Raw genomic sequence first — 71,791 nt, forward strand, 5'->3', positions numbered from 1 at the left:
ACAAAGAGTACAGATCCAAACGCCTTTCAAAATGACTGATTCCTCCCAGCCTCTCCACTGTCCCCACCTGGTTCCCATTGCTGGTACCCTTGTTTCTGCCTGAGGGCGACCAGAAGTTACCTTAGCAGGCTGTTGCACAGTCACTGTCTACAAGTCAACTGCAGAAGTCACCTCATGGGGTCAGACCCACCGGCCCCTTAGGCGTGGGGTACTGTCAGCAGTAGCAGCAAGTGTCTGAGGCTTCGGGAGTGTGAGAACAGCGGGGTCATCTGCCAAAGGGAACAGATGCTCATTTGGAAACACACATGTACAACTTGCTGAAAGCGGTGCTCCCTCTAAAGTGTATAAAGAATGGCTAATTTTTTCATGGTTTGGTTTTTTTTTTTCCAGATGTGGAATAAATGGCACATGAGAATTTATCGTGGGTTTCTTTGCATCAAAAGAAAAAAAAACCAGAAGAGAAATACAGGAAAAGGTATTTACTAATGAGAGTATTTGGACTGAGACTATCACAAACCTCTTCTTATGCCACCTCTTTTTATGAACGTCTCAGGACAGCGGTGAGGAGTAGACAGCAGACTGCCTAGGCACGGCCTTTTGCATGACACGCACATTTTCTGTGCTAACAGAATCACAGCTCACGGCCAAGCCTCTGCAAGAAAAACCTACCATTTCATTGCCAGCCTGACCCGCCTCCTACTTGAAGGTACAGAATTACCCTCGGCCGCCTTCCCAGACACTGGAGGCACAGGTGTGTTCAGAGGACAAATTATATCCTAGGCAATCTGAATTATCTGAAGGAGATGTTTGTATCTGCGTCGACTACAGAGAGCTGAGGGACAAGTAAGTCTGCCGTGTAGGTAGGGAAAATCGGGCACAGCCAGCTCCCTGGCCTTTGTGCCTTGCGTCCCAGTACAAAGGGCGAGAAATAGGAAGGCAACCAGGAGATACAGAAATAAACACTCAGCTGGAATCTCTTTCAAGAACAATATTGTTCTGGTATAATATTTTACAAGAAATCAGCACACGAACAGTAAGAAATTGCAGGTGGAAAAACAGTGTCTCAGGCTTTTCCGCTCAACCACTGCTTTATGCTATTATTATCTTCTCAAATTTGAGGGCTGTGTATTTCATTACTTTAACATTTGCCCTGGATGCTGATTCTAATTTGTCAGTCTGGTGGGTCTGTGCAAATAAACATGTTACTCTATGTCATTTTATTAAACCTGACTGAAAGAAACAAAACTAAACGGAACAAGCTGACTAGGAAAAAAGGAAACAACAAGGACCTTTGAAGAAGCAACATTAGAGGAGAGAAGGGAGAAGAAACTCTGTATTTCTTTGCTTCTACCAAACATGTAAAGGAGGAGTCCCTTTAAAAATATTCCTGTTTGTTTCATCCTTGTTTATTTTTACTGCAGAAAATCATGCAAGTCTTGCAGGTTGGCCAGACAACTCTTTGCAGCACTGAGTGTGTGGCAGTGGATCATAGCTCCTTCTGATGGTTTTCAGTTTTCAATAAGGCATTGGGCTTCTGCTTGAGTTGAAAAGATGGCATAGAGATTTCATTAATAGTTCTTTTCTTCTTAATTGATCGTTTTCTTCTTTTTCACACTGAAAAAACTGAGGCCTTCCATTTTAGCTTGTCTTCAGATCAGATGTAATACGGGAAACTGGAATTACTTACAGGGAGAAAAGTAAAAAAAAGAAACAAAATAAACAGTCTTTTTTTATATTACATGCAAATCCAAATAATCCTCTCCCTCCCACAGTGTGACCCCATTTTGCTTAGGCAGACTTTCTTTTTCTAAGCCAGGCAACTTTGAGACTGTAGACTTAGGAGATACTACTGAATACGGGAGCACAGCACTTGCAAAATAAAGTTTTAAAGCTACTGTGTTCACAGTGCTACGATGGCAGTGTACTGACAACTCGCCTGTTCTAACCAAATCTCCTCCCTTAGCCACGCTCACACAAACAAATAAACCAAAGCCAAGTTGCATTCCTCCAGCAATTTTAGATAACAGAACATCAATCTGTCCCAGCTGCTTCAGGGAATGCCCTGCTCACAGGTAAGAGAATTTAAATATGTTCAACCCCTTATTGTTACACATACCTGGAAAAGGGATAAAAATTGTTGGCAGGACAGCAGCAAATGCGTTGATTTTGTGCTTTATTGCAAACAAGCTACAACAAAATCACTGCTTGCCAAACGTAATGTGACATCATGGATGAGGGACAACCGTTTTCCACCACAGAGCACAAACCAGCAAGGGGAAATCTTTGCAGTGTTCCTTCCTTTCTTCTCCTTTCTTAATCCTTACACCTTCCACATGAAAGGACCGAGCAACTTTTAGAACTGCAACCAGTGACACGACTCCTGTCACTACTTATTGGTGCTTCCTAAGAGTAATGCCTAAGAATCCCACCACAGCCTAATGCTGCACGATTCCCTCCCCTCTTTAGCTACAAAACCAAAACTATAGGAGAGTCTTAAAAACATATTTCTTTTTATTTTGTGTCCATAATATGCCATGTATGATTGTTCTTTAACTCTAGTTCTCCGGTTTGAAGAAGCGTAGCTTGCAAATTTAAGGATCTTCCTTTGTAGCTACAATTTTTCATAATTGTGATCAAGCAATCAGGATCCAGATAGTTGCATTTTCTGGATGCAGAGTTTTATTTCAGTCTAATGAACTAGTTGAAGGATTATAAAAATGTGGTAACAGAACCGGTACTTTAATCACTGTGCGACTTAGGCTATGTCTGTGTTAGCAGGCAGCGGGATGCAACAGGAAAAGCTCTGCAGTGCAAACCAGCTTGCATGGAGGACCCAGCCTTGACCCTCTGCGTGCTCTGGGGGGTTTGTTCCAGGCTGGCTCCATCAGTGGTTGGAATGCAGCTTTTGGTTACGTTGCAGGTAACACTAGATTTCTTCTGTGTCTTCTGCAGCTGCTCCACAAACCGAACCGAAGAGCAGGAAGGGAGGGCAACCAGAGGTCTGCTTCAAAAAATACAGATATACATCATCTGAAACAAAAATGCTAAAGTAAATGAAGGCACACTTAAGTTTGCATTTCTGAGTCAATGGACAGCGACAGGTGTGGGAGATTTGATCTGAACTAGGTCAAACCGATGTCAAGATAGCAGAATAATAATTTATTTCAGTGGAAATTTGAAGAGCGTGTGGAATAGTTGTGTGTCATCCCTGCCCCCCCCCCCTTTTTTTTTTTGCTAAAACATGGAGAAAATATTTTATAGAGAGTCAATAGCTCCCTGAAATGCAATTAGTTTAACACACCACTGAGATGTAAACTCCTGGAGCAGAGAAAGAAGCTCCCTTAGACCAGCAGGTCAGCTGGTGCCAGCAGCGGGCCCCATCATTCACACCAGCACTACAGCTGCACCCCGAGAAAGGGCCACAAAAAAACCTTCATGCAGAAGCATTCCTGGACATCACGTGTCCTGGTTTTAGCTGGGATAGAGTTAATTTTCTTCTTGGTAGCTGGTGCAGTGCTGTGGTTTGGATTTGGCGTGAGAGCACACTGATGGTGCTGGTTGTTGCCTGCAAATGTTTGTGCCAAGCCAAGGACCTGCCAGCGAATGGGCTGGGGGGGATGACACAACCAGAACAGGTGACCTGAACTAGCCAAAGGGATATTCCATACCACATGATGTCGTGCTGAGCATATATAAGCTGGGGGAAGAAGCAGCAAGGTGGGGGATGTTCAAAGTTTTTCCTGAGTAACTGCTACGTATGATGGAGCCCGGCTTTCCTGGGGGGGGCTGAGCACCTGCCTGCTGTGGGAAACAGTGAATGAATTCCTTGTCTTGCTTTGCTTGCATGGGTGGCTTTTGCTTTACCTATTAAACTGTCTTTATCTCAACCCCACAGGTTTTCTCACTTTTACTCTTCTATCTCCCCCATCCCACTGTGGGGGGAGCGAGAGAGCGGCTGCGTGGGGCTTAGTCGCCCGCCAGGGTTAAACCACATCATCATGTCAGGACACAATGCTGCTGGTGTGAAAAAAGCTGGACGGAAATAGTATGAGAATTTCACAGAAAATGCACAGGAATTTCCTTTATGCAAATTCTCAACTGGCAACAGAACTGAACTGGCAACACCAGTTTTGTAAAACTCCTTCTCACCTCTGATTTCTAGCGCTTTCCTCAGGATATTAATCCCCTTTTTCCAGTCCTTCGGTCTTTTTCCCCTCCCTGTTTTTCTTCTGCTTCCTCAGTTTTTTCGGTTGTTTTCCTAGGATGCCATATTTTACATTTTATCATTTAGCAGTGGCAATAATCCTGGATTTTGCTGTTGAGCTGACAGCTATTTCCCCTGCAGCAGGTCTGGTGGTAGATGCTCTGAGCAGTAACCAACAGGTCCCTCTGGATCTCTCACTGAGCAGCGTTATATAGCTCAAGGCAAACTGAGAGTCTGGTTTGCTGGCAAAAGGAAGAAGGAAACAGAGTTAGAGCATACAGTTCCCGTCATCCGTGAATAAATGGAGAGCAGAACATGAAATGGAAAACACCAGTGAAGATGACTGAGACTAGGAAAATTTTGTCTAGGCTAGCAAAAACTGGGTGCATTGACCAAACTAGGCTCCAGAAACAGAAAACCACTCTTTTGAGGAAATTCATCAAGGAGGTCTGGGACAGATCTTCCACTTGTACCGGAAAATGTGGATATTGTGGTGATTGGCCTCTGTTCCTTTTGATGTACGCTTTCGTGTAAAAGTAGGAAGGAAGAAAATTTCTGTAGGAGCATCATTCACATTCTGCTGCTCACCGCAGACAGTCATCTTAGTAAGGTCTGATGTCTTCCAATTTCCATTCTTTCCTGGAATATACCTGCACACCGTGCCCTTACGAAAGGTGGTAATTCAGTATGACACTGAAGTGGGACAGAGCAAAAGAGGTCTGGTAAACGAATTAAGGATTGAAATCCTACAAATAAGCAGTTTGGAAGTTTGAACAGACCTTCTCCAAAAGAAAAACTTGTTCCCTGTTGTAATTGTTCTTTCCTTTTTCATTAAGAACACTTGCCTGTACAGCCTGTTTGTTGAATTTAACTGTATCTAATTATGGTTTTTTGCTGGCAACACTGTGTGGCTTAGAGGTTGCACTGTTTCACATTTGAGCAGAGATAACTAAGATTCACAGATCTCATTGATAACAATTTTTATTATGCTAGATTATAAAAACAAAAATCTGATTTCTGAAAATGAGTTTATACTGGCAGTCCCACAGAGAGCTACTTAATTGCCAGTTAGCTTCACTCTTCCTTTCCACTCCCATCTTCTCCTACGCCGGCCTGCCATTGTGGATCCTTTCTCAGACAGGACGGCTGCTCAGCACGGCACCGGACAGGAACAGCCAAAAAGGTGATGTCCAGCCTTGGTGTTTCCACCACCTTCCCACCAAAATTGCTTCCACAGGACAAATGCCAGCAGCTGTTTTGAGCCCCCATCTGCGCTCACAGGATCTCCCTGCCAGTGATGTTGAACCACCATCACCAAAAGTGGCAAATATTTGGGGAAAAAAAAAGTCTGATGTAGACACCTAATGTAGCAGCCCTGTAATTCTCTGTACTTTGTTACAAGGAATCAACAGTTGTTCATATTATTCTCTACCTGTCCCTGTAGTATTTTGCCTAAGAGCTCGTCAGATGAAAGTTTTGGGGCACACAATACAAATTAATGACAATTATTTTCTTTCAGAATTTTTATCCTAGAGATCCCTTCACATTTTAATATCTTGGGGGAAAAATGAGCCCACAATTTACATAAAAAGACTAAGAAAAGAAAAGCTTCTAGGCTTTTCAGTATTTAGAAATGAAGTAAATATGTGTAATAGCATTGAAATTATTTTTCCTTTTTAAAATAGAAGTTGCTTGGATTATTTGGTGATTCTTTATCAGTATATAAGTTAAGTTCAATCAAGCTCTTCAGAAGCAGCAGCAGCAGCGGAAGCAGAAACTTACTTCTTGTTATAACAGAGAATTTACCATTTCCCTTCCACCCTCGTTAGTGGATATTTCCAAAGGCTCTTTTGTTTATTCCTCTTAAGACAATTTCAGCACACAAGAACAGCCAGAACTGATAACCCCTGAGCTGGTTCAGCTCCTTTTCAGAAGCCAGATTCCAAACCCCAGGAATCTGAGGTTCCAGGGATGTGGCATAACATTTACTGTGCCATTCCCAAGAGGACCCCGGAGCGCGGGCACACAGCATTAATCATGTATTTCAAATCCCTCTTGGAACTTTTAACAACAAAGACGTGATTTAGCTAAAATCGGAAACCAGAACCAAAACCCAACGAAAACCAGTAAGGAAACAAAAAAAATTACAGTATTTTGGGTTCCTGAGAAATACCAAGTAAAGCTGGACATAAACCTTCAGGAGGGGTTTTATTCATTCTTAAACATACATATATATAATAATTAGTTGAATTTATCAATCGTTATTTCTCTCTTTTTCCTTTTTTTTCCCCCTCCTTAACTAGAAGGCTCCTAAAAACAGCTGGCGCCGAGGAGAGCCGCCCGCCGCACCTCCCAGTTTCCCGAATGCAGGTGGCGGACGCGGCGCTCACACAAGACGCAGCCGCCGGCTGAGCCCGGCCCGGCCCGGCCCGCCCCGCCCCCCCTGCCCCCAGCAGCGAGACCCGGGCCGCCCCCCCGCGCTGCCGAGTGCCCCGGGCCGGGGGCGGTGCGGGGGGCGGTGCCGGGGCGGGCGCGGTGTAGGGGCGGTGCAGGGGGCGGTGCCAGGGGCGGGGCTGGAGAGTGCGGCCCCGCCCACTGCTGGTGACGCGCCGGCGCCTGCGGGCCTATGGGTGGCAGCGGGAGCGGCGGGCCGTGCGCGGCGGCGGCGAGCGGTGAGTGGGGCGGCGGCGATGGCGATGCGTCGCGGTGGGCGGCAGTCCCGCCTGCATCCCGGGGGGCGCCGGCCCGGCGGCTGATGCGGGGTTGCTCGGGCGGTGTGCGTGCGGCCGCCGGCGCGGGGGTGCGAGCCGCCGTCCTCCTCCGGTCCGCGGGTGCCGGCGAGGCGCTACCGGAGCGCGTTAGACTAGCGCGGCGGCGGCTCGGGAAGGCCGGGTACGAGCAGCCAGCGCCGCCGCGGAGCTGCCGGCTGCGAAGGGCTCGGTTCCGCCTGGCCTTTGGGAGCGTGTATTCTCCTCATCCTTGCCGTCGGGCCGCGCTGTGCCGCACGGCGGTGCGAGTGGCTGCGCGTAGTAATGATTAACGCCCGCAGTAACGCCTCGGTTGAGTTACCGCTCCTGCTTTGTGCCGCCGCTTTCCGCTTTGCCGAAGTGACTCCATCACCTTCGGCAGCTATGGTCTTTCCGTAGAAGCACGAAGGCTCTGCGTGTGTGTACATCGTGGTGTTAGCCTGCGTTATATAAGCATGTGCCGTACTGTGGACAATAATATATAGGTATATAATGTACATCATATAGCAACATGATTTTGCGTTAAATACACCGTGTTTGTTGTACCTTTTTGTTAGTCAGGAGGCGGTCTCGTTATTAACTTTAAATTCTGTGTGTTACTCAAATAAGTGGCCTGAGTGCTTTGAGGCGCACATGAAGGAAGGCGATGAAAATGCAGCAGGCGATGGAAGCAAACCAACGGATGGAGCAAAGGGCTGCGGGCAGGTTCTGGGCCAGTCCCGGGCTGGGTCAGGCAGCAGCAGGCGGGAACAGCCCCCACGACGCCCGCGATGCCCACGTTGGCTTGCTGCCTCGCACCCACGTGCTGGGGCTGCCCTGGAGAGACGTGCAGTCACCATCGGATCAGGGCACCGGGGTGTTGTCACAGCCCCTCCGAGGATGGGGCTATGCGAGAGGAATGTTGCCCAGTCCTGCTAGCGGTGGCGCGAAGGCGAAGGCAGTGGAGCCAAGCTGCTGAGGGTGGCGGTCCGACCCGCTCTGAAGGTCCCACCAGGCACGTGCCCACATCACCCGTCGTCTAGGGAAAAGGGCGCTTGGGTCTTCATTACCTGCTCAGCTTCTCGCGTTGACAGTAAATAGCTCAAGTGAGGAGAATGCAGCCTTCCCATTGCTGCTAGGGAAAACTGAAACTAAAAGGAACACAAGGCAGAACTTTCCTGGATGATGCAAAACGGGAATTCCTGAATGATGCAAAACTGAAATTCCCTTAGAAAAATGGAAACACCAATGTTTTCTCTGTGTACAAGAGGAAAATAATATTTATGTCTACTTCAGCCTAGGGTATTATTTATAATGCTTGAAATTCAGAAGTCTCTTGTTTATAATTTATATTTTATATTGAAACTAAGAAGTATTTACCTTTTAGTGAATTTCATTGTAAAGATCTTGCATTGGTACACCATGCTTATGTTCATACAAATACTTTTTAGTACAATCTTTATTATACTAAGTTTTATCTGCTAAGTAGTTATATTTAAGTTAGGTTTTTTTTTTTTAGAAAAAGGAGAAAAATGTTCTGAAAATATTACTGCCAAGGTACTAACAACATATTTTCTCCAATGCTATAGTCTAATTAGAAGATACTAGCACCTAAAAACCTCATTCAGTTACTTGGGCCCCATGGTGGGAGCAATGCAAATGCAGACAGAAAGGTCCCAGCAGAGAAGTTAAGAATTAGAAAACATGATGCCATTTCTGACCATAGACAGGAGTAGTTGTTTAGTAAAGTACCTCCAAATGTTCATGCAAGTGGAAAATACATTATAAGTTATATTGGTTTCAAGGTTCCTATTTCATTTATGTCTCTGTAGCTTAAATGCCGTTAACTGTTATCAGCTGAGCTACAGGAATTAAAGTTTTGTACTTCTCTACCACTGTAAAACAGCAGTTGCCAGCTTGCAGATAGTCTTCCCTAAAATTAGCTGTTTTGTGATAGAATCTGCTGCAGGAGTTCTTATATTTGAATAAGATAGTGGTTTATTGAATGGTGCAATTTTTAAAAATGTTTTATTACGATTTGGTTTTAGTGGTACAGACAGTCAGGGATGTTTATGGTACAGTCAGTCAGGGATAGCCCAGTAGAAAGCTGGAACAGCATCACTTCGCGTGTTACTGTGTTTTGTGAAATATTGCCTAGATCCTATCTTAGCAGACTTCCAGTTTTCTGGTTTGCCCTTGTTCCCTGCCTTGCAGGCAGAGCTAGGTAAACGTTGCCTTTAACCTTCAAGGTGTCTCCCTTTCATCTTTCAATACGCTTGGAAGTTGTTTTCAGCTATGCTTTTTTGTGTTAACTCCTGAAGAGCAACTGTTCTCAAGGCAGCACCTTTAACCACCCCTGGTGTACCTGCTTAAGCTAATAGTATGATCATTGCATGCCCGTAGCACTGCGATGCTTTTGGCGTAGATGCGGTGTTGGGGTCGGACATGAGTGGTGCCCTGCTGTGCTGCAGGCTCCCAGTGTCCTGGGACTTCCCTTCCCCAGCACGGTGCTGTACGGAGCAAAAACCACCGGGGATTTGGGTCAGACCGAGTAATTCTCAGGCATAAGAGGAGGTGGAGCATTAAATCAAGCCAGCACTGGGTAAGCATGTGATGTGACCTCTTGGACTGTCACTGTCGAGCCAGGACCCCGCAATGTGAATGATGCCAGGTAGTAGCACTAAACAGATGAGGACTGGAACAGAATAAGGGCGAAAGCTACGTTCCCAGAATTTTTTAGAACTTATGCTGCTGCTGCACGTGGGTCTTTTACAGAATAGGTTTTTTCCATTCAGAAAGGGTCGTGGCAGTCATTGTTCTGAAGATTTCTGCATCCTGTTCCTGCTTAAGCAGCCCTAGAGCACCTTTCCTTGATGCTTCCCTCCTTGCTCCCCCTGTCTAAAGAGCACTGTTGCATTTGGCCCAAGGGGCTGCATTCGCTGGTACCAAATGCACTTGCTTCGGTGTGGTGTTCCCATCTCCCTGCCCTTCTGCTGGTCCTCTGGTCCTGTGGAGTGAAAGATGCTGTGAAGGGTATCCAGGTGAGGTTGGGCTCTTCTGACCATAAAGGGGCCGAATCAGCCTGGTGGCCCCATTTTAGTCAATTTTTCCTCAGTACTTTTCCTAATTGTCATCATTTCAGACAACTGCAGCTTTCTCTGCTTTTATCACACAATTTTGTAATTTCTCCATATGAAAGAAGGAAACATGTCTCTGGTAGGCCGGTTGGGTTTTTGTGGCTTTTAAAAACAGCAAAACCCACACTAATAAATCCCAAAGTAAAAGGGTAGTGAATGTTTGCTTAGCAGCACAGGCTGCTAGAGGTTTTGCTTGCTTCCTGGGAGCAGGTAGGTAGGATAGGAAACGTGACAAATTGTGTGTGTCGTATCTCCACAGTGTATCACATGGATCTTCATTCCATGCATATGTTATCTAGTATGCATAAGCTTTTGGCTTTTGTAAGCAGAGAAGTAAAAGAAATCTGGTTTATTTAGGGTATTCTGATTTTTTTTTTCTTTCATCTTGTTAAACGTTTTGCATCTTTTTATTATCTGAAAAAAATAACTCGGCAAAATTTTTGTTCTGATACTAAACATAGAGGAAAGCACAGCTATGTGTCCTACAAGAATTTCCTTACTACTTGGCAGGATAACTCTTGGGATAGAGAAGCAAATCATGCTACGTAATTATAGGGAACTACACATGCAAGTATGGTGTGTAGTGTTTGGCTCTGGATCTTTGTAGCATTCCTTGCTAAATCTCTACACAGTACTTAACAATACAAACACCTTTCATAAGCATTCTTCCCCAGCTTGGAGAAAAAAAAAAAACCAACAACCAACCCGAAAGAATCCTTGATTAATCAATATGGTTACAAAACATTCATGTTTTGCATGTATATAGACCCTGAAGAACAGGGCAGTAAAATTCAAAGCTTGTTGTGTTGCTTTGGCGGCTGCAGGAATGGTCCCTCCACCCCCAGAAAGCAGCCTGCCATCCTGATCTCCTTGTCAGCAGAAGCTCTAACTCAATCACACCCTTGGTCAACAGCTCTCTGTTCTTTTAAAATCTGGGGGAGGGCAAGAACAGAGAGGCCGCAGAGAGAGCTTGGAGCTGAAACCCCTTGCAACAGCCCTGGCACGGGCTGACCCTCATGGTGGGGGATGCTGCGGATGGAGTGGGGTCTCCTGGGCACTGCAGGTAGCGACAGAGTGCTGCCTGTGCAGCGTCCGTCAGCTTGGTCATGGCTCTGCTGCTTGGGTGTGGGTAGCTGGGGCCTTTCATGAGGGTTCTCCAAGAGGACTCAAGACACCTGTATGAGGCTGGCATCCTGACTGGTGACCTACAGCTGATCCACCCTCTTCTTTGGCAGCAGCTGAAGAGTAAGTAGGACACCTGGTGAGCATCCACAAAGACACTGAACATTTCTGTTCAGCTATCGGAATCCTACTTGTCCTGATGTCTGCAGAGCAGCGGGATCAGTGGGACATTTAATGGAACACAATCCAATAACGTAATCGCAAATAGCCCTGCGTTTCCCACAGTGGTGCTCCAGTGATCCTCTTCCAACATGGAGGACTTCTCTTCTCGAGGTCTGTTTAGTGATATGTCTTCATAGAATCCTAAAAAAGCCTCACGGCTTCTGGTCCCAGAAACTAGTTTCCTTTTGGACACGGCTGGGCATGTTTTCCACAGAGTGTGCACTGAAGGAGCTGGTAGCCCACGCTGCCTCCAGCCTCTTTGCTGGCCTGGTACCCACTCCCTGCTACACTCCCTCCTTCAGTGCTTAGAGGACAGTCACGCAAATAATACACAATCTACATCCTTGTTTTCTTCTGTTTTGCTGATAGCCTGCAGTTACACAGGGTGTATCTTGGGATTAGCGCCGTGCAGGTGTTGCTCAGGGGCTCTGCACACCAGCGCTGCACGCTGTCTCACTGGTACCTCAGCATAAGTTATTTCAAAATATTTCCCAGTATGGCAGATAAATTCATCAATAGATGTGAACCTTGCAAAAACCTTTACAACTGAGCATGTCCAAAAGGAAGGACTTGATCAATTTGAAAGGAGTTTCTTTTTGCTCCGGCCTCTTCATGTGGCTGGGGTTACAGATGGCCAGTCTCGTTTAGCGGGATGCATACCGATGAGTTTCATTTGTTTGAGAACAAGTAAACCCACAATGATTTTGTTACGGATCTTCTCTCCAGTCACTCTTGTGCATAAAGAGAGAACGCAATTTACTTGCCATGCCTGCTTTTTTTTTTTTTTTTTGTGGTAGGAAGGATTTTCTGTTTTGTGGTATTTAAAGGGTTTGTGGCTTTAGAAAATTACTTCTTCCTCTCCCCTTCTTCACTACCGGAGTTGTCTAGGAGGATGCACTCACTCGCAGGTAAACTACTCTTAAAGCAAAACAGGTATTTTAGTCCTGTAGCAAAGCATGTGTTTCACTATGGAGTTGACAGTGAGTAATACACGCTGACCTCTGCGTGTGTGCTGCCAACACATCCTGCAAGTTCCTGTCCCTCCTTTCCCTTAGGGAAGCCCAAACTGCTCGCCTACCTTGCTCTGTGTGTACAGCAACAGTCACCGGGTTATAACGTTGTGCCTTCTAATAGCCTTCATTTTAATTGCATAATGGGGATGTGTGGTTTTAAATTAGTCATAAGGTTGGTACCTGTTTTAATGAGCTCTTCAGCTGTCTTCCCAGAGGGGAAGGCTTTGTTTTCCCAGGAGCGACATGCCTGTTCCCAGAAGAAATGTGTTTCCACTAACGAGGGCATGAAAAGGCAAGGTGGTAAGGGGACTATTGGGAATGGTTAGAGGGAGAAGGGTAAATAGCTGCGAGTCCTTGGTGCTGGAGAGCATTTTGATAATGCCAGAGCCTATGATGTGCCAGGTGTTCACGTGTATAAGCACGGTCACGTCGGCACGTCCTGTCATTGTGATCATGCTTGCTTTGGTCACATTGGTGTGATCTAAATGGCATAGCCTCGTCTGTCATGGCATAGAGGAGCACAGCCCAGATACCCTCACGTGTCTTCAGACATACGAAACAACGAGACTGGTGTTTAATGGCTGTGACACCGGTTGGTCTGCTCCCCGAGAATCGATGGCTGTGTTGCATGTTATGTCTGTCTGGTCATGGTGAAGACCGATTGCGGTATGACCGCGTGGCGCTGAGTCAACAGAATTGCTGGGGAGACAGTAAGGCGCATCACTCGTTCCACATGAGCTAAAGCCTCTTGTTTCCCCCTCTCCAGGCAGCTGAAGGTGGGGATTGCTCTGAACACTGGTGGGGAAGTCAGCCAGGTGGCTGGCTTCAACAGTCTCTCCAGCTGCCAGACCACGAAATTGGGTTTGGGCAGTAAGATCCAAGAATGAGAGAAGTTTTATAGCCGAAATACCCCTTTGGGGATTTTAGGAAGTACTGTTTGACACTCATAAATACTTGTGCAGAAGTGAAGCCCTCCTAAACTGCTTGTCCACAGCAAAGCTTTCTGACTGCTGTTTCACTCATCATCGCAGGTAGATTTGGAAGGAAGATCTGTTTGACTTGCTGGCCAGGAAAAGGATGTCTACATTGGGTGTGTAGTCCAAGGCTAAATCTTAGAGTAGAGTTGCAAGTTCCTCTGGCAGCTGAGGTCTTTTTGGTGAGCTTTTCACAGCAGAATAACCGGGGTTTAATGCGGACCCTGGTAAGTAGGTGCTAATAGCTGAGATCAGCTTGCAAAGAAAAAGCATCTTGGCTTTCTCATTGGGAAAACTACCCTTCAGTACATGCGCCGAACCTTGTAACTCATGCAAGATAGCTGTAAAGAATATTTGGAGTACTGTGGACTGACTGCCTTTAAGAAAACATAAAGGCAGTCTTTAGGCTTCAGTCCACAGACAGATTTTGCGTTCTTTTTTGCCATTACATATTCGAGTTTAAATAAAAGATGTGAAAAAATAATATTAATATGCTGTATTATAGCATATGTGCATAAGCAATGATTTTTTCCAGAAGGATTCTTTCATATTCTCCAGGCTCTCCAGAGCTACAGATCTCTTTGTCCAAGGCAAGTTTCGCGCATTAAATATCTTTTATCAGAGTAATATGTTTGGTCAAAAAAATACGGCTGTGGGATATACAGCCTCTGAAATACTTTAAAGTATACTTCTCTCACACGAGGCACCATCTCTCCTTATAGCACTGTCTTGCCTATACTCAGACTGTGGCAGCAACAAGCACTAGCGTGTTTCCGAACACTGCGGAATTATTTTGGCCACCTGAGGATGACTAGAGCTTCTATCATTCTGACCTTGACTGGTAATTGGCTTGTGGTGGACAACTGAAATAAAAGTCTGTCGGCAGTGTGAGAAATGATGATTGGGTTCGGTGTATATGATTACCCCTTCACTCTATTTCTGGCAAAGCTTAATTCTAAGGAGTGCCGTCTTTTCGCCATAAGCTGAGCTAAACCAGATGACTTGCAAACCTTGAATTGCCGCCTTCTCTCTTTAATGCAAATGAAATTCTGCATTTGCAGAATTGCAATGCAGTCAGTTAATAGCTAGCTCTTACAGTTGCAAAGGTTGTGTTGTTTTAAGGCTTGATGACGACCATTCTTCTTCCTGTTCTCCTGCTAGATCAATAAAACGGAACCTGTCGAGGACAGCACTATCCTTATAGAGTGCTTTCCAAGTATGTAAAGCACTTGCCTGTATATAAAGTGCTGCAGGATTTGAAACTTGCCTATAAAGCCGAATGCATTGTCAGTAATGGTTATTTCCACATCTGTTGGCCATGGTGACCCGTTTGCATCAGTTCTGCAGAAGAGTTACTGGCAGTGACCGAGTAGGCTGGATACCTGTGGCGAGGCTTTTCTTTATGGGCTTCCAGCCACGGAGGATGTGCAGTAACTGGTACCTTCTCCTCCCACCTCCTCTGGGCTGTTTGTTTCACCAAGTTGCCTTGACTCTTCTGAGATTTCTTTTGTTCTGAGATGCATGTGTAGCCTTGGACTGAAAAGTCACCATCCCCCACAACACCGTTTCTGCAAAACGGTGGAGCTGGAGAGGATCTCTTGGTGGTTGTCCAGTCCCATCAGCCACATGATAGATGTTTATTGCAGATTTGCCTGTACGACCACAAAGCAGGGTTTCTAATATGTCCATACATAATGTGTAGGTTGCAAGTGGTTTAGCGAAAGGTGTGATTACATAAATTGACACTTGTTCTGTCTTAAGAATGGATTGTACTGGTTTTGGCCTGAAGTAAATACATTTAAGTGGACCTGGCATAAGCCTTATTTAAATGACACAAACCTAAACCAGTTTCTTCTTGTTCCATTATTTTCCCACAGGCTTGGAATACAGGCTGAACTGACCAGGTTTAAAATGAATGTAAACATGTGCCTTCTGCTCATTTAAGCAGCACCTGCTCTGCAAGTAGGAAGTCTTTCCTCCTGCTGAAGGCAGAAAAAATCCTTCAGACCACTTAATGGTCTACTTGAATTTGTTGTTGGAAAAGTATCACGTGGGTTTGGGCACCAGGGGCCGTATTTGTCCTGTTTACCTTTGCTCCTCTTGCTGCTTGACCTTGTGCCAGTGTTTGTTCTAGGCTGGCCGGTGACTCCGTTGACTCGGCTGCGATGGCAGAGCAGTCAAACCCAAGCACTGCCTTTCTTCTCTTCCTCCTGTTTCTCCGTTTGTTGTGTCTCCTGCTGTCCTCTCACAACTTCTGAGAGGAGTTTTCTGTACCAGAAATCTGCCTCCTGTGCTGAGAGTTGGCGGAGGGTTGATGCCAGTCTTGCAAAGTCATGGTGTAGCAGTGGGGTCCGTAACTGGGGTGAAAGTAACCCAAATCACATCTTAACGTTTAGTAGGCACTAAAGAAATGAGAAGCAGAAAATCCGAGGATATGGATAAATCACTGATTTGCAGCCTGATTTTCTTGTGGGTCAGTCTCATGAAAAGTTCCTCCTGCAAAATGCTGTTCGCTCCTCTGAATTACCTGCTTTAGTAATGAGTAACACTATTTAGAAGCTGTTTACTTCCAAAATACTGTTTTCGTGCCACTGGCACAGGCTGGCTTAGAAAGAGAACAAAGCCCGTTGAACAAGCAAGCTGCCCAGTTGAATTTGCTGCTAATGCAATCTTAAATGGTTAATTTAACTGTTGATCGATCCAGCTCATAAACTAGTGCAATATATGGATGCAGCTACGCAGATGCAATGCCAGTAAGACCCTGCGGTAACGATGGGCAATCTGATGCATCCTCCAGGGGAAGAGAGCCCGAAGAGTGAATTGCTGTTGTGTGAGAGACTGGGTATCTGATCCAGCTGGACCGTTGTAACCATCCCTCTTGGGCTTGGTTGACTTAAAAGTCCCAAGAAACGCAGCATTTTGAACAGAGTTGCCCAAAATGCTGAGCGAGCATGCTGCATTGACTGCAGTATTTCCTGGCTTCCCCGCTGGTTTGAGCTGCAGTTACAGAGACTGCTCAGGACCGATCTGTCTCGGGACGTTACTACTGAACTGTTCACGTCAGTTTTGACTGCATCTGTGCTTGGTCTTTCCCAGCCATCTCCCCAGATGCACATCATGAGACTGAGACTTAGAATTCGGTGGTTACAGTCAAAACTACTGCTTTTGCTTCACTTTCCTCTCTGGGGGCAAGACCAAGCACTTCCTGGATGGGACCAGCTGGCACGTCACAAAAATAGCTGGTTGGGTAGAATAAGGAAATCCGCAGCAGGAAGAAAGCCAAGCTAAAACATGTAGTGATGCAGTGCTAAGTAACAGCAATTCAAGCAGCAGAGAAAAATCATATCATAAATTAAGAGTTTGAAATCAGCAAAAAAAAAAATAATTTTTGAATCTCATGTGCCAGAAATTTGTCAGTGTTCCAGGGGTGAGTCGGGAAGGAACGGGTCAGGTGATGTCAGCCTCTGCACTTGAGAGACTGAGAGAGAAATGTTGCAATAAGACTGCACGGCATTTGCTGGCTTTTGCTCTGCTTACTCAGCAGCAGAGATACAGCTTCCATCAACCCGTCTTTTCCTGTGATAAGTAAAAATTAGGTATTACAAAGAGCTATCTCGGGGAAGTTAATATTTTGGTGGCAATCTGATTTAATGCAATGACATATTTAAATCCCATAAGAAACATGGAAGCTTTGGAAGAAAGAAAAACATAAGCATTTAAGATTTTTCTTAGGATTTTAACCAGTGTTTGGAAATGCTGATACTTTAGTCTCTATTTACAAATCCCTTCTTTTTGGTTTGTAATCCAGCTCGTAAAAGTATCAGCTGTCTGATGTGTTGTTTGTAACTGGCATCATACAAAAATATCTAGGAGTGGCTTATCTGTCTGTGGATGACTTTTATATTGCTAGTTCTCCCTGGTGTATCTAATATGTGTGGTTTGTATGTGCACAACACGTATGTTTTCACTCATCAGTTTTGTAACCGAACACAACTTTGACTTGGAAAGTACTTGGGTGCTATGTCAGCAAGTGGTTTTAGTCTGGAAATTACTTGCTGCTTTCCCTTTGTTTTCAAAGGTAGCTTTATTGCCTGTGGTATGCCCTATTTATGTCAGTACTGGTGAGAAGTCTAGTGCCTCTCCAGTGTATTCCACGTTGAGTATGGCTGTAGTTGAAAGATGATTGAATTTGCCAGATCGCCAGTGTTGCTGCTTCTTCTGAAACTGGTTTCCCCTAGTTCAAAGGATTTCAAAACTCTTCTGGGGCAAACATCTTACTGGGACTTTACCTTAGAGGTCACCACTGCTTCCCTTCAAAGACTGCCTTATCTCTTTGTTGGCCTTCTGAAAATGCCCTAGCAGCAAAACCTGCAATTATGTACACTACAAAATCATTCAGTGTAGTTTAAGCTACTTATTATGCACTGTGATATTTGGAAAGAGTAGCAAAGGCAGGCTCACGTGGCAGACCAGCTTGACAGGCTGCCTGGAGAACACAGGAGCCAGAGCTGCGGAAGTGTTTTGAGTGGTCCCCAGGTTGGCTGCAGAAGCTGCAGCAAGCATCAGCCCCGAGTCATAAATAATTACTGTGATGAAGATGGCACATACTGTTCTTTCGGTATCTTGACCCACAAATACCATTCTCTAGCCATTGCCTAAGAGCCCAGGCTGCCAGTGTGAGCATTACTGGTATTTTCTAATGTGAGAAAACCAAAGTAATAGTTGCTTTGGGGTCAGCAACCCACCACAACTGCAGAGTATACATGAAGTCCTTTGGCTGAGCATACGTCTGCAATTTGAGGCTGCCAAAATTAGAGAGGGCGGGGGGGGAAAGGGCAAAGAAACATCTGATCTTTCTTACAATGAACAGATTTCTTAGTACTTCTTCCTTGTTGAAGCTTTTAGAGGCTTCAGAGAGGCTTGGCATGTGAGTCATGCTGCTGTCCAGCAATACGGTATCGACTTGAGGAAATTCAAAGTGTGGTGTAATACCACTGTGACTGGAAATCTGTGACCCATACCTGACACCGTAATCCACGTAACTTTACTTATTTTGGAGGGGAGCGGTAAATCTGTCGTATGTTTGATTAACTCCAATTCTCAGGTTCCTCAGAAATGAATTAAATTTTCTTTGGTAGTTTTTTTCAAATAAACTGAATTCGTTCTCTTCGCCAAGTGGGTCTTAATAGCTAGAAAGATTGCAGCACAAGGGAAGAGATGATCAGGGAGAAATGATAATGTAGTGTTTAAAGAGGAGCTGTCTTGTACCTGGTGGCCACAAGCAAGCATTTAGCAACCAAATGGAGTGGAATCGTGTCCGAAAAGAGTAGTTAACGCAGCATCATGGCAGTGGCGGCCAGAAGTCAGAATTTCAAGTACCACTGCAAAGGCATGACTATTGGCAGTGCGTTTCTACGTAGTGTTGTGGTTGGAGGGAAGGTGCGTGAATTCTCTTAGGGGGTTTGGAAAGCTCTTGTTCTTTTAAAAGCATTTTTAGACAGCGTGCTTGTTTCCTGCTCAGCAACGAAGCGGCTCTGCTGCCACTGTAATTACAACCCTGATGAAATGGGTACCCTGAGCCTGACGAGTGAGATGGGTGTGCTCAAGGGGTGCTTTATTTTATTGATCTCTGCTGTGCAGAGTTTAGGTGAAAATGCTGATGTCTTTCATATTCATTTCACTTCTGATGAACAAACCCTTAGTGATTTGCTTGAGGGTGAGGCGCATAAGCGGCAGGGTGGAAGAAAGAAGGAAGGATGCTTTGTGGTCTGCACAGTCTGGAGTTACAGTCCTCACCTGGACAGGGAAGGGCTGAAGGGAACTCAGGACTCCTGTGATGAGCACACTCGGGTTGACCCCAGGGGTTAAACTGGACCTGGTGAAGTAGAAGGCGTCGACTGACACTGAGGGTGAGTTACTCTGGATTAACTGAAAGTCCCCGCTCAGGGAGAAGCATTTGAATAAGACGTTTCCCATCAACAGGAGCAGTAGCTCTGTGATGGCCATGTACCTGATTCCTGCAAATGCCAGGCTATGCTATGAAGTGGTCAGTTTGGTGTTACAGAACGGTACATTTTATGTGTGTAAATGTATTTATAGTTTTCACTATATACCTATTTGTAGTTTTCACATTACTTTTCTTAAAATAAAACTGGGGAATATAAGCACTCAAAATTTTGCTTGGTTTTCATACACTGGGCTCCCAGTACAAGTCATGATTTAAGTCACTGTTGGATTAGATGGACCTTTCCATTGATAGATGCAGTATGGCTGGCCTTATGACCCAGGCAGTTTTGTTCCATAAACAAGTTAATATTGCTTTCTTCCCCTTGTTATCCTTTCATCTGAAGCCTCTAAGATTTCATCTGTGTTTCTGACTAGCTATGAATTAGTACTAAGTGGGGATTTAGCTCCTCCATCTCACGCTTCTCCATCTCCTACTCCCTTGCAACAGCAGCGGAGCAGGCACCCTTCAGGTCCTCTGCTCTGTGCAGCAGTTGAGGAGATGCTCTTTCCCCAGCAGTGACTCTCCCTGCCGGTGACTGACCTTTCAGAGAACATGACGCTTCTGCAAATAAAATAAACACACCTCAAGAAACATTCTCCTATCCTGAATTTAAGTACTACTTTAGTTTTAGCATGGGATTGAGTTTATTATAGTCTTTTTTTTTTTTTTTGAACTTTCCAGAGCTAGCATCTTCTTTTATTACAGCTCTGTCCTTCATACACTCCCCCTCCCACCATCACCCCCAGCACATGTATTTTCCTTACAGATCCGTATGGATGACTTGCCTTTTGGGAGCACAGTGTCGTTGAGTGCACGCAGGCATCTTCTGTGATCGTGAACTGCACGTACAGATGCAGCTGAACTTTCTACAGGCTGTAGATTAAAATTCTTATGACTTCTTTTTTTTTTTTTTAATGAATGTTAATGTAAGCAAAACAGAAAATGCAGGGAAGGTCTTTAGAGGTTTAATTGTGGGCGCGCTCTCTCTCAGTCACATTGAAGCCCTGAACGAAAGTTTCATTTGATACTGGTGATGGGAACAACCTTGAAAGTGTGGCTGAGGACTGGTCTTGTGGCTCGATGGGACTTTCAATCATCCCCAGGGTCTACAAATAAATCACTCTTCCTCATCAAAGCTTGAAGGTGGTCGTTTAATTACGCATTTAGAAATACCCAGAGGTGGGTGGATGGATAATTCTTGAGCTGAAGATCAACGTTTGTTGCTGGAGGGGAAGCACTGGCCACATGGAAACTGCAGGCGCTCCCAGCGCAGACAAGAACGTTACAGTGGCCACTGGCCAGCAGTGGGTGAAATCATGAAATTTCAGTGCAACTAAACACAGAACTAGCGAGGCAGCTGGGAGGGCTCACTTTTTTTTTTTGGCGCTGTTCTAATATCAAGTTGTCATGGTTTTTGTCTGTGGTATTGCTTGAATTTTCATCTTTTAGTTTGGGATTGTAGGGAAGTTACTTCCATTAAGAGCAATCCACTTACATGATAAAATGGTATTCCCCTAGAAATACTAAATAATCGGTTTTAGTTTAGATTTTGAAATATAAAATCAATTGTAAAATAGGAAATAAAATATAATACTTTGTAGTATTTATCTATTCTCTTTAAAAGCAGCACTGCAGTTTATCTGTTATCCCTAGGAAAAGCACTGCAGTACTTGGGTTGGGGGTGTGTGTGTGTGTTTTCCCCCCCCCCCTTTTTTTTTTTTTTTTTAAGGCTACAATAAGTGTGACAAGTCATCCTATGTAATCTTTTTGCTTTTGGGTGGTGGTTGTTCCCTGGTGGCTTTGTTCGTTACGCAATTAATAAGATCAAAAATACGTGCTGCAAGGAGCTGATATTAAGTATATGAAACTAATTTAAAAAAAGCACCTTCAGACTCATAATAGATCAGAAGCAGAATGCGAACTTACTTAAAGCAATGGGTTTTTTTCCCCAGTCACAGCAGAAATTATTTTCTAAAAACTACAGATCTACCACTACCTTTTTTGATTCTTTTTCCCAGCACTGGTTCATTTCAGTTGATTTTTTTTTTTTTTTTTTTTTTTTTTTTTAATGAGTAAAAGGACCAGCAACCTTCTGTTTGCCTTCTGAAGCCTGCTTCTCTCTGTCACTGGTATTTTGGGTAGGGTTTTTCTAAAGATAAAAAGATAGGTTCTTAAGCAGATAGTTGAGCTGTAGCTTCTGCATGTGTTAAAAGTCCCAAAATATGTGTCTTGCTACCAGTCAGAATACTGCATTCAGTATGTTTGCAAGTGGCTGCAGCGTGGCTGGGGTGACCTCAGGTTTAATGCTGGTGGAAAAGGCAGCTTTGGGAGGCATTCATCCTCTTATTTTATTATTTCTTCAAATTACTTGATGAAAAAATGATGTATTTTAAATATTTTAGGAAGGGTTTTGGTACTGAAATATTAACTTTAGGCATAAAATATTTAAAAATGTGATGGCTGTTTGGAGTTTAAACTGTTCGTTCTAACCTGCACCAGCACAGAACTTGGTCATTAGAAAAACAGGTGACAAAATGAAATGTGTTATTTCAGCCCTGTCATTCACTAACAGCGTCAGGAATGAGACATTTTGGGCTGGCTTACTCAAATTTCTTACTCAAAACAGTTAAGAGGCAGGAGAGAAAGAGGCTGCAGAATCTGATAGAGTAAAGATGTATAACTGGAAACAAAAATGTGTTTTTTGAAAAAAATGGCAATTCAACAACACATTCAATCAGAGCAGAAAGGGTGTGTGGGGGGGGGAGCCCAACCCAGAACTATATAGGTTTGCAGCTGCGCCCGTGGGGAGAGACAGCAGACAGAATCTTCGTCTTAACAGCCTGAGCCGTGTGGGGGTTTTGGTGGTGTGGGCTTGCGCTCTTCTCTCCTGAGATGTAAAAACCACGTATCTCCACCAAAAGGAAAGCTCCTAACATACTTCCATATTAACAGCAGCTGTAGCTGATGAACCAAATTGTTGCCCCTGCCTTGCAGAGCTGCTTGGCACCGCTGAGCCTGTGCGGCACAAAGTGTCCAAGTGCTCTTCTACGCCTTCAGCCTGGAGCGTATATGCCAGTTAGGCATAAATACGTCGAGTAAAAAAAGAAAATTTATTGGGAGTGTGTTTTCAACATTCCTTTGTGCTTTTATCAGCACCATCCTAGCTGCAGAAGTGAAATGGTGGTTGTACCTTTATGGAGATGGGAACCATGCTGATGGCACCATGAGGATATCTGAAGTCCTGCATACAGGCATTTGTATTTGGAGACAGAATATCCTATTTTGATATAATTGATCCTGTAGAAATTTGGCAAAGAAGTGTTTGTTCTGAAATAATTTCCTGGTTAAAGAAATATACGTGTGCTTATCTGTGTGCTGTTTTATGAAAACAGGTGGAATCGTGTCATGAAAGTTAGGTGTGTTTGTAAGAGGCATTGGGCAGAAGTGGGGTGTCCAGGCTTGACCAAAATATATAGTTGTATAATAACAAGAGCAGCTCCAAGCTCTGTATTGTTGAACCTTTGCAAAGCACCTCCAAAAATATAGCCATGTGCCTTCCCTAGCCACGTACTAACTGTTTTCCAGCTGGCTGACAACAGCTGCTATTGCCTAAGCCATAAATTCACCTTTTCCAGGGGCAAGGTACCTGCCTGGAGGGATGTGTGGGAAGATTTCACTCAGCTGCTCCTGCTCGGTGGCATTCATCCTGACCACGGTGCCAGTGTAGGGAGCTGCACCCGCATCCCCTCTGGTTGGAGAGAAGAGGATGACTTTGAACAGCTGAGGAGGCACTAGGATGTTTTTGTAGCTGGGGGGTCAGTGTAGGTGTCAGCTGGCAGTGGCTAATGGCACCTGGGAGAGGTAAAGGGGAAATGCAAATTGCAGATCCTTTTCCTGTGGCAGTTGATTTGGGCAGGTGGGGGGGGTGTAAGCAAGCAAGTGAATAAAGCTGCCTCGCTTCCGCTGTGCGGATACCTGTCCTGAGCAAACTGGGTGGTTTACAGGACTGCAAACACTTATTGCATTTCCAGTGAAAGAGTAGATTAAAAATACAAGTTAATGATTTTTTTTTATTTGGTCTAATTACGTACTTCCCTACATGAAGGGTTTAAACCCACAGACGCCGTGAGATTTAGCCTGAGTTCTAGCAATCCTGCAGGATCCAAACAGATTGTCTCTGCTTATCTCCCTTTCAGAGAGGCAGCTGAGAGGCGCTTTTGATTCTGCTGACTCAGGTGTTTTAGTGTTTCTGAACCTCAGCCGCAGTCGTGCAGAGCCGTGCTTGGGTGCAAGGGGCCGGCAGCACGTGTGGGGTGCACTGGGGGTGCTGGCGGTGTGGGGGCTGTTGGCAGGGGGGTGCGAGGGTGAGCCCTGGGGCGGCTCTTGGAGCAATGAAGAAAAGCGCTGACTTCCAGAGATGGATAGGCATCACTGGACTGTCATGTATGACAAATACCCGTTGAAGGGGACTAAACCAGTGCTTCTGAAATGGGAAATTTTTTAAATGAATGAATTTTTAGGTATACTTAATGCAGACACATGTTTTGGTAAAGATGTTGTTGACCCTGGATCTTTCCACCATCTAATGTCTAGAAAAAGTGATAATGACCTTCAAGTAATTACTAAATGCTAATCTGATGTCTTTTTTGTGTTTTTTTAGGTTGATTTTTATTTTAATACAAACCAGTGAAGATGACACCAAAACACGAAAAGCAAGTAAGTGACATATGAGCCCTAATAAAAAAGGATTCTAGTCTAGTTGTTGTGGGTTGAATTTCATAAAGGGCTGCGTGAACCAGGAAGGATTGGTTATGCTTTTCATGCTTCTAATTGCCAGGCTACAGAATATTCTGGAGTGATGCAGTACCAGTTCTTTCTGTTACAGTTTGGTAGCAGAGAGAATCAAATATTCATTGGATCAGAGAGGAGGAGAGTCGTTGACTCTGTGCATAAGGGGCTCAGACACTGACACAGGAGGGAAGGACTTGGATTTTAGTCTTCTCTCCATCAGTCTTCAGGTATTCTTTTGGGGGCTAGGTCTGAGCTCTGATTACCAGATGCATGGACCACAAGAATCACACGTGCACGCTTTCTTTCACTCGGTCCCGATGACCACTAAAAGCTTCAACAAATTATTTTGTCTCAGCTGTTAGTCTCTTATCAGCCTTACTGCTCAGCACACAGGGAGTGAAAATGCCAACGCTTCCAGTGTGAAAAGCCCCATGTCCTTTGCAGTTGATTCTTTTACTAATAGGCAACCTGATGGGAACCTATTTTTCTTGGAAGCTTTGTGGAAAATGGCTCTCTGGGAGTTGTTGACTAATCAGATGTGTAACAGTGGCATCATGGAGCACGAGGTTATCACCTGATACAGTCCTGAGCACAGAGATTTGAATTAAAATGCAGCTGGAATGATTAATGCAAATAATCATCCAATGTGAGATTATTTTTACTCCTCTTCCATGTGGTAGATTTCCCCCCCGGTATTAAAAATAAATGTTTCCATGTCAGATTTCCTATTTTCCTATTTTCCTAATAGGAAAATTTTAAGAAGAGGCTTCTCAGAAACATGATTTTTATGGTCAAATTTGATGTAGTAGAGCTTCTGGCTTATCCTTGTCTCTGAGCAACCCATTGCGTTGTGCAGAAAAAGACTTCTTGTGTTCGCTTCAGCTCCTTTGGTGGTGTAGTCTTCCTTTTGAGACAAATCCAAATGGGAATACTTCAGTTTTCAGTGCTTGTGTCTACATGACCTCGGTGCTGCCTGTTGCCTCTGCTGTCAGCACTCGTGCTTTTGCATAGGACTGTAACCATGGGGAAGGGGACGTAAACCAGGCTTGGGGGTCACTTTAGCCATTCTGCATTTGTGTGACCCTAAGTACCTGGACTGCTCCAGGCCTTGAGGACAGGGCGGTGAAATGCCACCAGTGCCATGCCTAAACTGGCTGGTTTAGCGAGATATTTAAAGTTACATCTCACCAGGAAAGCTGCTCTGCTGATTCCTGCTTCTTAAGTAGGTATGGCTGCTTTTTGTAGTAGTTACGACTGCTTTGGGGGCAGATTTGAAGCTCTTCATGAGGATGCTTGGCCCAGCATGGCTGCTGGGATCCATGTCAGAGCTATAGCACTGGTAGTTTAGGTCGGAAATGTTTTACTTATGATTTTAGCAGGTTCCAGGGAGAAGGAATAAATGGATGTAACGCTTCTTCCAGTAGCTTTCTGTTGAGCCTATACTGTTCCTGGTGCAATAAGCCTCCATGACCAAGCTTGGACACTTTGAACTGTCAGCAGCAAGTTCTGATTTGGGGAGAATTGTTACACTTCAGTGTTACAGGACACATACCATTCTTGAATGCATGATAGATATGCACGTATTGTGCCCCTCAATTAAAAAGAAACAAAACAACTCACCCCCCCCCACCCCCCCAAAAAAAAAATCCCAACAAAACACAACACAAAACCCCAACCAAACGAAAAACACCCCCACACCCCCCAAAAAAACAGAAAAAATATATAATGTGGCATAATAACTAGATCTGCAGTTCTGGAAAAAAAACCAAACCAAAACAAAAACCAAGCAGAACTAGGGGGGGAAGCAGACACCTTGGTAAGGATTGCAGCTGATGAAAGCAAAAAGTCCCTGCAGCCTTGGCTGTCCTGGGGCTTCGTGTCCCAGTCGTGTGGCTGGACTGCAGTGCGGTCTCCTGACAAAAGATGAAATTAAGTCTTCTTGTGGGCTGTGGGAGGAAGACCTCAGCCTCACCTCCCCTAGGTGAACCGTGTATTCTTGAAGACAGACGTGCCTATTGAGAGCATCCTAATTTTTATGGCAGGTTGGGGAGGGAAGGGAGTATATAAAGCAGAGAAAGGCAAATATTATCCAAAAGTCCTGTAATCTGGTGACAGTTTGTGACCAGTGAATGCAAGATGGATCGAACATGCAAGAGCAATATCCCAGAGGAATATTCTGCCACCTATATCTGCTTGGACAGTAACGTAGCCTATAAGCGAACATTAGCCTTTACAAGCCTACTTGTATAGGGACCGGGAGGCATAAGCACCTTTCGTGGCAGTGTATCTGCATCTATACTGGGCAGTTAAGGCTGCATTGATTAAATCAGTTTTGTTGTCCCAGTGGGGTCTTTTATCCTGGAGAAAGCTTAAAGGTCAAAAGAGAAGGGATAGCCTACATGTGGAATGCCACCGTTTCAGAGCAGCAGAAAATGTAACTGAAATCAGGATAAACACTTCCTGGATTCAAGATGTTTATAGGGGAAGTAACCATAAATCTTGAGAAAGGCTGTACATTTTTGGTTTTGTTTTGTAGTTGCTTAATGTCTATCTTGCTTCATTCTGAACTCGGTATTCTTTGGTAAATAAAGCGGGGGGTGGGGGTGGGGAAGAGAAACACCCAGTCTTCTGCTGAAATCTCCTGGTGTTTCAAATCAGAGCTGACACTGACTGTGTGTGTGGGCTGAGGTGCTCTGCCGTGCTGCAGATCGTTTTTACTCTTGGCTCAGTGATGTACTGCCTAGACACATGCCAGCCACAGCGTGTACAGCAGGTCTCCTTTCTTCTGCAGGTGGAGTCTGAAGGGTGCTTGACTTCACCAGTATTGAAACTTGCTGACTACTTAATTGGAAATTGAAAGTATACAGAGGGTTGGTTGTTGGTTGGTTGTTTTGTTTTTTTTTTGTGTGCAAATCATGTGGTCTGGAATGATTTGCAAGGTAACGTGTAGCTAACCCACAGCATATCCGATCTAATCATAATACTTTGATATAATAGAGGTTGAAGGGAGCATTTTACTTCTAAGATTGTTTTGATCCTGTACAAGGGAGAGGCTTATAGACAGCTGCTTGGAAATAAAGTCGTTTGGGGAACCTGGACAAGAGGAAGGGCAGTGAGAAGCCGGTTTGGTGGATGACGGGAGGAAGGGGACTGAGGTCAGGTTGGGAGCAGGCTGCCTGCAGTGGTGGCTACTGGGCAGCCGAAGGGAATAGGAGAGCAGGGTCCTGTCGGAGGCCTCCTGGCGTAATTCCTCTCCTTCCACTTGCAGGGCTGATGCCTGCAGTGCTCAGGAAAGAAAGTGTGTTTAGGAGAAGTGGCTGCAGCTCTGGGGAGGAGTGAGTCACGGGGAAATAGGAGGCTGGGGAAGACAAAAGCTTGGGAGAACATAAGACTATGGATATAAAAAGATGTTACTGTGGGTCCAAAAATACGCTGTGTCTATATATGTATGCTAGCTATGACAGACAGTGAGGCCTGTGGGGAAAAAAAACAACCAGAAAATGGTTTCCTCTCTGTTGTTCAGCACATTGCTCAGGAGGGGGAATAACCTCCTCCTGTCTCCCACTAGCATCTTTGTAGAAGTAAAGGTGTGACCCTCAGCTGGCAGAAGTGGTTGCAGCTCGGTTCATTTGTTCCTCTTGTGCCGTGTTGGCATGGGGTTAAAAAGCTGCCGAGGAGGATCGGACCCCCAGTGCCCTTCAGCAAGGGAAGAAGCAGCAGAGGTGACGGGAGCCTTTCAAACAGCTTTCTGTGGCAAGGGGTTCGTCACACGCGCCGGGGGGTACCCAGCAGCAATGCAGAAAAAAACCCTGTAACTAGAAGCTGGGCTAAGTGGGGTAAAACTGGGGGCTGTGTCCAGCATCGGGCCATAGGCTCCACATCCGTGGGGTGGTACGGGCTGGAAATCAGAGCAGCAGATGATTTAATCCAGATGATGAACACCTCCCTGCCATGTACAGAGTGCAGGGACGGTTCAGGAAAAACCACATCTCTTTCCTTTCAAGGTTGTCCCTGTTCCCTTGTCAGCCCGCTGAAGGCTGCTGGTGGCACGCTGGTGTGCGGTGCAGGGGGAAGGCCTGACTAAGAGTAAAGGTTTTATTTCTGACATCTGTGGCTTGGGCATGGAGAGACATATTCTGAGAGCTTTCTAGTTCAAGATTTCTTGATTCGTGCAAAGACATACTAAAAAAGTGTGTTATTTACCAGAGACACTGTCATTCCTCCCACAGCCGATTCACAGCACGATGCGCAGTGCCTTTCTCTCAGGGGGAATGCATCTATAGCTTAAAATGATACACTTTTTTCTTTAACTGAGTCATTGTTTGCGCGGCTGGCTTAGCTCTTTGGGTGAATAGCTTATTTAAGCAGCTGAAGTAGGGCAGCCTCTTCATTTGCTCGGGAAATAGCCGGTAGGTAGGCACGCTTTCAACCTTTGTATTTTGAAGAAACCTTTTCCCACCTTCGTGTGAACGTACAAATTTAGCAGGCTTTTTGGTTTGTTGGTTTTTGGTTGTTTTTTTTTTTTTTTTTTTTTTAAATGCAGTACACATTTTCATGTGGTCATTAGTTGAAGACACTCAGAAGCATTTAATTCTCAACCTCTTTCAGTTCCTATTAGTGATGCCCAGTTACAGTAATGCCCACAGGCCTTTCTCACTCCTTTGGGATCCCTCTAAATTATTATATAAATGTAGGAACGACAAGGAAATTGTTGTAGAAGTTGTCACATCTAACCTAATACGGTATATCATCCCTCCAAAACTGGGGGTTATGCTCTGCGGTGCAGCTGTGCTGCTTCCCTGGGTCGGTTGATGGGCAAACTGGGACAGAAGTGCCCAGGTCCTGCATCCCCAGCTGTACTCCAGGGCTTGGGTTCCTGGTGTATCGGGAAGGGTATGTGGCAGAGGGGGAGGATTCATCTCCTTCCACGCAGTATCTGGGACATGGGGCTTGAGACCTTGGTTCTCTTAAGTCAGATCTGTGTCTCCAGGGCAATTAATAGTAGTCTGTCCTTTTCTGCTGGGCTGGAGCAAGTCATTTGGGGCATAGGAAAAAAGCGGTTCTTCAGCTCCTTGTGGAGATGCCAAGCTCCCCAAAATCAATGGTATAAATACTTGATTTAAGAAAAAAAATTGATAAAATGACAAAAGTAAATTTAGTAGCAAATAAAAATATGTAAGTATTGGGTACATGGAGCAGGTTTGTAACACTTTCTTTGTGAACGCTGATGACAAGTGTGCAAAAAAAGCCTGAAATACCCACCTAGTTCTCTTAAATGTGTGACTTTCAATGGTAGGTTTTTTGTTTGTAGCTACTGAGATCACCAAATCTCCCATGCATGAAACATGTTTGACTTTTCACAGTATTACTTAATCTGAAATAGTCCTTTTCAGCTAGCAATTTGATAAGGAATTTCCCAAACATGTGGTGTAGCTCAGATGATTCATTGCTTTTTGCTTCTCCTTTTAGAGGGTTGCAAAACTCAATAAAACAGCAGTTCAGCTTTTAATCTGAGCACAGTAGTTTGTGGAACAGCAGAGCAATCAAGAGTCTTTCAAGCTGCCTTTGTCTTCCAAAATTAATTGCTTGATTTTTATTATGCACTTGCAGGAATTTGTAACTGTCTTGGTGCGAGACCCCAGGACACAGAAAGAAGATTCATGGCATTCTTACATAGACTATGAAATATTTATTCATGTAAGTATAAAAATATTGGCACAGATTCTTTGGGCTGTTATTGCTGCTTCTGTCCAAGCCAGGGTTCTCCTTGGGGTACTAATGGAATTTCTTGACACCACTTCTGGGAGGCTGGAGACGCAGTGGAACAGGTAAGGAGGGTTGGCCAAAGGCTGTGTAAGTCTGGCAGAGCTCGGAGTTGAACCTGGTGTCGTGTTGACATGTGCACTCCACAATGTCTTGCAACAGAGACTATTCTTAGCTTTACTTATCAGCTAGGAGACTGTCATGGTCAGCGATGTCTTACCCATTACAGAAAAATTTTGATGCTCAGGTATTCATGGGAAACCAACTTTCTTCTCAAGTAATTATCTGCTTATTTGTACTTAAAATTCTTGGTTTGTTTTATTATTTGCTTTCTGCAGTGTGGTTTCCAGTGTATCTTGACGTTCATATTATGCTAGTTTAGTAGTGCTTGGGTATGTCAAGTAACTACATTTGGGCTTGTGATTGTAGTCTACCATATATTAATGGGAATGCACTTAGAATTACAGTTCTGTTTAGATTTCTGTCTGTAATTCTAAGTCTGTCCTATGCATTATTTTGATTTGTTGATTATTCTGCTTTGGTGGATGACATATGGAAAAAGTTTCCCAAGTCTAGATCCAGGGATTTAATTGCAATGAAAAAATATTTTTGTGAAGTGTATCTGCTATCAGGTGAAGAATTTGAGAACACAGAGTTACACGGTTAACTGGGCACAAGGCTGAAAGCGTTCCTTGCTATGTGGGAGAGTTAAGTGTTCAGTGTAATGAGAGCAAGCAGTCAAATGATGGCTTATTGAATGTCCAGCGTGCCAAGAACTTCTCTCCTGTGTGGCAATCAGAGCTGTGAAACTTCTCACGTTTTGCAGTGCAATTTAAGTACTGGTCCCAAAGCAATTCTATTTTTGACTTCTGTTAAATAGAGTTTCTGTTCATTTGGCGGGGCAGGTGCTGTATTACTGTTTCGCAGGCATTGGTGCCTCTGGCTAGAAGTATATTACTGGCTATCTCTGTGACTGCTGAGTTGGGGTGATGTTATTTAGACCCAGTGTGCTGCAGTTTAACCCCCGCCGGCAACTGAGCACCACACAACCACTTGCTCACTGTCCCCCACTCCCGAGCAGGATGGGGAGGAAGAGAATTGGAAGGGTAAAAGTGAGAAAACTTGTGGGTTGAGATAAGAACAGTTTAATAATTTAAATAAATTTCATTAAAATCAAAATAACAGAAATAAAAGCCAAGAGAAACAAGTGATGCAAATGGAAACAATTGCTCACCACTGACTGACTGATGCCCAGCCACTCTCTGAGCAGCGGCCCCCCAGCCAACATTCCCCCGGCTTTATATGCTGAGCAAGACGCCATATGGTATGGAATGTCCCTTTGGTCAGTTGGGGTCTGCTGTCCCAGCTGTGTCCCCTCCCAGCTTCTTGTGCACCCCCAGCCTGCTCACTGCTGGGGTGGGCTGAGGAGCAGAAAAGCCCTTGGCTCTGCCTAAGAACTGCTCAGCAGTAACTAAAACATCCCTGTGTTACCAGCACTGTTTCCAGCACAAATCCACAACATAGTCCCGTACTGGCTACTGGGAAGAACATTAACACTACCCCAGCCAAACCCAGCATGCAGTATTAACGTGATTCAGCACTGGGCATCTCTGAAGCTGATAAGCATCTGCTCAGCTTCCTACCAGCCAGAGACCAAGTCTCTAAGTCAGTCCTACCATCCAGGCTTCTCAATAGATTCAAAATCTTGGGTCTGCTAGGCTCTTGAACCAGCTGGGTTCCCCTTCTGCCCAGCTCCTAGAGCATCTGGCTTCTTAAACCGTGAGGTATCCCATGTACTTGTCCCAGAAAGCTGCATCTTTGAGCCCTCTGCAACCTGCATCTTGTGGCTGCCCGGGAGTCGGGGCTCCTGCCAGGTTGAGGGAGGTTGGACTGCAGGCAGATTTGTAACGGAGAACTGCCTGGTTAGGTGGGATTTCATCTAAGTGTATGCTCCACAGGACAATTTGGCAAAAGTATTTTAATTTCCGTGAATTGTTTCTCTTCTGATGAATTAGCACTTTTCTAGTGGACTAATAGTGTTCCGTGGGAAAATTTCTAACTGCTGCTACTTGTGGAGAGCCGTCACATTGGTTTCTTTGATTTGATTTAAGTAGGTTTGCATACTGGAAGAACTCTATGTAGCTAACTTTTCAGGATTGTACTAGTATCGTTAAACATGATTTTTCTCACTGCAAGGATTGGCATTATCTGCTGGAACTTTGCTCTGAGGTCTTTTTTCCCATTACTGCAAGTTGTACCGTAATTCAGGTCTTTTGCTTTTAAGAAGAAGAAAAAGTGATGAAAAATATTTCCCTGAGAAGCAGTAAAAGCTGTCACCAGTCCTGCCTGAGGTGAAGCGCAGTCCTTAACCTAAACTGAATTAATGTCAAGCTTTCCATTGGTGTTTCAGGGATTAGCATCTTGGATGTGTTTTTAATACCATGCCTGCACTTAAGCTGATTTACAAAGTAAAATGTTTTTTTTTATTTCCTAACAGACAAACAGTATGTGCTTTACAAGGAAAACATCCTGTGTTAGACGACGCTTTCGAGAATTTGTTTGGCTTCGGCAGAGGCTTCAGAGCAACGCAGCACTTATGTGAGCAACTTCATATACGGCTATTTAATAATCTGTCAGTCATGGAAGAGGAGGATTGTTTCATCTTAACTATGAAAATTACAAAAATCAGAGCTGGAAAGTGTCCTGTGTTTCTTACTAGCACAGTTTTATTCTGTACAAGGGATTTTCTCTGCTTTAAATCTGGAAGAATGTTGTTTGTACTGATAGCCTTTGTTTGGTGAGCCCCCCTCTAATTTGTAACAGATTTGATCTGTGTTTCCTTTGCTATGCACAGGCAGCAGAAATAGCAATCTAATGTAGGTGTGTGCCCTACATTATGTATGTACATTCTTATTATGTACATTATGTACAAATGTAGGTGTGTCTGTGCTTCTAGGATGGGCTTAAGTTTTGCAAGGACCGTGAGAGACCCAGCCAAACATGCATGCAGGCTTAACAACTGGACCAGAAAACTCAGATTAAATTATTTTTGTCTTTGAGGTGTGTGAAAAGCCTTCCAGTTTCGCAGTCTTGTGTTCCCAAATTCAATTTCGTGAGCTTCTGGAACATGACCTGCGATTTTTCACGTGCTCGGGGTTGGCATTTGCTTATTGCATTTCTCTCCACTGTTTCAGATTTGGTTTTAACTCTGTATTTGCTTTTTCTTTTATAAAGACAGCTACCTGAACTGCCGTCTAAAACTCCCTTTTTCAATATGAACAATCCTCACCACGTGGACCACCGCCGGCAGGGTCTGCAAGAATTCCTGGAAAAGTAAGTACAGCCCATCCTAGAGATGTTGGCATTTTTATGATGTCATCAATTGCTGGTTTAAAATAGCTCATCCCTGGTACTTGAGAGCCACCGTGTGGTCATCTGTACGCTTACACATTTGGTTTTCTTTTATTTGCACAGTCGTATTTCATACACGTGACTTCAGCTCTACTGATTACAAGGAAACCTCAGCCGGGGCTTTTCCGTTGTGTTTAACTGCACCGGTTATAGATAATCGTTTATGCATCTCTCTTACTTTCCAATTGTGTACTAAGGTTGAGAGGCCTTCCACCGTGATGTCTCTTTCAGCTTTCAAGAATGAGCAAGATATGCTCATACAAAGAAACGGTCTCAGTCTTTATCTTCATGAAAAAAATCAGTGTCTCTGTGGGCTAAACTCCTGGGAAAATTCTGTAGTGAGATCTCCTAACACGGATATCTCCTATAATGCCAGTTCCTTTGTTTACCGCTCCCGCTCACATAAATAAGCTCTAGCAGCTGTGACCATTTCCAGTACAGCTGTGATCTGTATAAAATCATTCCTCAGACTTAGCTAGAGCCTGACCTGTGTTACAAGGGAGTGCTGTGTGAGCTTCGGTACTGCATCCCTCTGGCCCACAGCTGTAACCACATCACCTTCTGCAGTGACGGAGACCTTGTTGGTATAATTTTCTGCTTTCTCTGCCATTCTTGTAGTACCCTGGCACTGCGGGTGTGAGAGCAGGCTGCTCACAGCTGCTGGGGCAGGAACTGTGCCTACGTTTGCAGGCTGCCTTTAGCTCCTACTTGGGGTAAGGGCATGGTAAAACACGACGAATAGAGACTATGCATCATCATCTTTCAGTATCAATGTTTCCATTAATCAGAACTCCATAAGCAAAGGGCAAAAGCAAATCAGTTAAGTAGGCTTTAAGCCTTGCGGTCAGTGGGTGGAAGAAATGCTAGACTCGCTGTTTTTCCAGTCATCGTATTATAGCTATAAGCCTCCCTAACAGACAACAAATCATTGGTCCTGAGGTGTATTTGTTAAGCTTAACAGCTTGAAGACAGGGTGAGCCAACTGCTGCAGGAATAATGTTCTGTATACAGTTATATAGGATCTGTGGCCAAAAGGATAGCCAATAAATACTGGTTGAAGGCATGTGAGACAGGGAAGGGAAAGCAGGAAAAGATCAGAGGTTTTTTTCTGTGTCTCAGAGATGAAGGACAGTGAAATAGAGCGACTGTGCTTCTAGAGGCAGTAATATTAATGGTCACATGAAGGGTGTGATAGTTCAGGTCCCTGGATCTGAGCAGTTCTAGCTTAGCTGTGTGCCTGATGCAGTAGTGCATTTCCAAAGTCACTTTCACTTCAAAATGGCGAAGAGGCCAGTCTGGTAACAAGGTACAGTTTTTCAGCATGAAAAATATTTACAACCACAGTTTGTGCTTCAGAAGGCGAAGGAGGGAGGTCGCTTCTTTTAAAACACATCCACACTCTCCAGTTTTTGGGAAGTCTGTAGTTTAAATGGGTACTGACGGCACGTGGGGCGTTTTACTTTGATGCCGTTAGTCCAGCGGTTACCTGTTGTGATTTAAATGTTTGAACTTGGATGGTGTTTAGAAAGGTGTCAGCTTGCTGTCAGCCCTGGGGAACAGCTGGGAGGAATTTTAGGGAGAGAATTGTGCTGTGATGAGTTGGCTTGGCAGTACGTGCTGTATCATTGCCCTCTGCTGGCTGGCACCTCTGCGCTGCTGCTGCTGCTGCTTTGTACTGGCTCAGACTGCCATGGTGCTTCCCCCCACCTTTTTTTGAGTCTGAATGGAAGGTTATGATTTCTTCCTCTGAAATTGGATTTGTGGGACTCTTTTTAACAAGTGTGTGTATATATACATATATAAAAAAATATGTATATACACCCCCTTGAATTTATAAAGTTCTAGGTCTAGGTGCTGCGTGTTCTGTAGCGCAGCAGTGCTAGGGCAAGCGGGACCTTCCTGGTATATTAGAAGTGGGGTGGGAAGGGGCCCAGCAAGGACCCGCATCGGGCGCTGTAACCCAGAACTGCAAAGCTGAGTGCTCCGTTTGCCCCCGCAGCAGCGGCAGTCGCCGCGCACACGCTCACAGCCCCGCTGGTGTTTCTTTGTGGCAGTGGGAAGCAACGGGATTCGAGCCTAGATGGGCTTGTCAAGGGATGGGTTCGCAGGCAACACCTTTCAAATGCCTGCATGTGATGCAGGAACCTTAGCTCCTTGCTGCACTCCGTGTCTTGTGAGGTTATCAGGATCCAGGGTATCTCTGAAACAGAGCTCAGACCCTTCGCAGTCCCTGCTCGTGCCCTGTGCCCATTGCTGCGTGAGCAGCTTGCTGGAGTGTCTGCCTGGGCAGGAGCCACGTGCCCGAGGAGTACGGATCGAGCAGCTGGAGGCTCTCCGGTGCTCAGCTTCTGGCCCCGGGAGCATCCCCACACTGTCTATATGCGGATGGCCATGAAGTTCTGTCCTCCTCCTTCACGTGTCGCTCCGGAACGAGTCAGCACGTGGCAAGGTGTGTGCTTACACAGAGCCTTGGTGAAGCCCCTCTGCGCTGAGCCCAGTAGTGACAGAATTAGGCCAGCAGCTGGAAAGCTATAGCAAAGTGCTAGAGTTTGGTGGTATCTGGAAATGGGTGTCCCATTTTGCTTTGGCTTTGCGGCACAAACGCAGGGCGAGACCTGCTTGTCTTATAGGTTATTATCTCCGAGTGATGAAGAGCTGTAAAGCTCACTTCTTGTCTGGGCATAATTTAATATTTCAAGAGGCCATTTGCGTTAACGGAAGTCAGCTAGTCCCTTTTCAATTATGAATTACTTAGTAAGAATAAGGAAAATTATGTGTTTTGTCCTGGTAAGTATCCTCATCCTTTGAGGATGTCTGTAAATTCACATGAAAAGCTTTATTCTTAAATTAGAGGTCTAAATTAAAACCACTGTCTTATAATATTAGGTTCTGTAAGATCATTGCTTTCATCATTGTTTCATCCCTTTGTAGGTGCATGGGTTTAATTTCAGGATTTAGATTACCTTCACAGAGATCATTTGAGTTTGCTTATGAGAAAACTAACAAAACCATTTTAAATGAGGCTGGGTTAAATTTTAATTGAATACAGCTGGATCCCCAGAATTTTGTGGTTTAGGAAAAAGGATGGTTTTCAAACACGCGGTTTATGATGGGGTGGAAGGTATACTAGGGGTTCTGAGAAATGCAACACTTAGATGCACAGGAGATGAAGGGCAGGTGGCGTTGCTGGTCCGGCTCGCTGTGTGTTGGGCGCTCTCAGTGCTGGAGCGAGCGAGTCACCCTCAACTTGGCTGCCTAAGGCAGAGCTGTTCTCTGGAGGTGGCTGAGGGTTTGCCCTCCTCCTCACACCTCCTTACCGTCCCCACCACCGTCCCACAAGCAGGAGCTGGCGCGGGCTCAGAGGACCCTCCCAGAGGTGTCCCCACCAGGTGTTCTCTCAGGGATGTGGAAGGTGGGAGACTGGCTCCAAAAGGGATGGATGCCAGCTTGCTGGGGCTCAGTTGGAAGCATTGGTGACGGTGGGGCAGGTGGGATCTCCTTGGGTAAGTAGTGGTTGCCTCTTTCCAGTGGAGCCTTGCTAATATTTCCTATCCGGCGAGCGAAGCGAGCAATGCCGAGCAGGCGTGTGTCGCTTAATCCTTTCCTACGTGTACACATTATCGGATGCCCAGCAGTTGCTTCGCAGTTGCTTGCTGTCAGGAACGCTTCCCCCTTCTAAAAAATGAAGGAGGAAAGAGAGTTGGCTTTTTGTAAGAGGCAGCTGGGGGCTTTGTTTGCTGGGGGCTGGGGCTGAGGGCTGGCTGCTCAACAGAGGGCACCACAGCACCGGCTGTCACCGCCGCCTCCCAGCTCCTGGCTTTTTCCCTTGCTCTCCTGATAGGATGTAAATGGGCAGAGTAAATTTGTCGAAAACAAAATCGGAGTGTTAACCTTCCACACGCATGCAAGCGTGCATCTGTCATTGTATTAGGTTACAGTAGATACAGGAAATCTTTAGTTAGGATTAAGTTGTACTGTTCAGCCATATGTTGTTCTCCTCCAGCACAACAGTGTATAATATACCTAATAAAATCATGTTGAAGAAAACCAGATTTTGGATCTTGTCCAAATAAGACAAAACACATGTTTTGTCTTTTGCAAATGTTCTTGCTATAACACGGGAAGGAGAAATACTCCTCATATAGTATCCAGCTTTTCCTCAAAAATGACATTATTTCCTCTGGTTGTGAAGTGACATTTTTTTCGGCCCTGCTTCTTTAAAGGTCCGTAGATCACAAGCATTTACTGAAAGCTTACAAATAAAGATTCACATGGCTGTGAATAAAAAATGATTTTATTATCTCTAATTCAAATGTAGAGCCTTATCCTGCAGCCCCCTTAATCACGTAAGCAGTCATTATGCATGTGAGCAATCTGGCGGAGAGGAGTGAGATCTCTGACAAGTAATGACCACTGATGGAATCAAGACTTGCAGGGTTTAGCCTTTCATTCTTATTCCAGGCGTGCATAGAAAGTCTGTTGTTCTCTTAAGTATGCTCAGTCAGTTTATAGGAATTATCACTGTGAGCTGTGACTCTTCCATTAGCGCGGCAGCAGCGAGAACTGATTTACATCGCTGTAACCCCAGCTTTGCACTGGCGCTGGCTGCAATAAAACTGCTGGAGGAGCACTGGGAGTGCTACTGGTTGTGTTGAAACTGCGCACGCGTTCAGCCTCTGCGAAGACATCAGTATATTAATATTACGACGCTCCGCCTTTCCTCTTGCCTTTTTAATTTGTTAGGTGGTGGTTTGTAATTTTGGTATTTTTTTTTTTTAGAGTCCTTGGAGCCAAATATATTTTTTAGATATACAGCCCTGCACATGGTGAGTCCCCAGGACAGCGAAAGCCCTGGAGAGTGACTGCTGTACCAGCACTTAATACCAGTAGTACCATCTGGTGACAAATGTAACGGTTATTTCCTTGAAGGAGTATTTTGAACAGGAAAACATAACGCTTACGGATAGCACAGAATTTATTTTTCATTTTGATTGCTTGAAGAATGCAATTAAAAAGCAATCTAACCTGTTGGTTCAGAGGGGGCGGGAAAAGCAGAAGTTATTTTTTAATTAACAGAAAGAAGAAATGCTTCAAGGGTATGACTGGGTGAAAGGTGATCTTATATTTACTTTCAGGATGGTTTTAAATGGTTTGCAAAAATGCAGAGTGTTTGGTCCCTAGCCCCCCCCCCCCCCCTTGTGAACATAGATATCCATACTATATATACACATCTGTGTGTATGTATGTGTGCTTAGCTTTATGAACATCTTTCCATTTTTTCGCCTTAGTTTCTCTGCGCTCCTTTTGCCTCCAGATGGCACTATGAAGCAGAAAAGAAAATTACTGTGAAATAATGAGTCCAATGTAAAGTAAAATTGGAAATTGAATTATAGCTGCAGAGAAAGGACAGTAGCCTTGAGGTCCTGATCAGTCTGTACTCTTATCACTTTTGTTTGCTGTTCCATGTGTTAGGTTACTGCCGAGTTAATAACAGTGCTTTAGCAGTTCAAGGCTGAGCAGAATTGTACTGGACACGAAATAAAGCTAAAATGAATTTGTGTCCAATATCATTGACATTAGTGCTCATTACTTCTCTGGTGTAATGCCTCAAACCATCTAAAATCAATTTTAAAGATTACCCATTATTTTATAAAGAAAATAAAATACATTTCAAACAGCAACAGAGCTGTAAGTGTAGCATAATCTCATGAAGAGTTAGTTACTTGTGTTTTTGCTGGTTGGCAGGAAACTTTTGAAGGTACAGCAAGAGGAAAATCTGTGAAACTAAATGCCATACACAGAATTTAATGTCTTGGCTTTTTGCTGGGTTACTTGGTATTAGACACGCAAATGTTAGAATTGCAGAAATGTGCGTCCCCTCATTGTGCTCGTAAGCCTGCGAAAAACAGTAACTCCAGTTACTCTACTGTAAACTCCAGCATGTTAATTTATTTTTTTTCTTAGGGGTGGGTGGGTGCTGGTTTTTGTTTGTTTTGTTTTGTTTTTTTGTGGTTAAGAGGAAGAAAATAGGAAGGAGAATATTTACTCCCACAGTTACATAAACTATAAACGTGGATTTATTGTATGGAATGATACTTTTTCTTTACTTTTGTTGCAATGTTTGCCTTTGTTTGGAATGTATGTTTATCAAGAGTCAAGGCTGAAGTCCTCTTTTAGTGGCTGCTGAATGATGGCTTTTCAAACTGTATTCATGAAGCTGTTGCTGTAAAGGTGTGTAGACCTGTAAATTCTGTGTTTTAAATCATTTTTACACAGCACTTGCTGGCTTCTTTTAGACTACGAAGTTTTTCTGTATATTAATACACTGTGGGCATTGATTTTTTTACAGATGTCTATTTGCTGTGTTTGTTTTATGGTAAAATTGTGAGAATTTAGATTGGATTAAAAAGGCTTTCTCTGGGTATGAAAGTGTGCTTATTTTGAACTTCAACAAAGTCTGGTCCAAGACTGAATTTCAATGCACCTGGTAGATCACTGGGGTCATTGCAGACATTTCCTCATTGGAAGGTGTCAAAGTTTGAGTTATTTGGTTGAGTCTGTGTGTGTGTTTACGTAGGCAAATGAAATGTGCATGTACACAAATATCTCACGCTTTCAGTTAGGTATCTCTTATTACTTATTTTGATTGGAGAGTTTTTTATAGGCTTAGATGAAGCTGGAAATCCTTTTGTGTATTTATTAAAGGTTATTGTAATGTTGGCTGCTTTAGAGAACAGTTTTCTGAATGTATCTGTGTTTTAAAACGTTACAGTCCAAACACACCATTAATTTTAATTGAGAGAAGGAACCAATCAGTTATGCCTTTCATTTTAGTCAGAGTACCAATAGAATGCAGTATTTCTATCTGCTTTTGGTAGTTATTATAATAACGTCATTTCTTGTTTCCTATTGCATAGCAATTATTTTTTTTTGGTAATGAATGTAATCTAAATGGGAAGAAAGAGATAAATATTTACTCTTAATAGTTTTGATTTGTTTAAAGATACTTGAATAATTTTCGGTGGAGCAGTACTGTTTGGCATGGTCATAGGCTCTGATGACTTTATTACATGAGTAAAATTGCATGTACATATTGAAAAGTGTGTGCCTGGTTGTTCTAGGATTTGTGTATTAAAGAATTCCTTCTACAGAGAAATGTTGCAGCAAAGTTCCTTTCCCCCCTCCCAAAATAGCCACGATCTTCAATTCTCAGTCCTTGTAAAAGTATCTGTACAACTTTCTGTGTTACTGGAATGTATTGTATTATGTTTACTCTCACTTGATGTAGGTAAATACTATGTGCTAAATTTATTCGAACTCTTAATTTATAATTCGTATAAACCAAATTTTAAAATGGACTTTTGAAAAGAATGGCTGGAATGAACTTGTACTTAAGACTCCCTGAAAACTGTTTGCAAGTAAATTTAAATCAGCGTTCAGTATTAGCATTTTCATTCTAGCTTAAATGTACACATATTTGTGCAAGTGTAAATGATCTCGGCTGGTGTTGGCTCTGTCATTTACAGGTATTTCAAAGTCCTGACACTGCGTGTGTATGAAGTCCTCTGTGTCTGTACACACTTCTTTCCCCACCAAAGAAACTCGTGACACGTTGTAACGTCTAGAAAAGCTTAGCTATTAAAAAAACCTCCCCAAAACAGAGCTCTCAAATGGAGACCAAATTTTCAAAAGAGTATATGCCTCTAACTGCCTAAAAATCATTAATTGATCCATGTGGTAATAACAGATGGTTAAATTGAAGAAATGTCCTTGAAGTTATTCTAATAGCAGATGTGCCTAACTATTAGCTTCGTGGTTTTACTTGCCTGAAATTCCAAATAATGTAATAAGAAAGTAACACACACCTAATCATTTTAATATGTTCATTACCTTCTGTTACTGATTTGGGATTCATCTGAAAACTTAAAAAGCAGGACATGATTTAGAATTTGTTCTGGTAGAAGACTTTACATAGATGCACATGCGGACGTAGATTCTAAAAACATTTGTCCTTTTTTCTTCTTCCAGGGTCCTACAAGACGCATTATTGCTTTCAGACAGTAGGCTTCACCTCTTCTTACAGACTCAGCTGAGCCCAGAAGACATGGAGGCTTGTGTGTCGGGACAGACCAAGTACTCCGTGGCTGATGCGATTCATAAGTTTGCCTCTTTGAACAGACGTTTTCCTGTAGAAGATGAAGAGAGAAAAAAAGGAAGAAACGATGCAGACTCTGATTCAGAGAGGTGATTTCTGTATATCCTTACTTTCTGAGATTATATATACATACATACACACGCGCATGCTTCACTTTTTTTGTTGATGTAATACTAAGATAATGAAAAAATTAATTGACTGAGATTTTATTGAGCTGTGACAGCTCATCATAGAAGTCTTCACACACACCTCCACACTGAATTAATGAATGCAGTAGAAATTCAATTATCTGCATTCTGATTATGTGAATTTCATTTAGTCAGACTTGAATTATTCGCGTTTAAATTATCTTGCTAAAAAAATATCCAACTGCACTCCAAATGGCTAATTAAAAGTCCAAATTTCCTGTCTCTCTTTGTGACTGGAGATAATTAAAGTTCTCCTCTGTTACTCAGGCTTTGAGTGTGTTGTGAAAACCAATTTCCTCCTTTTATTTTTTTTTATTTTTTTTTCCCCCCCTCTCCCCTTTTCTGCAGTTCATCCTCCGGGCTCGGACCTAGTGGTGACAGTATTTCATGTGGATGTAAAGCAAGGCCAGCTTCTGAGGAATCATGAAAAATCATTCCTGTGTTGCGATCTTAAGGACAGCACAGAGCAGTTTCTGCCCCGTTTACTGGTTACGTTTACCATGTAAACGTGGCTGGCTGGTAAAGCGTACCTAAAAGACGCGTTGTCAATACGACCATATGTCCTTACAAAATTTTCAAAACAGACCTTGATACTATTGCTTTGTTGATTTATTATGTATGTTGAGTCAGATCTACATGCTACCTATTACATTTCATTTTGGGGGACTATTAAAATCTCAGTATTGAGTAAGTCATGCTCTGCTGACATACGTGGCAGTTAAAATATTTTCCCCTAGTGAGTGCATGTCTCACTAAAATAAAGATAACTTAATTCCTCAGCTTAAAAGTTGGTGTATCATATCGAATATATTCAAAGCATCTTTTTGCAATTTGCATCAGAGAAGTTTCATCTGTAGAAGTCATTTGACATTGGTGATGAAATTACATACCCCACAAGGTATTCACTTTTTAAAGTAGCTCAGCGACATCAGCAAAACAACACTTGTACAAACTATATGCTGCTGACAATTTGAGATATAAATATATCTTCCCCTGGTCTTTCTGTAGGGTTTATGGAAAGCTTGGTTTTATCATGCATAAGAACCGAAGGCCAAAATTCTTGAGCATGGTGGCTTAGAATGTAGAAATATTAATAAAAATGACATCACTTCTAGGCTCGCTGGAGATTCTCAGTTCCCAGGGAATTATGGACCCTCATTCCCAGTGACAATCCTGGATGCAGTCCATTGAAACCAGTGGCCGAATTTTGCATCGACCTTGGTAGGGCCAGGATTTCCCCCAGCACGTTTAGCTTGAGGCATCTATGTTTGAAGATGCCGGGAGAGATCTTTTAGTTTAGCAGCTGGAACAAGGGAGTCTCTCCCTCTCTGAAACGAGAGTCACGTAGCTCTGACACCGTACGGACGTGGACCTCTTCACTCTTCGGGAGTAACAGGAGCTGCTGGTTGCATTGTGGCCGGAGTTAACGCCTTGGAATAGCTTCGTTCACAAACAAAAGGCAGGCTTGAACACAACTTCATAACCACCACCACTTATTTTGATTAAACGTCCGTTTTGCTCTTCATTGTTAACAGCAGCTGCGTAGTGTCTTGTCCCAGATTCTGTCAAAGGAATATATTTCACTGGGGTGTTGTATTTATATTTGACATTTAACTGCTATTAAAAAGAGCTAGGGGGTCTGATCACCCTAGCAAAGCTCCCATTAACTTCAGTGCTGTAGTTACCGATCTAGAAATGTGTATATATTTTTATTATTATTATTATTTTTACAAGTTCTGTGGATACTTGCAAAGAAGGAGCATTTTAAACCCATGAATTACGGAAACAATAGATTATTAAATGTCCAGTTAATAAAGGGTAGCATTGTGGGCATGCTTTTTTAAGACATCCAGCTGGAAATCTGTATAATTTTAAAAACATGTTTTATTAACCCAATAATAACATCTCTTAGGTAACAATTTAAGCCACTGTATTTAGTTGATGGGTAGCGCTTTTGTAAGATAAATATCCTTGTTTCTTTTTGCTTGGTCTTACTGAATTGCACAAATGTATCTATTCACTTTCTCAGCTTGTGTGTGAGTCAGCAACACTATTTTAATGTAAAAGTAGTAACAATTAAAGCAACAAATAATCACTAAAAATAGGTTAAAAAATAGCTGTTATTGCCAGGCAGAGATTTTGATTACTTGACACTTTTTTTTTATCCCACACTAAAATGGCACATTACAAGAAAATATGGTTTAACACATTTATTTAAAAGATGGGGAAAATATAACCCCAAAACCTGGAATAATGCCTGACAAAGATATTAATGTTTTTATTTAATGCAATGCCAGGGTAGTGGCATTTTATTTTGTTTTAAAATATTGAGCTAAACTGTTGAAGCACTTTACAATTCTGGCCTACTAACACCTCCTCAATATCTGACAAAAATTACAGAAATACAAGGCTGGGAGAGTCTTTGTGGCTATTTTTTATTTTCTAATTCTGGAGCATATCTGTGTGCCAGTGAGTGTTTTCCAAATGAAGATGTTTCAGAAATACTTGTTTTCTAATCGTTCTATTTTGTTCTGTTATTTACTTTGTCACCCTGTCCAAAAAATTCTAAGACTAATACAGCAGAACTTTCTTCCCAGTTTTGACAGAAATTTGTAATTTGTTTAAATATTTTTGATTGTTGTTTGTGTAGCTAGTGTTACTGGAATTTTTCTTACTAAAAGGGAAGGAAGATATATTTCGTGCTTTCTAGTATGTCTTTTGCATCAGCTGTATGTAACTGCACTTAAATGCTTTAAGACATTTTGTCTAATTTGGAACATTAAATGTTGCTGTTGCAAATTTAAATGTAAAAAAAAAATATTTTTGATGTCTTTTGTGACATCAATGATTTGGTGATTTATTTTTTTTTTATACACTATGTCATATGTTTTGATCAGTTGATCACTGGTATTTTGAGTCTCATTTTTTTGTTTTGAATAACGCTGGTATTTCCGGCTTTTTTTTTTTTAACAGGCTAATATCTAGTTTATGATATCTAATTATTACTGCTAATTTAGATCTAATTGCAGTAATTCTGCACTGAAAAGCTTCGCTTTATCTTTTGCTTAAACTTTATATTCTCCTTTTTATGATGATTTCTTAAAAGCTTTTGTCATTAAATAAAACAAGTTACAACTGTCTTGTGTTTAAATCTGCCAGTAACGTTTCCTTTATTTCAATATCAGTATCCTAATCACTTCATGACTTACCATGTGTAATTGCTCTTTAACTATTTTTGTAGAGATGGAGAGTGTGTGTGTGTGTGTGCATACACACACATGCTCTTGTGTTTGGGGTTGTGGTTGATTTTGTAGAAAAAGTAAAAAAAGTGGAAAAAAAAAAATCCAGAAAGATAAGAAAGATTGTCTTTTGGAATTTAAATTACAGTTTTAATAGCAATGTAGTTTTATAAGCATTGAGAAAACGTTGACTTTTAAAATGCCCTGTCATGTAACACTGCAAAATTCTGTGTCCGTGGCTGTTTTTGGTGGGGGGTTTTTTAGTTGTTTTTGGTTTTTGTGTTTTTTAGGTTTGTTTGGGTTTGTTGGTGTTTTTTTTTTGTCATGTGCTGTTGACATTTTTTCCGGAGCCCTCTGTTCTGTACAGGGGTGGCTGGCTGGGACTGGCCCTGTTGTCCAGTGCAACGTGCGTTCGGCCGCGGGAAGAACGGCGGCCCTCGCGTGTCCCGCTGCGGGTCCCGTTGCGGCCGGTCCCCCCGGGCGGCCCCCCCGGGACTGCCGGCGAGTACGTTTCTCCTCCAGCCTTTTTTTTTTTTTTTTTTTTTAACAAATGTTGTAAAAATGTAAACCGTGATGGCCGGGCTCGGGCTGCCTCTTGTCGGGAAAGGCCTAGAACGTTCAGGAAAGATGCGATCCTTCCCCTCTCCGCCGTTCCAAGTGCTCTGTAGGGAGCGGAGCTGCTCCGCTGCCGTGGGCCGTCGGACCCCCGCAGGAGCCCATTCGCGTCACCTTTGAGAGCGGCCACGGCCCCCCCCCCCCCTCCTCCCCCGGCTACCGGCCCCCCCCCCCCCCCCCCCCCGGCCTTCGGCGCCCCCTGGGTCAATGTGCGAGGCGCTGTCACGCAGCGGGGGCGGCGGTGCCGGGGGGGGGGGGAGCTCCGCGTACGAGCGGCGAGTGCGGGGAAGGGGGAGGGCTTAACAGAAATGGGGGGGGGGGGGCTGGAGAACAAGCAAAGGAACGGGCTGCAGCAGGGAGCGTCCGCGGGGCGCCGGGAGGCAGGAGCGCCGCTCTCCGCCACCGCGCCCCGGCCCTGCCCCGGGGCCGCCCGGAGCGGAGCGGAGCGGGGGCAGAGCCTTACCTGGGCCCGCCCCGCCCCCCCCGCCCCGGGGCGCAGGGCTGGGAGCGCGCCCGCGCGCGCGGCGGCCGGCGGCTGCGTGGGCGCCCGCGCGTGCCCGCGGTCGCGGCGGCGGGGGGAGGCGGGGGGCGGCTGTCAGGCAGCGGAGCCGCCGGGCCTTGATCCGGTAACTCGTGGCAACCGCAGCCCATGGCAACGGCGGGGGGAGGGGGGGGGAGCGGGCCGGGGCGGGGGCGGAGGGGCCCGCACGCACGCACGCACGCACTCCCGCAGCGCCGCCTCCCCAGCCCCGCACCCACGCGCGGCCGCGGGAGTCGCCCGGTTCTCCCCGCGGGGGGCGGCGCGGAGACCGGAGCTGCGCGCCCCCCCCCCCCCCCCGCCCCCCCCCCTCAGCCTGTCGCTGCGCCCCGCCGCGGGCTCCTTCCTGCCCCCCGCGCCGGCCGCCGCCGTGGTGCCGCCAGGGGGCGCTGTGGGGCAGCGAGAGGCGCGGGGCGGCGACCCCCGGGCTGGCAGCGCCCCTCATGCCCGCGGCGGCGGGGGGCTCTAACGTCGCTTCCGTTTATTTTTCGGTTTTGCCGCTCCCCCCGCCATCCCCGAGCGCCCCCCGCTGCCGCGCGGCTTCGCTTCCCGGCAGCACGGGGAGGCGCCCACCGCGCTGGGACGGGGCTCAGCCGGGGGGGGGGGGGCGGGGGCTGCACCTGCCTCCCTGGGGCAGCCCACCTGCCCCCCGCGCACCGGGCCCCGCGGGGTTTTCTTTTTGTGTTGGTTCTGGGTTGGGTTGGGTTGGTTTTTTTCTTTTTGTCTTTTTCCTTTTTTTTTTTTTTTTCCCCCGGTTTTTTTTCCTTTTTTTTCCCTTTTTTTTCCCCTCTTATCTTTTTTTTTTTTTTTTCTTTTAATATCTTTTACACAAAAGCAATTAGGGGCCAGTGCAAAGCCGAGGCGTGACATTTCGCAGCCCGGTGGCAGGCGGGCGGCACTTAAGCGGAGCCCTTTCTGCGGAACAACAGGAGCCAAAAGGCCCTGTGTCACCCGGTTATGTAAGACACAATCTTGCCTGAAAATGCACAATGAATCGGGAAGGATTTATGTAATTAATTGACCAGTCTTAACCTGTTATCGTGATGTAAGGAATTTGGAACTCATTAATTTGAGCCCTGACAGATTTCATATTAGAGCTGGCAAATATGGATTGAGCCTCTTATTCTTGTAGCAGCTGGAATTTCCATGACAGTGAGGATTAGTGAAGAAGACCTATTGCTGGAGTCAAACTGCCTCTTTTGTAATCAGCAGCCCTGCTCTGCATTAAAGGGGTAATGGGAAAGAGAAAAAAAATAAATACCAAAAGAAAAAAAAAAATAAAAAGGAAATGTATTCATGTGTGGAGCAGAGCAGGGGAGGGAGAGGAGGGATGTATCCTGGAGTGTGGAGGCACAGTGCAGGGCTGTCCCGGTCCTGTGGCAAGGAAAACACCCCGAGGGCAACCCTTTCAGGGCAGAAAGTGCCAGTGGCCAAAGGACAGGTCGGCAGCACCAGCGTGAGGCTTGCAGCCCCTCGCCAGGCCTCTAGATCGAGCCTCCTGCGAGCCACAGAGCACTCGGGGCCGCAGCGTCAGAGGTGCTGGGCACTGGCTCTGGGCTGCCAAGAGCCAGAGGGATTTAAGGATAGAGAGGTTTGGGTGGTGATCCTGGGGAAGTGGGGACCAGGGGGTACCTGTCTTCCAGCCTGGACCAGGATGCCCTCCCCGGCAGGGAAAAGGATGCTGAGGGTGGGTAAGGACCAGATCTGGTATGAGGATGAGCCTCCATGCCACTGTGGCAGGGGTGACCTCCGCACCTGATATGCCTCAACTTCCCACACACAAAGACAAGAGTAAGAGAACTCCCTTTGTCTGCTGGTTCACGATAACCTTTCAGAATGGTTTTTCATGGTGCCTGGCTGGGGGGGGCCCTCATCCCATTATCATTTCTAGGCATTGATGTAATAGTAATAACATAGAATGCAGGCTGCATGGAAGCAGGCTAGGAGCTTTTATTTTCTCTCCTGGCAACCTGTTAATGACTGCTCTGGTAGTGAATGCAGTTGTTAGAAATTACTTTAAAAGGTTCCATGAGGCATCATCGTCTTTCTCCCTGCAAAGTGTTTACCTACTCTTGCGACAAATGCCGTGCAAAGGTGGAGGGGTATTTTTCCTATTCTCATCGTTTCTTTGCTTTATGCTTTTCGGTAGTTGAACATTTTCCCTCCACGATTGCTTAGATACACCGTTTGCTCCTGTGGATCACTTCTGTATAATGACTGGGAGAAGGGAAAAGATGTAAAACTGGGGTATGGACAGTAAACACATGATTGTTTGCAAAGGCTGTAGTGGCAAATGCAGATTAAAAATAAAATGCAGCCAATAAGGCCTCTGTGGCTCAAATCCTCTGGACAACTTTGTTCGTGTGCGTATTGGCTTTGTCTCCCATCGGCGCGTTGGGGTGAATCCTGCTACCAGAACTGGAGCATTCAGTCCTACATCTAGGACTCGCCATGGGACTGAGCACTTGGTGCTGGAGACGTGCCCTTCCCAAACTGCAAAGTCTTTGGGGAAGGACTACCATGCCTTACTTGGAGGGTTAGGTCTAGCTCTGTGGTAGCCTTTGCATTGCTCTCCTAGTTGTCAACTAATAATCCAGATAGCAGCTTTAATCTCCTTGATTTTAAACAAAAAAAAAAACCCCACCCCAACAGATTACAACTGGATTGTGCTCCTTCAAAGAATATCTTTTGTCTGACTGTCTCCTGATAAATTGAAACATCTTCACACATGTCAACTAGCTCAGATTTCCCCCAGAGGTAGGGAATAATTTATCTTTTATGGTGGTACACAGCCCCGACTCCACCATTGTCTCACCGAGTATTTCTGCTGCTTTTTAGCAATCGGGAGTGGCAAACCCCTCGGTACTACTGCAGCTATAGGTTTCACTCAAATGTTCCTCTTGTTAACATGTTGATCAGGTACAGCTAATTTCCATCTTAAATGTGCCGGCATATGCCAGAGCTTAGAATTATTTCAAACAGCAAAACAAAGCATTTTAAAGTTTAAATGGATATTGTAATTATATGTATTTGCACTTCCGCTGATTCCTTCCCGTGGATATATTTAACATGTGCTTGAGTTGTAAAGTTTCCTGTGACACCCGTGATTTTGGGTACCTGCAAAATTAAATTCAGTATTTATTACTGGTAGTGTCTTCCCCTCTTTTTTTTTTTTTTTTTTTTTTTTTCTTGTAGGTAAGTCATCAGCTGAGATTAGGTATTTTGTCAGATTCTTACACTATTTTTATTTTTGGATGGTTGGTCAGAAAGCAAAGCAAACACTTGATATAGAAAACTGAATGAAGAAAAAACCCCACAGCTAAACCTTCTGAACATAAATACATTTGCTTTAGGTATTTTGCAATTTACACCAATACCAAAGGCCTGTTTTAGTTTCTGTGCAGATATGAAATGCTAATTTCACAGTGGAAGTGGTTAAGAAATATCAAACACTGGTTCAGCTGAAGTCAGTGGAAAAAACTTGGTGCTGCATATGCTGAAGGTGAAAAAATTCTGATGGCACTCGGATTAAAAATGACATTCTTGTTTGAACCAATAGGTGGCCTTTTTGAATGTGCTATGGTTAATTTTTTTCCTGAAAACAGGAAAATGTCTGCTTTGAAGTAGAGAACATTTTCACACAGTAATTTTCAAATACGGTGAAAATGTTTTTTTTGTTTCTGAAAGGCAATAGGTAGTAAATGAAGTTCTGGATTTATTTCCTAGTATTCTAGAAGTTTTTGGAACACTTAACATTTATCTTAAGTCCTGAGTCTTCAATGCATGGTAATAATAGATAATAGCAATGATAAAGTGGACTACTTTATTTTTTGTGTGTTCGTGCTCTCAAAATGCTATATATTTCCAGTTTCTAAGACCTCTCATAGGTTCTTATTTCCTGTTGTTTACACAGGTACTTAAAACAGGTTTAAAAGAACAGTATCTTCTTGTGCTTCGGAAAAGGAGCACTTGTGATTTGTCAGAAGTCACACCTCTGAGCCAAGCATCAGCAATCTTTATTCTATTTTATTTCCTATATAAGCAATACATCTTAAAAGGGTTTTTGCAAGAAAGAAGCAGCCAGCAGCCATGGGTGGCCAAGCTCTCTTAAAAGCCTGGGTCAGGTGGGGGTGTTAAACACTTGAAAATGGAGACCTGAGTTCTTCAGAACATCCCTCCCTTGGGCCTTGACCCCCTGAGATATTTTAGCAGCTCAATCCCCGAGTTGTGTTTTTCTGGATACATGACTATTTATTTTGTTGGGGTTTTTTTTGCCAGAATTTAGGCTTGTGCTTTTGTCCCTGTGAAGCCAGTGTGAGGCTGAGAGCTGGGCAGGTATCCCAGGAGGGAGGCATCACCTTATTCCTGTCCTGCCCTTGTGGTCTTCTCTTGGCACTTCCTGGTGACCTCTGTCCAAGAGCAGATTCAGAATCACAAGGACTGCTGGTCTGACCCAGTTCTTACGTTCCTTGAAGGCAATAGCTGTCAGGTAGAAATATAGCCTGCGCCCAGCGTTCTCACCGTGAATTTGGCCTTTAATTAGAGACCTCAGTGTGGGACAGTAGTTCACCAATGAAGTCCAGTGCACCTGTGTTCCCATTTGTGTCCGCACACCGTCTTTTACTTCCAAGGTTCATTTGAAGGTTCTGTGTGTTGAGTTATGAGACTGAAGAACCTAAGATGTAGGGAGAGTTTTTCTCAAAAGCTAATGTGAGCCCAAGGAGGCTGGTTCCTAAACAAATTTAGTTGCTCTGACTCATCCCCTGAAGGAGCCCTTCACTCCCTTGGGTGTGTGAGAGCCTTGGGAGACCCAGTCCTACGAGAGAAAAGTAACCCAATGGATGCCCACCTTGGGACACTAGTACTTAGCGCCAGAGAATAAAATTGTTGGAAAAGTAACCTGTATCTAGCAGTAGGATAGCTTCTTACTATATGGCAAGAAACACCTTGTAAGTGCCGTTTATATCAATCTTGTCTTTTATTACTATTTTCTGCTCTATAGGTGACCCACAACTCTTGCTACTTCTAATCATCTAAGACACTGGGAGGGGAGGTGGGATATGAATGTCTATCCATCGAAACGTTGATTTGATCACACAAAAAAGGAAGTCTTAAAGCAAGTTTGGCTCCTCGATGGTTTGAATTTTGCTGGGAAGTCAAAGTTCCCCTTGGCACCAGAGTCAGCACATCACTGGCGGGACATAGGAAGTTAATAATTTGTCTGTGTTTATGATAAAGCTTTCCTACCAGAATCTCAAAGCCTTTTGTGATGAGGGATTAATTCAGCCTTACAATAAACAGGATCTACTATTTTACAGCTGGGGAAACTGAGGAAGACTGAGGAGATGCACAGGGATATACGGGGCGTCTGTTGCAGATAAGGGAGAACCGGTGATCCTCCCGCTGCTGGGCTCCACCACCGCTTTACCTGCTGGCAGGGACAAAGTGCCGTGCTGCTTGTGAAAATCTCACCCCAGCTATCAGCACAAAGTGTTCCTAAGAGGTAGCAGAGAGGCCCCAGTTTTTTATGTTTGTCTTGAAACACTTGAAAAGGACTTACTTTTTGCTTCCAAGTGCTGTGCACTCTGGCACTTCGAAACCAAACTCCCTCCGGCACCTGTTGCCTCTGAAAATTTTGGGCTGATTATCCTTTGGGCTGCAGCATTCAGAACAGAGATTTATGTCTATTTTGGAAAAAGGAGGTTACTCACTCCCCTTGCTAATAAAAAAACAGGAGGTGAGAAGAGAGAAGCAATTAGGGCACCTTGTTTAGTTTAGTTAAATAAGCAGCACTAACAGGATTTTCTCTGAGGGACACTTGCAGAAGTGCTGCGGTCTTGATATCAGATAGTGTTATTGGAAGCGGACTGAAGGGAGCAGGGCTGATGTTGACTACAAACTATAGGAAAGATTGATTTCTGCCAGATCTTTCAGTCTTTACTCATCCATCCATGATGGTACTTATAAAAATAGTTTGGGACTACTCGCGTGAGTAAAGACTGTTTGTGTGAACAAGCACTGCAAACCTGGGCTTTAAACTTCCCGAACTGAAGTTGTGTTGCCTGTTCAGCTGATTCCAGCAGACCTCCTCACACCACGGAAATTTGTTTCGCCAATGGGATGTGTGATCTGGCCTTCTGTACTACCAATAAAAAAAAAAAAGTCTCAAAAATTGACTTCAAATGCAAGCATTATTGGTAAATATAGTTTTCTGGACTGCAACATCCCATTTGATTCAATCCAAGTAGAATCCCTTCAGGTTCATATTTTGCTTTCTGACCAGGTCTTCTTCTTGAGGCAGTGGCTGAGACACTTCCCCAGAAGTCTGTGAGCTTATCCTTGGTTCTGCATTGTTTGTACAAAGCAACGATCACTTCTGAGCAGGAGATGAAGACTGTGCCAAGGACAGGGCATTGTGCTGTGCCTGGAGCTTTACTGGCTTTTTCCCTCCTGCTCTGTTTCTTGCTAATCACAATGGCTTCCTACAGTGCATTTATCAGCACAGGGCACTGCCTGTAAATAAAACAGTTCTTGTCCTTTCCAAAAGCCAGAAGTACAATGTTATCTTTCCTCTTTCCCACAGAAGAGAGCCATTAGGAAGTTCCTTGGTTTAGTTTGTCCCTCCTTGTTCCTGGATGATGTTTGAGCCATTGTAAAAAGACAAGGCTTGTGTTTCCTTCTGAAGATGGCAAACTCATTGATGCATTGGATTGATGAGCTGGATGTGCACTGATGTGTTGCATCCTGTCAGGCGAGGAGCATTCTGGGCTACTTCAGGGCTCCGGAATCCACAAAGCATTTTGCTGGTCTGGGAATTACGTAGTTGGGATTTTTCTGGGTGAAACACAAGGAAGTATAGACCTGAACATTAAATTTAGTGAAAAACGATTTGGGGAGTCAGTTCATGGCAAGGTTGGTGATATGCTTGCACTCATTCATGACCGTCACCCTTAGCACCCCCTGAAATTTGAAGGCAGTGCCCTAATTCCCATGTGAGCATAAATTGGGAAGGAGACTTCAAAGATTTGGCTTTATAAAGTGAAATGCAGCTCCTGCAGAAGGATCCTCTGGAGGTTCTGCCATAGCAGGGAGGACAAGGAGGGGCCCCTGGCTCAAGCTCTCCTGCCCCAACCGAGGGGGACCGCTTTGGCTGCAGATGGTGTCAGGGATGTCACCAGCAGGAGGGTCACCTGCTCTTGCTCATGCAGCGTTTGCACCCCTTGCCATGGTTTTGCTCAGCCCAGCTTCCCCCCTAGGTAACGGTACTTTGGGGCTCGTTAAGAGATGCTTGCCAAATTCTGCCACTTGAATGCATGGTGCTTTGCTGCTCCCCTGATAGATCTGCGGAGTTCAAGCTCCCCTCTCGGTTAGGCAGCTGTTAATACTGTGCACATGCAGAAACTCTACAGGCAGAGAAAGGATTTTACTTTTTGCGGGGCAGAGATTAACAACCAAACCATCCTCGCTTACAGGAGTCATCCCCTGGGGTCAGAAGAACCATTTGTGTTAGCAAGAGAGCCGAGACCTCCCGAGATGCACCAAAATGATCGTGAGATGAAATTGCTCTGATCTTCCCGGGAGGGCCTGCAGCATCTCACAGGGTCGGCTGCATAAATTGTAAGTTCTTCAGGGCAAGGACCTTGCCCCCTGATTTGTCTGGGCAGCACACGTTTGGTGCTCTGTACCGCAAATAATAAATAACCACTTCAGCTGATGGCTGGGCTTGGGATTACGAGTCAGTTCTCCCTCCTGATTCATTTCTTGTTCCGAGATGCCAGCGATGCACTTTTACTGGAGTATGTCAGTGCTGGTGTTAGCCCCCTGCTCTTCCCTTGCTCACGGTAAGGCAACTGTCATCTCCTGTCTACAGCATATTTTACAGCACTGAGGAAGAATATCAGTAAGACTTCCAAAGGGCTTGCTGCCACTTTTGGTGGAAAGGCTTCCTACAAAGGATGTGCAGCAAAACTCCCAGGAGACAGATGGTGAAAACCCTCCCACCAAGAAGAGCTGCTGTCATCCTGTTTCATTGTCTGTGTCACCGTAACACCCCTGTGACTCTGACACGCTGCTCTGTGCTGCTCTAGCTTGTGCTGCTCGATGTGATTTCCTCGGCTGAACATCTTTATTTCAGATTTGTAACAAGGTATTAACTAGTTTCCCTGTGCCTGTTAGCTGTTTGTGGTTTAAGGAACAGTCTCCTTCCTGTTAAGGTCAGCTAGACTTTTGCTTTTCCTACTTTTTTTTTTTTTTTCATCACACACATTTTAAAAAAACTGAACTCTTACATGCCATATTTTTGTCCCAGTTAAGGGCTCAGGATCACAGCAGTGCATGTGACAAGGAAACCAGAAATGCACTTTGTCAGTGAATAACAAACATGTTTAGCCCAGCAGCCAAGAAAAGAAGAAGGTAGATGTGGAGAATCCAAATGTTAGGCTACGAAGCCTGCAGTTTACTAGATGTGCTTCTCCTGGGTGAGCTGGCAGAGTCAGTGTTCCTGTGAAACTACTAGGAGTGCCCTTTGAAAAGCACTGGGCAGCCCCATTGTGGTTTCTTAGATGTGTCTCCCTACCGCTGCACCTAAGCCCGCCCTTGATGGTCCTAGGGGGTGGCCGCCCCTGCCCTGCTCTGGCAGGACACCCTGTACTCCCACCACCCCTTGCCAGGGGAGACCCTTCCTCTGCGCAAGCGGCTCCAGCGGGGTGCAGCTCTGCCACAGGCACCTTGTCAGGACGTGCCTGGCATCAGTGGTTGGGAGACAAACCGTCTTTTACAGGTCTGCTCCTGAGGACGCCCCTTAAATGGGGCATCCTTGGTAAGTCTGTGAACGTAATCTAAACAAAGAGCAAAGTGCAATGGAAGAAGGCTTTTAAAGCAGAAACCCCCATAAAGCTAATTGTCAAAGAGCTCCCGTCAGATGTTAGGCAACCTCAAGCCAATGCAGCAGCTGCCTTTGCAGATCTTGACCTTTGTTATTTTTATCTTCTTTGGGTTCAGGGAGACAACTCTTAAATGGAATTAGGAGTCTGTGAGCTGGCTCTGTGTTTGTAAGCAGATGCTCATGAAGCAACTGCAGGGCTGACCAACAGATTGCAATACCTTTTATTGCTCATTCATGCTTCATATCTATATTTTTTCTATAGTTGAATAAGTGTAATACTTTAAAAAGTTTGACTAATGTATCAGTTGCATCATCCAGGCATAACTTTTAATATTGAACAGTGATGTTGCTTGGTGTATTCAGATAATAAATCCCTAACTCCTGTGTAAGGCATATTATATTTTTGTTTTGGTTTGTTTTCAGATTGAAACCGGGAAGCTGATGTACATGAGTTGGCCTGTTCTGAATTTTTGTCATCTTAGACAGCCCTGCTTATTGTCAGCTCATTTCACAGAGATCTATTTCAAATCAACTCATAAATTATTAATAGTACATGTGTAGGTCAGAGAGACACTAACCCTGACAATCACGCCCTAATATTCTCTCTTTAGCATCAGAAATAAGAAAGGAGATGTGAATAATCAATATTCAACAACCGAGGTACATCTTACACAGATATGGTATATGCACTTAGAAAAAAAGAGCCCCTGTCTTTGCAAAACCTGTCAGGCTGGCATTAATCTTGCATGATGAATAATGTGGCAATCTATGAATTTTTAACACCTTTAAAATGATAAAATTGTAGGATGTGATATCCAAAAGTAAATTTGTTCAAATTGGAGAATATTTTTGATCAAATGGAGATATTGAATAATGTGTATAAAAATATTTAAACATCAATTTCAGTGGCACAACAGGCAAGAGGGTTTGTACAGGTTTGTGACCGGGAGCAGCTTTTCATCACAAATAATTTGCCTGAAGATTTAATTATAACTCAAAGCTTAAGCAATAGCTGTTCTGAGAAGAGACCTAACCCTGGAGGTCCCCAGCGGCTCCTGGGACTGGCAGGGCAGCTCTTGCCTCCCAGTCACCCCAGCACAGGAGGGGCTGCACCGACCTGGCAGAGTCCTGGGCCAGAGAGGGTTGCCTTGCCTGGTTCCTGCTGTGCAACACCCTCTGCAGAAAACCCCACCGAAACCAGAGTGGGATGCCTCCAGAGAAAACCCCACCGAAACCAGAGTGGGATGCTTCCAGAGAGGACGTACCACAGTGGCAGAAAGGGGCAGGAGCAGGATTTCACCTTTTGTTCTCAGTGGGGCTGAACCCTGGAGGTGTTGCACACAGAGGTCTCTTGGCTACCCCCGGGCACTGCCAGTGCTCACAGTGAGCAGGATCAGCCCTTGTTCAGCCGATTGTGCCTGGGGGAAGGGGGCAAATTTGGGGGTTTAGGTTGGAAAAAGAAATGAATTGCTTGTGTATAGGAGATAATGGGATGGCTGCCATCCAGCTGAATCAGTATGAATTTGTGGTTGACATTCGTGGGGACAGGATCAGACTTTACATTTGAAGTCGCCTCCCTTTGAGATTGCCTGACAAACACTAAACCAAAATGTTTCATTTAGAAACTGTCAAAAAGGAATTACTAACCTTTTATACTTATTAAAATTGCTATATGTGTTCCTGTAAAGGGACTAGAGAGCAGCTGGACATTTTAATTTTCACTCTATGCAAAATAAAAATGACACTCAAGAACTTTACCTATTTTTTAACTCCTTCTAATGAAAGCATTTTATTCGATTTTTATTGAACAGAAAATAAAATGTGTTTGTTTCCCCTGATTTGAGGAGAATTAACGTGTATCTGATTGTTAATATTTGATCCTTCTTTAATTATTTATGGTATCAAGGAATGAATCTGTCAAGTAAATAATGAAATGCGTACATGCAGCATATGTAATTAGGTTAGGTGCATAAATCCAAAGTGTTCACTTTATAGTTGTCAGTGCAAAATTTATTAATAATGAGAAATGCTAAGTGAAGAAAATCCCTAACAGTCTACTCATTAGTGTAGGTTAGAACAGTTGCTGAAAAGGAAAGTTATCATTCCTCTCTTACTGTATTTCATCATTTAGAGAATGTTAGTCAATCGCTATACATTTTCCTCATCTCTTCTTTAAATCTGTAATAAGAGAAGTCTTCAAGTTGTGCTGGGAAGGTGCACTTTATCATTGCTCTGCCAACAGACAGCTATCAAAGCAGAGGTTTTCTGCAGCTTTGTGTACTTGAAAGTCAATCTTGCACCTTGGTCTTGCTTTCCTTAGGACACAGGAGTTCCTATAGATTTAAAAGGGAAATGCATTGTATTTATCTCCTGGTATTTTAGGACTGAAGTTGATGAATGAATGCTTATACACAAGAGCAAATGTGACGGCACATTTGTCGGGGGGGTAGGACACAGGCAGTACATGATGGTGGGTGACACACGTGTACCTTTACTTGTGTGGTGTGCCATCTCCTGCTTTAGCACAGGTCACGTAGCCACAGTCTTCACACAATGTGTGTCTTCCTATAACATACACGCAGCAGAAAAGCTCAACACTTAGAGGTCCAAGTCTGTAACGATCATGACACCATCATTTTGAGTGGAGTGGAGCATCTGAATATTTCTTGGGCCATGGGTGATTTGGTCCACGCAATCAGAAACCTTAATGTATTGCCAAGGGCAGGTGACCTGGGTGAGGAGCTGTGTGGCTGTGCCCGGATCCAGGAACAGATGAGCCAAACTAATTGGCTTTAACAGTGGGGTACGGCCCATGTCACCCTTACCACCCCTTCACCTTAGCTTGCCATCAAGTTGTTTCTGCTTTTTGCAGATTAAGGAAAAAATGGTTCTAGTTAATAAAAAACAAAACAAAATTAATCTGTGAGTTTATGCCCCTTGGGGCCTGAGAAAAATGTGAGAAAGAGATGAAACACCTGTTTGAGACAGAGAACTGTCATTGCGGGAGCACAAAGAACATTCCTCTATCCCAAAAGGTATTTTTCAGAGCTCCCTCTCCGAAAGAAGATTTGATTGCTAAATGTATATTTAAAACAATATTTCAAGATCATTTTGAGTCTTATCATTAGCACAAGCACTTCATGGACCAATTCTCTATATCCAAGGATAGGCATTCAACCCAGCTCACTTTCACTGTGGAAAATTAGATATCTAGTCTGAATGAGTCACCTGGGCTCCCTCCACAATCATTGAGATTCATCCCAGCCTGAAGCTGGTGCTTGAGGCTAAGCCTGAGATACAGGAGGTGAATCACCCTCTGGAGACACCCACTCTCTTCTTGGGCTGCAGAAACTCCGGCTGGAAGCCTGACTTTGAGGCTGCTAAATGTGTTGAGCTGAATCCCGTGCTACGAATCTGTGCTGGATCCGACTTCCACTGGGGAACTTAGAGGCAAGGTCATCACACGATGGCCCTAAGGTAGCTAAAGCTCTTGGAGACTGACCGCGCAATCACAGCAAAGTGCTTATACTGGCTCTGCCTTATTTTTTCAAAGCATTAAAATAAGGAGTGCTGGATTTGCTGATCAGCAGAAGCTGGCTTAAGTCTGGGATGTCACTGAAAGCCCCCAACCTGAAGCTGCATATCCGTATCCCTCACTTCTGCTGGCCTCAGCATCCACCCAGCGCAGCAGGCAGATTCTTTGGGAGCTGATTTGGCTGAGCACTACAATTTGGGAGGTGTTGCAAGGTAACTTCATTTTTAGAGGTCTAGCTGACCGTGCAGCCCCACAGTTGCTAGTGCTGGCACAAGGGAGAAGATGGGGAGGCAGCGGTTGCCGGCATTGTGAGGTGGCAGGGTTGCTGCTGCTGGTAGCAGTGCAAAATTAAACGGCTTGTGAAATCGAACCCTGAGCAAAAGGATGCTGACAGCCATTCATTAAATTTTGCATCACACTGTTAGATTTTAATCACAATGTTTTGGATCAGAATCACAAATCCTCTTATCTGCCGTAAGAGCTTCTTTCAAGCTTAACATTTTTATGCCCCATATAGGATGCAACAATATTCATCTCTGCTAGTCAAGCTTGGAAATGCATTAAACTGCCCAACCAGAAAATCAGGAACAGGCATTTAGTGATGCAAAATGGTCATTCTGCAACCTAATGCCTAAGGGACAAATCAGTCATCACAGACTCCCACTTCTGCCTGAAAAGACCAATTAGGTGACTCTGCCTATTCAACTATCAATACAGGATTGCTCCCAACAGGATATTCCCCTGTGCTTTACCCACTCTAATTTTAAATTACTCAAGTGCCGAGACTTCTATCACTTCCCTGGGGTGACCATTACACAATTGAAGTCCTCACTGTGAGGAAATGTTTCCTGATATTCTGTCACAATTTTCCTATGCTTAGACTCATCCCATTTTGCCTAGTTACATGTTCAGGAACGGGTCTACCTTCTTCATAGCTGTGTCGTTGCAAAATATGGGAGCTAGCACTGTCCTGTCCCCCCCCCCCCCTTTTTTTTTTGTGTGTGTGTGTAATCATTCCTGCTAGGCATTAAACACATAAAGTCGGTTATTTCAACCACCGGTATCTTTATTGGTGTCGTTCCAGTGCTGAGGTGCTCTGATCATACAGCATCGAACAAAGTTTCTTTTTTGATGAAGAGGAACAGTTTTCTGTGCACATCCTTTGATGAAGGATGATAAGGGCTGAACAGAGGGAAGTCTAGAAAAAACCAGCCTGCTTCAGGTGGTGTGTACTACTGTGGAAAGCGGTGTTCGCTGCTCACACATGGGAGTCCCCTAACAATGAATAATTAAGATTAAACTCCTCACAAGAAGAGCTTAAGGCTTACTCTGTACTTCCAGGTTTTGATAGGTAGGTAAATGCCAGAGCCCATTGGGTTGTGACTGGTTTGGGGAAGAGGCAGCAGACCCGTGCCACAGCCTAGTGCTCTCAGGCGCTCTCAGTGCCCTTGCTCCAAGGAATAAGGCTTGGGTGCACCTTGTATAGCAGGAAAGGACTTGTCTTCAAACATCTTGGGCCAATGAAGGGCAGGCCTCCTCCTCACCAGTCTTTTTATGCTCAATAAAGGGGCAATGGTATTATGTTCCTGCTCCTTTCGTCTGAATCAACAGCACCCTGAATTTTGGGTCAGGTGCATTCAGGAAAAGCTTTCCCAAAGTCATTGCAGGACCTTTCAGCCTGCTTTAGGTAGAATTTCTTTTTGCATTTTTCCCCCACACAGTGAGTGTCGTATAGTCAAACCTTTCTTCTGTTTTATCAGACAAGCAGAACTGGGAGTCTGATATCTTTTAAAAAAAGATACAGTTCTCTGATTAACTGAAGAGTAATAGCATGAAATTCTAGTCTCCAATAAGTAACATATTGATGCTTATGTCTAATTTAATCAGCATCAGGGGGGACGGGGGTGCCCATTCCTTCACCATCAGTTATGCAGCAGTTCAAGGTGATAAATCCTATCTGCAGAATGATATTCCGTCGACATTTCTATAATATTAATTAGATCACCGTGTCAGGCTGTAGGAAATTTGCTTAACATTCATTAGAAATTTCTTATAGATAGATAGGCATCCCTCCCTCCTTCTCCCCCTGCTTTCTTTCTCCGGTGATTGACAGATGAGGTCAAGCCGGAGACAGACCCCCCCCTCTCTCCCCGTGCCTTAAGAGCCAGGTCACCGGACTCCATAATGCATGGGGAGTGGGAAGGAAGGATTATGCCTTGAAGAGATATCCTATTAAATTGGACAAAAGCTTGTCTGCCTCCAGGCTCCATTGCCAGGTCTCCTCGGCCTGCAGCCGGCACGCAGAACACAGGCGAGTGTACGACGCAAAAGCCATTTGCATTACCCTGCAGTCATTTTTATATGTGGAGGTAATGAAGTTGTCAGTGGAGCCCCGAGTGTGGCAGAGCCTGATATTCAAATAGACCTGCCAGCTCTCCCCCCCGCCCCTCACTGCCACCCTCCGCTCCTCGCTCTCCTTCCATACCCACAGCTGATCTACTGACTCCCTGGATTACTGCTTCGCTGGCTCCCCGGCTCTGACTGTGCTTGCACTCTTGCCCCTGTCAAGTGCCTTTGTTTCCAAGTCAGGGAACAGGCAGCTGCGGCTGCTCGTGCACTGCTGCCCGCACTGCCGGGCTGGCCCAAGCGCACCCACACTGCCTGCACGCACGGGGCGTCACGGGCTGACTGCTGACTGCTAAGGAGTGGCAAGTCTGGATGGTCACTCCACGGCCCTGCTCGCAGCAGCAGCAGTCCTGCTAAATTTGAAGGCAGAGCTCCCCCAGGCACCAAGTTCATCCCAGGTTGAACATCCGGGGCATTTTGTTGCGGTCAAGTGGAGGAGAAAGGCTTCAAATTCAGGTAGATTTTCTAAGCAAGGTGGAGGTAAAAATGGCATGTCCGTGTTTTGCATTTCTGCTGTACCTTTTTGCTGAGGAACAGCAAAGCACGGTGCAAACTGTGTGTGCAGCTGGGAGGGAGGCAGCAGCCAAGTGGTACCCAGCCCTCATGCTTACCAGTGTCGAGGAGGTGTTGGCAAAGGGCATCACAGGCATATCTTGTCCTCATAAAACAAACCCCAGGATCATAAATAACAAGGCAGTCAGAACTGGCCTTTGGTAATTTTTAAGTCCATTTTTGGGAAAAAAAAAATAAAAATAAAAAATTAATTCCCTGTGGCAAAGTTGCCTGGTAAGCAAAAGGTCTGAATCAACCCCATTAGGCTAGGAAACTAGCTTTTACTAAATATGGGGCTAGACTGTCAGCTGGTGTTAATTGGCGTAAACCCACTGAAGTCAATGGAATGACAGTGATTTATACCAGGATGAAGACTTGGGGGATGGATATTTAAAAGGAGACTGTCTTTTCTCTGCTTTCACTAACTGGACCCACTTGTGGTTAGAACCCTGTAGGAGCAAATGATAGCTTTTAGGCTTGATGGGCAGTTGTCACTAGGTAGCTAGGCATCCGCAGGTTGTCAAATGTGTGATGAGAAACTGAAGTCCACTTAAAAAAATTCATCACCCTGGTAAATATTTAGCTGCCTCAATAGTCTCATTTTTGGACCAGCAACTCATTCATTATTTGCAGAAAAGGATGCTTTCTGTGCTCTTATGAAAATGATCAATGATCCTTTAGCACAGAAGGCCCGTGGGATTAATTTATTTTGTAAGCAGCATGTTAAAAAGACTGGTTCAAGCATTTTTTTTAAACTTACAGGAGGGTCAAAACCACACAGGTTTCAGCAGTAGCTTTTTTTGGCCTTTGTTCTTACAATTGAGATTTCAAAAGATCCCTAGAACCCCAGCAAGCTACAAATTTTCATGGCATACATCATTGCACCACTGGAATTCATATGCCTTCAGGAGCTCCTTTTGGAACAAACTGAAATTTATTTAGGAAAGTGAACTTTATGTTACAATACAACAGTTAGTCTACAAGTACTTCCAGTAGACAGGGCTACTCTAAATGCGCCAACCTGCAGATTAAAGGCTCCCTGAGTATAAATTGGCATGATGCACTGTAAATGATTCACAAATGGAGGAGTCCCTAAGTGTGCATTGACTCACTACACCATAACGTCTCCTACAGAGATTTTACAGCATCGTATGCCAATGATCCATGGATTAAGGACTCCCCAAGTGCACATTGACACGATAGACTGGAGCTGTTTTGGTCTATCGTGTCAATGATCCGGGGATAATGACAGTGTCTTGTGCAGATCCACTGAGACCAGAGATGTTGTGGTTCCTAATGGAAGAGCCAAAATTGTCCCACTTAAGTCATATTGACCTTTTTCAGTGCTACGGAAACATGGACAATGTTCTCATCCTTCATACCAATTGAGGAGTATCTTCACAGTGCAGTTCTGCCGTTTGGGTGGCTTCTGTTTGTGTATGTACATGCATATAGAGGTTCATATAAAAACTGTGGACAAGTGCACTTTTATACATTATGTATGCATATATCTTTCTTCATAGAGAGCAGGACTCTTACACTAAAATTGTGGCACTGTCATTGAGCGTACCAAGGCCCAAACTGAGGAAGATTCATTGCATATACAGATTGACTTCCTATGCAAAAGAGCAAAGCTCTCCCTAGTACAGAGCAGGATGGGAGGGGAAATGAAACCCAAACCATAATAATGCCTATTTGTTCTGTGACTTGCGTCTCAAAAAATGTCTCTCTAACATCTGTAAACCTCCACTTGAACAGACGGGGAAACTGGGATGTAGTAAGTTTAAATGATTTGGTAAATCTGTGACCACAGTGCAGCTGGGACCAAAACACAGTCTTTTCTAGTATGTCTCAAACCCAACAGCAATGGTTTAACAGGTTGAAGATAAGACTGTGTAGTCCTTATGCCATATCTATGAAGATTATGCAAAAGAAGGTGGCTGGAATGCCTTCAGAGACGGGTAAGAAGAGAGTGTTAGGGAGTGTTTATCCTCCAGAAATTGTCATTCGCAGCACCCTGGGTCACCACTCTCACCTTCAGCTAATCAAGTTTTAGAACTGCTAGGACAGAGGAAAAGTTAACATGACAAAAATCAGGTTTCAAAATAAACTCCAAGAGAGGCAGAGTCAAAGAAAAAATGCAATAGACTGAAGGTAGAAAAAGGTTGACTCAGGGCCATGATTATGTATCTGCTCCATGTGGCTGGTTCTGTCTAATCCCATCCAAACAGCAGAATCCCTGGCCATGCAGATGAAATGAGTCTGATGTCCAAGCCACACTTAGTGTTGGGAATTTCCCTTCTGAACCTGCTAAAGCAGACACTTCAAAGGACATTTCTGAGTTGCCTTTGCGTTTTAACTCTTAGAGTTGTTTCTTCTCCATAAGAAGGAATGGCAGAGATGACTGGCAGAAAACCTCTGGGACAAACACTGTGCATGTGATGGAAGCATGAGAAGAAACAGGAAAAGGATCAAGTCTGGAAAAGAGCAGCTGCCACAGATACAGTGCGTGCTGTTTCAGCAGAAAGAAACATGGGCACAGTTTCAGTGTACAGGAGGTGTACCTTTAGCAAATCGTAAGAAAACCACTTTTTATGTCTCAATGGTTTATATAATTTGTGGGTTATATAATTTGTGGTTTATATAACCTCTCCACTTTTTCCTATGTGTTTCGGTAAGAGTTAAACTATTTCTATAGTGGGATGAGATTGGAGGAGGTACAGTACAAAATTAAATGGGATGAAGTTGGCGTAGGACAGGATTGTAAACATCAACAAATGCATCTAGGATTAGAGTAACCAGGTTGATGTGCCATTTGCACAGAATGTCATTTATGGAAAAAGAAGGAGAACTAAGCACAAGCGATGTTTGTCCTGACTGATAAGACTTGAAGTATCCTCAAACAACCATTCACTGGATATCCATCCACCTAAACCCATAACTTTTGGATTAAGCTATTCAATGCTTCAGCAGGCCTGGCCACAGCTCCTCTTGAAGTCACTAGGAGGCTCTACATTAAATTTCTAAAATGGAGCTTAAGGCTGTGGGCATTCACGCTTCTGTCTCTGCTTTTCCTGTAAGAGGAGGACCTATGGGAAGTTTCACTGGAACAGCAATTGCTAAGTGCAAAGCACTTGCCCTTGTTAATGCACTTAGAGTAGGCCAGATAATTTTTATCATTTGTAGGTAGATTTGTCTTTAGAGTTGGAAAATATGTTGAAGAGCTTGTTTTTTTAATAAATAAAGGTGATAGTGAAGGTTCCAGATGAATGAAAAAGAAAACCCTAAAATTTTAAATATGCGATTAAAATTGGAGTCCCATCAACTTCAACAGAGCTCTCTCAGAAGCAACTAAATTCTCTGAATGCACTTAATTGAAAAGATGAGAAAGTCTTTGTGACTACGATTTAAATGAATACATTATATGTTGACAACTGGATCCTTTGGTGAAAGGCTGCTTGAAGTTGCAATATATTGGCTTCTTAGGTCCACTGATGTTTATGATAAAAATTTCTATTATAATATATTGTTTTCTAGAATGTTTAAATTCCTTGACTTCTGAAAGTCAAGAGAAAAGATGCATATTAAGAATATTAAGTGTACCTCCATCTTCTGCACAGTTTTACCTTTGTAGAAAGTGAAGTCTGACCTTATTTTATCTTCAGAGGTAAAATACATGCTACTGAGGCCCAAAGAAAACTGAAGAAAGTCCAGAGATCATCACTGATATTTGGGAACTTAAATCCAAAATAGCCTTTGCTGTTTATATTCCTGAAATTACAAAATTAATGAAATTTGCCATTTTATTGGAAGATATCACTTTATTTATAGCACACATACCACTACTTCAATCATGTTCAAAAGAATCAGGAATGTCTGATCAATTGCTGTATTTCCTAATGCACGAGGTTAGAAATTCCAGTTCCCAGGATTGTACTAGTTGATATTCAAGTGGCCCCTCCTTGAAAATGGGGAGACTCCAGTCTCCCCATTCCTAAAAGCTGCCTCTCCATGAAAGTCTGACAGATTTTTGGGACAAACATAGAGATTTTGAGAAACAGAAATGTCCTGGGTTTGGCTGGGATAGAGTTAGTTGACTTTCTAGTAGCTGATACACTGCTATGGTTTTGGATTTAGTATGAGAATAATGTTGATAACACACTGATGTTTTAGCTGGTGCTAAGTCGTGCTTGCTCAAGTCAAGGACTTTCCAGCTTCCCATGCTCTGCCAGTGAGCAGGTGCACAAGAAGCTGGGAAGGAGCAGAGCCAGGACAACCGATTTAAACTAGCCAAAGGGATATTCCATACTATAGAATGTCATGCTCAGTATATAAACTGGGGGGAGTTGTCTGGGAGCCGCCGATCACTGCTCGGGGACCGGTTGGGCATTGGTCAGTGGGTGGTGAACAACTGTATTGTGCATCACTTGTTTTCCTTGGGTTTTATTTCTCTCTCTCTTTTTGTGGTCTCACTTTTCTTGACAACATTATTATTATTATTGTTGTTGTTGCTGTTGTTATTATGTTCACTCATTAAACTGTCCTTATCTCGACCCACAGGTTTTCCCTTCTTTACTGACAGAAGGTATTTAGCGCTAAGGTAGTCACAACCCCATTAGCCTCTGGTTGGACAGCAAAATACAGCCACAGCAGGCAACTGAGTTATTGGGCAACCTGTCTTGGGGCTGCAGGCTGGCACTCAGTTTGAAGAAGACAGAGGTAGAGGGTACACTTCCTAAAGAAGTACTGGGAATACAGAAGAAAACAGAACTGGGTAGTCTTCCAAGGTGGGAATACATCCTTGGAAATGCTCTTCACAACACCTGTCTTCAGCTGCTTCACAATCTATTTCCACACAAGTGCTTAAGCAGCCCATCTCAGCTGACTATTGATGTTTGGGCTGGACTTCAGGGATCCCAAATACTGGGGTGATGTCCTTGCTGCATTTAAGGAGAAATTACTGAACCTGATTCCAGGCGAGACAAACTGTGCGTTTCTTTATTACCAGTGCAAACTTCCCCAGCAAGCTCTGTATGCATATATACTGTGAATTCACCCATCTTGATAATTACAGACTTTTACTGTTCAAGAACTTTTCTTCCAAAATCTTAGCTCCATTTTTAGCCAATCTCCATTTTTAGCCAACCTCTCTCTTCACTACTTCCCTCATAAACATGTGCATTATGAAACTGAAATATATATTAAAAACAAAACAAAACAAAACAAAAAAACCCACAAAAAACCAGCTACAGCAAAGCTTCACTGTCTTTCACTACCAGTAAAATGAAGGGAAACATCCTAAAGCATAAGTCACAGTCAGTTAAAACACATCCTCCAGAAAGGTATCTAGCCTTGTTTTGAAGACATAAAGAGACAAGAACTCCTACACTGCCCGCAGTATTTACTACTTAAAAAGTAATTGCATCATTGTTTTGATAAGCTAACTGGAATGAGCCTCTTACATGTCTTGTTCTGAGGCATTTTTGCCAGTCCCTAGTATATATAGAAATGTACGAAAAATCTCACCCAAGCTGACTGAAATCCAAGGAGTTACTATTAAATTCAAAGGGGCTGGAGTAAAACACAACAAATGGTACTTGTTTCTGTTAAAAAAGATGAAGAATGAGGGTAGTAGGAAGACACAGCTCTAATGTCTGTTTTTCTCCCCAGGCGTATGAATTTTTAATTTTTTTTTTTTTGGCTGTGGCTAGTTATCTGTGCTATGTCTACCTGTGCAAGTAGTGCTGCCCAATATGAGTGGATGTGCAGGGTAAACCAGCCAGTGCTGAGGACATGACACACAAGCTTCATGCTCTTTGGGGTTTTACTTAAGATGAACTCTAGCAGACCCCCCAGGACTGAACACCTATTAGCAGCTGGAGTGTATCAGCTGCACTCGGAGCTTATCTTCTGGTTTGTTCTCCTCCAAAATAAATTCAGTGCTCCAAGACTGTTCTGCGGCACAAACCAATATGAAGTAAATGGGGACAATTAAGAGATTTTTGCTTCTGCACTGATCCATATGTGGGCATCTGTTCCAACCTGACACACTGCCATAGATGAGCCCTGTAAGAGTCATGCAACCTTGTTCCAGCTGAATCTCAGTACTAGCTCCATGATTTTATCTCTGTATAGCGCATAGTCTGTAGTGCTTAGCACAGCTCACAGCTATTACTGCTCAGAGAAAACCAGTACACACAAAAACCCACCAGCTCTGCACACCTGGGTGCATGATACACTGGCAAACCTGGCTGGATTATGGCATCCCGAGCACCTACTTGCTTTCCATATCGAACTGCCACGGCCTTAGCCTTCTGCCATAATCCGGAGGGTTTATTCTTAGTAAGAGATCTATGAATGCATACACACACACACACACACACATATAATTTTATGGCAAATTCCTGGTTTTCTGAAATAGGTCCCTGCAGAGATGCTGGTATGCTTTCAGTAGCACCACTTAATGTCTGAGCAGGGCTCAGTCTGTCCTCATCGGTAGCTGTGGGACACACCAGGGACAGTCACTATCTGTTTCCTGCTGAGGGTGCTCCTAGTTATACTGCACACTTCAGTCAGTTTGGGGAGAATACTGCTTTTTTTTGCGATATTAATGGGAAATGATGTGATAGTATAAAACCTAACATGGATCCAATGCAACCCATGCAGAAGTTGAAATGCAGAAAGAGGAAGAAGTATATGATCACCCTTTCTTGAGAAACCTAGCCAATGCCAGTTATTACTGTGCTCAAAATCATGCTGCAGGTTAGAGCCCTGGCTTTGAAATTGTTAAAGAATATGGCCACAGTCCTGATATATGGCAGAGGAATGGAAAGCCCAAGTAGGAAACAGACGGAGAAATGAAGGGAAAAGGGAAAGGAAAAGTTCTTTGTTGATTTCAGTTTGTCAGTCAGGTTCTAAATGGATCTGAGAAGGTCAGGTCAGGCTCATTTTTCCTCAGAAGTGAGGGAAGAGAAAGGGAGATGGTTAGGGACTGATGAAAGAATACAGGAAATCCATCCGTACCTCCGAAGTGTTTATTTTTCTCAGATGGTGAGACCCACTTTTCAGTGGGTGTCTGGAGAAGAGAGCTCCACAGGGACTGAGGTGTATGACACTTTCTGGGATAAAGCTGCATGAGATGTGTATGAAGATGGGTGAGGTGAAACTCAGCTCTCCGCACATGGTCGTGTTGTTCCAATGGAGATGTCCTTGGACACTTTAGGGGTCTGTTCAGGCCGGCACAGGTCCTGTGGGAGACTTGTGCCCATCTGGAGTGGCAGATGAAGGCTAGCACAGCTGCCCAAGGACATCTCAGGTGGCATCAGCCCCCTGTCTGGATAAGAGTCAGTCCCACAAAAACTGCGCTTGTTGCAAAACTAGTGCTTTGCATGTGCAATTTATAGCTGTTCTAAGAACCTTTAATTCCTGTGCACAAGCCTGAAATAAATATACCCTGAAAAATATAATTTTCTTTTTTAAAATTCCAGATTATGACATTTGTACCCCTAGCATTTAATTTGGAGATGAAGGGAACCTGGCTTCTTTATACAGATGAAAACTACACTGAACTTTTCCCTTATGAAAGATCTTTGAAACATTAGCTGAATAATTTTTGTCCATTTGACTATCTGAGTAATTACTTTAGAATGCCCTCTCCTGCATTTCTTTGCTAGCAGTCAGACCTCTGTAATAAAATATTATGTTCAAAATATATTTTAGAAGAAAGGTATATAATCCTCTTAATGGATTTCTTTAAGTTCTCTATATGTGTTTTGCAATGAAATAAGCATATCCATAGCAATTTTAAAAGTTCTGCTTCAGGATTTATGCACTCTTAATGGATGGAGATTATTTCTTTGGATAATATAAATATCCCAAAGATTTAATGAAGCCATAAAGACATTCATTAGACTTCTGTAATTAGAATTATGGTTACAAAAGCTTCAGAGTGCTAAATATACCTGCAGTATTTCATTGTTTCAAGTTTTCAGTAAACAGCTTTCATCCAACAGAAGAACTCAGAGCTGTGGGGGTGGAATTCACCTCCAACCTGGCAAGACGGCCCTGAATGTCACCTCCTTTCAAACCGGGCAAATAACCCATGAAACTAGTGGAGACCAGCTCCTCCAGGCCACCTGCAGCCTGCCAAGATCCTCTCTTTGGGCACTGCTGTGGAGTGTGCCTCAAATGTCATCTCCAGGTTGCTACAAAGGCTGAAGATAGATTCCTCATTTCTCAGTCTGATGTTTCCTAGATGCTGGATCAGGACTACAGATATGTTTTGGAAATCGCTTGGAGTCATTGCACAACCATGTATGTAAATGTTGGGATTGAATTTGGCGCTAACTTCTCACTGAAAGTGGGGAAAGGTAATACTTTTTAATGAATGTCACAAGTGAAGCTATTTCTCCAGTTCTGGGTTTGTTCAGGCCGCTTTGCTCTCATGCAAATGTTTTCTCTGTTTCCTATGCAAACAACAGCAATGACACAGAGCCCAGTGATGATGTCTCGGAATCCAATCAGAAAACCTGCATAAAGATGAAAGGTCTTACCAATGAGAAGTGAGCTTGCTAAACTACACCTTTCAATGAATTTGGACAAAACTGAAAAATGTTGTTGATATCAGATCCTTAGGCTGATTACTGAAGCGTTCGATTTTTCAGCGTGTCAATTCATCACTGTCTACCTGGTTATATTTAACAGTTTCTCCTGTTTCCATCCTGTCTGCTGAGATAGGCAATCTCTGTCACACGGTATCTGCTTCACCAGAAGGTCAATAGACCATTGTGGAGGCCCATGAATCCTGTTCCCAAGTCGCCTTGATTCTCTCCATGATATTGCTGACGGCAGATCGAGCTTCCATGTCTTGTGGCATCTAAAATATTAATGAGATTAGAGTTTCCATCCTTCAGACAGTTCAGTGCTTCCTTTTTGGTGCTTTGCAATTATGCAGCCAGTCAGTGGAACACAAAACCTCCGTAGCAATGTTTGTGATCCTGTGCTGGCATTGCCAGAATGTTGCGTTAGTTACACTGGTGTTCATCTTCTTTGAGAAAGTGCCACTTTGCATTTTAAGCTAGCCACAGGTTCAAAATTTTTGTGGAAGATACTAAGCTTTGGATAGGTCAGTCTGGAGCTGAGAAGCTTGGGATGTACATATAGTGTTTATGTTTGGTTACAGCTAATCAGTCCTGGCCAAATTATGCAAGATATGTATATGGGAATGGTGGCTCACAACTTCCATGTACACTAGCCTGCTTTTGGGGCTGCCCGGGAGTAGTTCTTAGGCTTCCCTAACTCGAGCCTGTTGGAGGCTACCTGTGGTACCACAGCTGTGGTGTGGGACTGAGGAAGATTAAACAACATTCTCCTCTGCTATTTCATTGTCAGTGAGGGGACAGAACAGCTGCACGACCTGTTAGGTTGCCTCCACGTTTCTGTCAGATCATCCCTCCTTAGGTACCTGGATCCTGGACACATATATAGAATCACAGAATATTTCAGGTTGGAAGGGACCCATAAGGATTGTTGAGTCCAACTCTACACACATATATGGCTTTTAAGATTGATTTATAAATACAGAGAACAGTCATTGACTGATTAAAAGGCATTGTTAGAACTTGTTGATAGTTCAACACAAAGTGCCTTCACTGGTTTCTTGGATTTGGGCTATTTTCCAGTGTGAGTCCTGAACCAGACTCTGGACCTGGATCCTTCTCGGTGTTAGGGAAATCAGCTTTTTAATATTTGGCTTCTCCCCTTTGTAAAACAATAATCACACAACTTGCCTCGCTTTGTAAAGTGCTTTGCGATCTATGGGCGAGACACAGTATAGGCATTCTAAGCATGATTTATTTCCTTGCAGGTCCTATCCCTAAGTGGCTCATTGAAGAAACAACATTTATAAATATGCATAGCTTCCTGGTATAGAATTTTTCCTATTCTTTTCAGAATATACAGGCTAAGCTGTTATTATTCACTTTTCCATTTTTAGAATCAATGATTAAATTGCACCACACTGCTGTGTTGTACCAATTAAAATAACTACTGTCTATTTGGCAGTCCTTTAATGGGAAATGAAATTCACTTTTAGGCATATATCATGGTAATACATATATCATATGGTATACAATTTAGATCATTTTGGAGCACAGTAGCTGTATTAGTTCTTATTCCCTACCTACTCATCGTTACAAGCATCAATTTTGTTAATTAAGAATTTTAAACCCTGTGAATTAATAGTACAATTATGTTTTACTTCATAAGTAGGTCTTTACCCCTCTACACCCATTAACAAAATGTCCACTTA

General features: G+C 43.9%; 1 protein-coding gene across 1 annotated transcript; it reads left to right on the top strand.

The window, feature by feature from the left end:
• The first annotated feature begins 6,791 nt into the window (after nucleotides 1-6,791).
• SNX10 (sorting nexin 10) lies at nucleotides 6,792-44,864 on the top strand. Its single transcript, XM_056337599.1, has 7 exons — nucleotides 6,792-6,876; nucleotides 24,066-24,121; nucleotides 29,807-29,893; nucleotides 32,457-32,557; nucleotides 33,194-33,292; nucleotides 41,399-41,614; nucleotides 42,062-44,864. Exons 2-7 carry the CDS (start codon nucleotides 24,098-24,100, stop codon nucleotides 42,138-42,140), a joined length of 606 nt encoding a protein of 201 aa, XP_056193574.1. The 5' UTR covers nucleotides 6,792-6,876; nucleotides 24,066-24,097; the 3' UTR covers nucleotides 42,141-44,864.
• Nucleotides 44,865-71,791: the final 26,927 nt, after the last annotated feature.

Source organism: Falco biarmicus, chromosome 4 (genome assembly GCF_023638135.1).
Source record: "Falco biarmicus isolate bFalBia1 chromosome 4, bFalBia1.pri, whole genome shotgun sequence".
Taxonomy (NCBI): domain Eukaryota; kingdom Metazoa; phylum Chordata; class Aves; order Falconiformes; family Falconidae; genus Falco; species Falco biarmicus.

Excerpts from the sequence above, each read along its gene's own strand:
- SNX10 (XM_056337599.1), top strand. The coding sequence starts at position 24,098 with ATGACACCAAAACACGAAAAGCAA. Across the intron at positions 24,122-29,806 it reads CACCAAAACACGAAAAGCAA|GAATTTGTAACTGTCTTGGT; the intron begins GTAAGTGACATA and ends ATGCACTTGCAG. Across the intron at positions 41,615-42,061 it reads GCAGACTCTGATTCAGAGAG|TTCATCCTCCGGGCTCGGAC; the intron begins GTGATTTCTGTA and ends CCTTTTCTGCAG.